Genomic DNA, 68,494 nt, shown 5'->3' on the forward strand with positions numbered 1-68,494 from the left:
TTGAGACCCTCAGTTCTCAAAAGTCTTTCTGGGATTGGGCCTCCGTAACTGAATTATGTAACAACTTTCTCATTGTATAAACTCTCCATGCCTGCTGGTTTTTTCCAGAGGGGGGTTTTGTGAGTTATGTGGGGTTCTATAGCCTTTGCTCCAGTTCTTTTTTACTCTGACATGGGAGGCCTCATTCAGGGTTTTTCTTTGGCACTGGATACTTGCTGTAGACTTCTACAAGCTGTCTCTGGGTGGTTTGGGGTAGAAGAATATGGACATATTTGGTGCATTGGTCATCTGAAGTGTCCCCAGTTCTCATCGAACACTGGTGTATTGAGATGCTGTATAAGTAAGTGGGTGTGGAAGTCCTACTTACTGATACAACAGAATTACAAATGATAGTTAATGTATTGCTTCAGAGACCCAAGTTCCTGAAAATAATGCAGTGTTGAGTGCTTAAGAATTGTAGGACCACAAAGTCTCTATGCCTTCCTCCCCGTAACTTTTCTTTATGACAACTCCTTTTATTAGAGAAAGTCTCAACCTCATTCTCTAATTTTGATGCATTTAGGAAAATCATTGCTCAGGAAAAAATCAAACAGAAAGCCTTCCTCTAGCTTATCATTGAGAAACCAGGTGTTCTGCTTCTAACGTGTTCCCACCAGCAGTATAGCCCTTTCCTCTGCTTTTCCTTTATGTACACGCTTTGCTCCCCTGTACCCATCATTCACTCAGCCACCATCTTTTGTTACCTTTGCTGGCCTCTGCTCCCACCATCATTGTCCCTGCTGAACTTGCCTGCTCTTCAAGGTTCAGCTCACCTCCTTGCCTTTTCTGTAAAGACTTACCTGACCACTCTAGCCCACCTCTCTCTAGACTCCTGTTGCTTTTGTAGACAGTTCTACATAATTCAGTGCTTGTCTTCTGTATTCTATAACAATTTTACATTAATTTTTCCAAACCTTTGTATCTAGTAGTAGTAGTGATAATTTATCAGGCACCTATTTGGTATTAAGCACATTAATTACGTATATCACCTCTAAGTTTCACAGTAACTCTGTAAAGTACATTATTATCCCATTTTAGATTTGAGAAGGTGGAAGCTCAGACTGGTTAATAACTTACCCAAGTAGCAAAACCAGACTAGGAACCCAGGACTGTCTGATTCCAATTTTTATGCTCTCAACACTTGTCTCAGCCCTGCCTCTCAAGAGCAGACACTGTATTGTATATTTCTCTTGTAGTTTCACATTATTGAGAATACAGTTGGGTAAAGAAGAGGTAGCATATAAGTTCCTGAATGGTTCTGTGGTAGGCTTTATTTAGCATTTTGTGGATGCTTAAATAAACGTGGATGTTTAAAACTCATATTCTGTTTATTTTAATGTTTATTGAGCATCAGCTCCATGCCAAGCCCTGTGCTTGGTGCTGTGGATATAGGGATGGGTTAGGTGGAGTCGTCATCTTCCAGGTGCTTACAAACCAACCATGTACTCTGGTACATGGCAGACATATAACTGGTCTACCATATGGAAGAATTGCCCTTGGGTCTTATTTCCAGAACAGGTATTGGATTTCTGTGAATGCAGCCATTTTCTCCCAACTTCATGATAAACATGAATTTTCATGATGCCTGGCTAGATTTAACCTGTAAAGAACAGACAAGAAGTAGAAAATCCACATGGATAGAAAGATTCATGGGAACTTTAACCAACTAAGCAGCCACACATGATTGATCTTTTGCATTTTTGAGATATTTCTCTGTAATGATATACATGATGGGAGTTTGAGTGAGTTGGCTAGGGAGTTCTTTCCAATTTTCTTTAAACAAAATATAATTTTACTTAAAATAGAAGTACTAACTACTTTGCAAGGGTAGTACTTTAGGAATTTTTTGTTCAGTGAAATCTTTATGTTTCAAAATTCCTTAACTTGTTGAACTCTTAGGAAATTTTTTGAATGATGTTTACAGAGTCTTTATTGCTCTGCCTTTCCTGAGAAGAAAATGCTGAAGATTAGTGAAACATTTTTTCCCTTAAAACTCAAGGCCTTTAAATTTTCCAGGTATATTCCTAGATATATTCTGCATGGTTTGTGACATTCAACTAGAGAAGTAGAAAGTTACACTCCAACACAAAATGCTGGAGAGTTTATAGTGTATGAAATGAAATTTCCATGCAATATTCTTTAAGATGGGCACTCTTTTAAGGGAATTCCAAAGCTCAGAATATCTAAGGCATACCAATTAAGGGTTACTTATTTAATTTATGAAAACAATTATTCCATGAAATGAATAATTTATCTTTAAATATTTAAACCATTATCTTTAGAAAACAAATTGAATAAACACCTTTTTAAAAGAATATATACACACACACATACCCATACCCCCCACATATATATGTGTGTGTATATATATATATATATATTCCCCCCTTGAATATATTTTATTTGATAATTTTCTCAGAACCTATTTATTCATTTCTTTTTATTTATTTCCAGCTTTATTGTGATATCATTGACATATAATGTTGTGTAAATTTAGGGTGTACAATGTATTGATTTGATACCCCTATATATTGCAAAATAATTACCACCATAGCATTAGCTAACACCTCCATCACATCACATCATTAAACGTGTCTTTTCTGTGGTTAAAATATTTAAAATATACTCTCTTAGCAACTTGCAAGTACAGTTGACCCTCAAACAACGTGTGAGTTAGGGGCGCTGACCCTCTGTGTAGTGGAAAATCTGAGTAAAACATATGGTCAACTCCCTGTATATTAGGTTCCTCCATATACACCACGATTCCTCCATGTCCATGATTCCTCTGTATCCGAGGTTCTGCCTCTGAGGATTCAACCAACCTCAGATTTTGTAGTACTGTAATATTTACTATTGAAAAAAAATCTGCCTAAAAGTGGACCCTCACAGTTCAAACCTGTGTTGTTCAAAGGGCAGTTCCGTGTGTGTGTGTGTGTGTGTGTGTGATATTTATATCACATCTTCCTTATCCATTCGTCTCTTGATGAACACTTAGGTTGTTTCCATGTCTTGACTGTCATAAATAATGCTGCAGTGAGCATGGGAGTGTGTAGATATCTCTGAGATCCTGTTTTTGTTTCCTTGGGATATATACTCAGAAGTGGAATTGTTGGATCATATGATAGTTCTATTTTTAATTTTTTGAGGAACCTCCATACTGTTTCTCCCAGTGGCTACACTAATTTACATTCTCATCAACAGTGTGCAATGGTTCCCTTTTCTCCTGTTCCTACCAACACTTTTACCTCTTGTCTTTTTGATAGTAGCCATTCTAACAGTTGTGAGGTGATACCTCATTGTGGCTTGATTTGCATTTTCTTGATGATTAGTGATGTTGAGTACCATTTCATTTACCTGTTGGCCACCTATATGTCTTCTTTGGAAAAACGTCTATTCAGTTCCTCTGCCAATTTTTAAATTGTATTGTTTGTTTTTTTGCTGTTGAGTTGTATCACTTCTTTACATATTTTGGATATTAACCCTTTATCAGATATATTATTTGCAAATATTTTCTCCTGTTCTGTAGGTGCCTTTTCATTTTGTTGATGGTTTCCGTTGCTGCCGAAACTTTTTAGTCTGATGTGGTCCCACTTACCAACTTTTCGTTTTCTTGCTCATGCTTTTGGTGTCATATCCAAAAAATCATTGCCAAGACTAATGTCAAGGAACTTTTCCCTGTGTTTTCTTCTACGAGTTTTACAATTTCAGTTCTTATGTTTAAATCATTAATTCATTTCAAGTTAAATTTTGTGAGCTGTGTAGACAGGGGTCCAGTTTCATTTTTCTGCAGGTAGCTGTGCAATTTTCCCAACACCATTTATTGAAGAGACTCTCCTGTGCTCATTGAGTATTCTTGGCTCCCTTGTCAAATATTAGTTGACTGTGTAAGCACGGGTTCATTTCTCCGCTCTCAATTCTTTTCCACAGGGGAGACTATATATATTTTGAATATACCATGGTACCCCCCCTGTGAGTTCTTTATGATATATAGGTGTTTGTAGAATGTACAATCCATGGGCTTAATTAAGAGACATACTAAGTGGTAATATTTTATTTTTTGTCATTTGTATATCATCACCCACAAAATTTTATGATGCAATTCTGTTCACTCTTTTTAGCTTCTGGCTTGCTGCCACCAGATTTTCCTTCTAAATTTGCCCTCTTTTATTGAGTTGAAAGATTTGTCCCTCTCACTTACCCTAGTCTGGGTATCCCTATAAGAAATTTGCAGTTATGCCATGAAAAATGCCTATAGCACAGACATATGCAAAGTATTACCACTTTGCTTTAATCACCACAACAGAGTCACTCCATGAATAATTTGAGCCACAAGCATCCTGTTGAAAACCAAGACCTCTGGGTTGTGAGTCATCTGTTCTTTCTATGGCAGGTGTTGGGGTCAAAGCACTTTGGATCTTTACTATGGCTTGTAGAAAGGACAGTTAACCAAACAAGTCCCAAAGCTACTGCAGTAAATGCACTTCGTTAGACAAATAATCATTTGAGCTGGTTGTATACTGGACTAGAGAGTTTGTCTTTCTCCCTGCAGACCTGGATTTTAGGTTCTTTCTGTAGTATTTCATGTGGAAGCAACTGTTGATGGATTCTTGTCTCTCAGAGCTGGATCTTTAATCTGAATCACAAAACCACCAAGCATTTTAACATGCCTCTAAATCTATTAAGGTCTGTTTTATGGTAAGCCAGGTATGGACAAAGGTTGGAGAGGCCTGTGCTCCTACCATCTAGATCCCACATTTGATTTGGTTCAATGTTATTGATATTAAAATTTAACAAGTGTCATATGGAAAGTAAGTGGGGAAAAGGACTGTAGTACAGTATCATTATTTGAGAGAAGGGCAATATGAATACACGAAATACTGATTTGAAAATAATATAACTGTGGCTGAAAAATATCATCCATTACTGCATTTGCTCCTTTGTTCATTTACCCATTCATTCAAACCATTCTGATTAGTAGCAATCAGGAGGCTTAGGATAAGATACAATGCTAATTTGTAAGTGGCATATTGATTGATTTTATACTTATAGATATCTCAGAAATTCCTGAGAATGCTTAAAATTTCTCCCTGAAGATATAAAATGCATACAAATAATATAATGAGGGATGATTTCTTGATATACCATTTTTTTTCCTGCTTTCTTTTTGGTTAGGAGATGGAAGAAAAGTGGAAAAGCAATGATTCCACCCTCCTGCAACCATGGGCAGTATCTATATTCTGGCCTCCCTCATCTCCAGAGAATTAGTTGCTTCTTTGGATTTTTATGGTCAGCTAAAGAAAGCCCCTGGCAAGTCTTTGTTGGGAAGCCCTAGGATTTCTAAGGGAGGAGGCTGGAATTGCCTGTGATGTGGTGAACAAGAAGTGTGGCTAGCTCTAAAAGCTGAACTGAGCCCTTTCCTGTGTCATGTCACAGAAACAGCAGGCCCACTGATGGGGGGATGGCAGTATGAATGTCCAGGATGGAACACTAAGTAATGTTTGTCCGCAGGCAAAGGGTCTGGGGTATAAAGACGAGAGATACTGCAAGCACAGCAGCTGCCACCTTCAAGTGGATTGTGCTTGCTTAGACAAGGGGCCTCTCAGGGTGACCACCAAGATGCTTCTTCAAGCAGCAGAGGACCTTCTCCAGTCTTCCCAGACAACGTAAACCCCCAGGTGGTCCTAGGATCCCAAAGGTGAGGGAAGAGTCCTCAACAAATTAAGACAGTTGGAGCTCCTGCTCATTCTTCCAGGCATGGACATAGCTAGCTTTATTTGGATTTAGAATAGTGTTCCTGTAACTTTCCTGTGCACGCGCGTGTGTGTGTGTGTGTTACGTGGGATCTTACTAAAATGCAGATTCTGATTTAGTAGGTCTGGGATAGGGCCTGAAATCCTGTGATTCTAATTAGTTCCCAGGTGACACAAATGCTGTTGGTTTGTGTGTCACATTTTGAGTAGCAAAGTATAGAAAAATAATCTTGGTGTTTTCCACACTGGCCTATTTAGGAACAAATGTATATGTACACACATCCACACATATGTGCATGTACATATACTAATGTGTACCCATACATATCTATGTATTTTCAATAGAGCATACTAATCTTTAATCGAATGGCAAGCTGTGGACCACCTGCTTCAGAACTAAACTCTCTGAAGTGTGTGTAAAGGATGCAGATCCCTGATCCCATCCAAGGCTTTTGATGCATCAGAATCTGGCAGAGCCTCCTGGCAGTCATAACTACTAGTTGAGAAACTTTGGCTAGACTTGCAGATTCTCAATCTGGTTACACCTTAAATTTATATGGAGAGTTCTTTTAAGAATCCTTGTCTTTATTCCCAGAGATTCTGATTTAATTGTTCGAGGGTGGGGTCTGGGCATTGGATTTATTTTTTTAAGCTCCTCTGATTGTTGGACTATGTAGTCAGGATTGAGATCCATGAAGAGGTCAAAAGCTGTGCATCTGGAGTCAGTCTTTACTGTGAGGCTTGGCAAGCATACTTCCTAGCAGGGTGACCTTTAATAGCCACTTAACCTTTTAATCTCAGTTTCCTCCTCCATAAAAGGCGACTTCATAATGAGAACCTCATAGATGAGAGAATGCAGGACAAATATTTGGTTATAGTGCTTTGTACATGGTAAACAATAAGGGTAAGCCTTTATATTTCCTTTCATAATTGTATTCATGCATATTCATGAATTATGCCTTTTATGAAGGATTTACCAAGCAATGTCACACTTCAATCTGTGTCCAAATTTTCAAAAATGCAGAATTATGAAAAATTTGAATTTGGGTTGTATATATGTTGTCAATGTTTATGTATTTTATGGTAAAGTTAATCACTGCTTTACGTCTTTTACATTTGTCAGTTGAAAGCAATTCATACCATAAAAATGTTTGGAAAACTTAGAAAAGTAAAAGGAAAGTAGAATTCACCCATGATCCTTTTACTTGAGGCTAACTATTATTATCCTTCATTTATTTCCTTCTAGTATTTTTGAATACACGTATAGAATAATAGGCATATATAACAGAGTTTGATATATGTGAATATTACAAAGTTGGAATCATTACTATATATAATTTGTACCATGTGTTTTTAACATTAATATTTTGTCATAAACATTTACGTATGCTATTAAATATTCTTCAGAAATATGACTTTTAATTTCTACCTAATATTCTATTACAGGGCCTTACTATAATTTACTGAACCTTTTCTGTATTGTGGGATTATAATTGAGTGATAAATATTTTTGTACATAAATCTTTTACTACATCCCCCATTTACTTAGGATAGATTTCTGGAAGTGGTATTATTGATTCAAAAGTATGAACACTTTTATGGCTCTTAATACTTATTGCCAAATAGCTTTCCAAGTTAAATTTCCAATAGCAATATATAAAAATACTTGCTTTTCTCACTCCTACTAGTATTATATAGTACCTTTAAAAATATATTTCCATGTGATAGGAATTTTAATTTGTATTTAAAAAAAATAAGTCAAACATGGTTTCCATTTTTCAGATGCTTAGCATCTACTTTGTTGTTTTAAGAATTTTCTACTAATGTTCTTTCCCCTCTTTTTCTATTGACCTATTAGTGTTTTTCTTGTCGATTTGTACGTATTTTTTCATTTAGTATAGATGTTAATCCTTTATCATATTTATCACTAATAATTTTTACTAATTAATCATTCAACTTTTTTTTTAACTTAGATTCTTTTTTAGACATACAGAAGTTAAAAAAAATCATCGTATTCAAGAATGCCAATACCTACTTTGTGATTTGACTAATTGTTTTGTAGTGCGAATGGCTTTCCTCAGCCTCAGATCAGTTAAACAGCTTCCTGTGTTTTCTTGGACTATATTTTAAGAAGTATATGACTCTTTTAACTGTTATGAATGTTGTTTTGGCATATGATATAAGACAAGACTCTAACTTTGAGCTGACTGGCAGAGAACCAAGCTCTGGAGCTGAAGGTTTGCATTGGTCTCACAGGATGGGCTGCAGAAACTTTCTCCTTTATTGTTGAATTATTTGGCACAGAACTAATCGAGAAAGGAGTGATTTTGTTTTAACCCTGATATGGGGTTATTTATGACATTCTCTTCTTGCCCCACTTCATTTGCTAGGAGTTTGTATTAGGAAAGGTTGTTAATTTTATTTTTTTTTTAACATTGGTTTATAAATATCTAATTTCACTGTATTATGTTTAAAGAACGTGGCCTATATTTTTAAGATTTCCATGTGCTTCATCATGAAACAAAATAATTGTCTCACTCATTTTGCTTTTAACACAGCTGAATGAATCGGATAGTTCAGTGGAACTTGTTATGAAGAACTGCAGCCACCATCTGGCCCCGACTTCCTATCATTTCTACCTTCTCAGAGGCCACCTCTTCCAGCTCTTTGAGTAGATTCTCTTAGCATTTACCTCTATGTCTCCACAAGACATATTTATATTGCTCCTTCCCACAATGGAGGGTGAGGATTTATCCTTCTGATTTCCCCAGACAGACATGCTCAGGGTCCTCACCCCACCCGGACACACATATCACACTCTTTCCATTTCCCCCTGATATATTTACATATTTATGGGGCAATTTTGGTTTTATTTCTATTCAGTACTTATGTTCTCAGTACTCCATCCATACAGTTCACAGCCAAGGAGCACTTGGATGGGGCTTGTAGATTGTTGGTGTTGCTATATTTTGAGCTGACTGGGCTGTTTCACTGGGGAAGCCCTATTGTTAGTTAAAGTCTTTCTTTTTGAACTGGTCAGGCACACCAGATAAAGCTCTTCTGATTTCCTGCTTGCAGAGGGCATAAAACCTGGTTGCCTGCATTGTCGGAACTGCTCAAAGAAGGAGAGGTTGATGGTATTCAGAGTGTGCTCAATCCCTTTATTTTCAGTATGGCTCGGTACCCTCATTCTCACCTATCTGATCCTATTATGTATAGGTTGGGGAAGCTTGGGAGGAGGGGTGGGCAGTTGCTTGGCCACACAAAGTAGTGGAGGGGACTTGGGGATCTCATTACTTCTAAACAGACTTGCGCAAATCTTTCTTTGGTCTGACCTTCACCTCCCATTTACAGAGATACCTGGTGCTGCCAATTTCTGAGTCTGTTGGGTGTTCTTCAGGGTAAATTGGGTTTTTCATGGGTTTTCCCACTGTCAGCTTAGGATTCTGCTTTCTTGGGTCTGCTAAGTCAATTACCATGGGCCATCTGCTTTCTAGCTTCCAAAATTTGGTTGTTGTCTTTTCTCCTGTTCTCTTTATTCTAATGGGTTATATCTTTATTGTCATTTTACTGGAGAACGTTGGGGGGGCAGTGTCTGCAAATGCAAACACTTGCTCTGCTTTCTTTACCTAGCAGCCCATTTTTTTCTTTATTAAAGAAAGCTTATTTGTTCATTTTAGAAAAATCAGAAAATACAAGGTAGCCAAAATAGTTGAAAATCACTCATAATCTCACTTGCTAGACATACCCATTGTTAATATCATTTCAATATACAGCTTTTAAGATACATTTTTGAATATATTTGTAAAGGGGATTATTATATGCAGACTTCTGGTAACCTAATTCAAGATCATCTCAAACTGGTAATAAATATAAATTTACTTAATTCTTCATAATATTCTTAATTAAAAAACTAAAAAAGATTGTCTAAATACTTTTGTAAATTTGGTTACAATGCTGAATACAAATAATTGTGGAAAGGAAAGATATATTAAAATAATTGTCCCTTCACTATATTTGAGCTTTTACCTACTGCAGAGACTAGGAAATGGAAGTACAGAGGACTGCGGAGCCTAACCTGGCAAATCCCTTGTTTTAGGTAAAAGGATGTCAAGAAATCCCAACTTATTCTTGATTTTGATAATTAGAAAAATGTAAATTAAAATGTTTTGTTTAATTTACAAGGAAACAGCACGTGGGGAAAAAAAAGGAAACAGGACAAAGCAAATACAATACAAAGAAAAAACTCAAAGACAAAATAATTGACAAAATAATAATTTCTCATGCAAAGTTTTCTTTTTCCTTTTGTGTAATTTCCTTTCAGTCTCTCGCAAGTCAGTTAAGTTGATTGGACCGTGGTGCCAACCACGGTAAAAGCCAGTTTTCTTATTCTTAAAGGTATTTCATGTAGGAATGACTCTAGTCAATTGTTTCTTAAAAAAATGCCATTTCTCCAAAGATCTCTGGTAGAAATGGGGATGGCTGGCAACTCAAAGACATTCATAAATAATGGAACAATAGATTAGCATACACACCTTTTTCATTGTGGGTCAACTGTATTATGTTCTGTATTTTAAAATAGGCACTATTTAATGTGCGTGTGTTTGCCAGGCATTAAAAAAATATATATGTATGTATTTATATATGTGTATATATTTACACATATATACATACACACATGCATACATATATAATACCTCATCTCTAATCTTTCCAATAATAAGTGCAAGATATGTATTATCCATTTCATTTACTACATAAGGAAGGGAAGGCTCAAAGAGGTTAAGTAACTTGTCTAAGTTTATTTAGCTCATCATATACAGCAGATTATAAACTTGAACCAAGGTCTTCTGATAATAAATTCTGTGCTCCTCTACAAGGTGGTACTTAGGATTAAAGGTCCATATATTTTTCCCCAATCAACGTATTAAACTATGCCCCAGTGCAATTCTCCCTCCAGGTGCTAATATTTGGAAAACTCAAGTTATTCCAATTTAGTATTCCAACGATTGAAAAAGTTTTGGGGGGTGCTGGCTTGAGCGATGTTAAATAAGTCCTTCTGGCGGTCTTTAAAATGCTGGTTGTGCTGTGAATCATTGGAGGGGAGTGTCATGTACCCAATTTGACAAACTTGACTGTGCAACCATTTTTGTTTCTGATATATCTGGAATTGACTCTCTTGGAATAGTCCTCTGGGGAACCCTGATTTGGGACATTATGTTCCAGTGACCATCATACATTGCACTATAGGATCTAATGTACTGAGTCTTGTAACTTCTTTCCTCCTCATGAATGAAAGACATGGGAGGAAGGAGCGGGGGAAGAGAGAAAGAAGAAAAAAGAAGAGAGGGAGCGTCAACCATAGGCAGTGTCCTCTTCTTGCAGTCATTAGGTTATGTCATTCGAAAAGATTTCTGTGGTTTTGGAAATTACAACAGCCAAATGATAAAAGCTTTCATGAGTGAGAGAGTGTGTTTTATTTGTCTTTACATCCATGGTGCCTAACACAGAGCCTGTTACCGAGTTGGTTGTTCAATAAATCGATGAGCAGGTGAATGAATGAGTGAACAGAAGTGCAAAGTCTGAGGTCTGAAGTCTTGGGTGAGCTTGGTCATCGCCCTTGATCTCTTTGCTCTGCTTGGGTGAAATGGAGATGAATTCTCTGTTGCAGGGTGTTGTGAGGATAGCAGAGATGGTGAGGTCCTTACCACAGCATCTAGAACAGAGTAGCAGCCCGCTACAGCTCAGTTACCTTCCTTTTCTCTTCCAGGTGAAGATTTTATGCTTTATAAGATACTGGCATCTTATTTTGGAATCCCTGTTTCTTAGAGACATTAAAGGTGAGGTGAACAGATATCTATAGATTACTGTGCTCTTAATATTCAATCATCTTCTGACTATCTCAAGGATTTTTTCCTTCAAATAAGTAGTCTCCATCCCCTCCTGTTAGACTTTTTTTGCACAAGATAATGCGCCGTCTAGACTTACATTCTGAGTGTTGATTGAGGTTCCAGTGTGTACACATTTCTCTTCAACATAAATACGGGGATTGTTTTTTTATAACTGTCACTCAGCTGGTAATCAGCAGGGAAACACTGTGTGATGTTTGGCTAGGAAAGAGGAAAGTTAACATGTAAAAAATAATGGGCCCTTCATTACATGGGGCACCAAAGAAACCCCTTGGGAAGTGACAGGCAGGAAACAGTAGGAGATGGGGCAAAGTTCATGCACTAGCTCATAACTATCATGATTTCTTTCTAAAAACGAACGGAATCTATGCAGATACTGAATCTAATGTTTTCATTCTACTGTGTTTTTTCTTTCTTTCTCACCTGCCTCTGTTCTCAGCCATGATCATGTTATGAAGGATTGAAACTTAGCTGGCTTTCCCTTCTGCCGTTTGCTTAACATTCTGAAAGAAAGCAGAGAGGAGTGGTCAAGAGAACACCTAGTAATCCTGCAGTGAAAGCAGTGATTTTTTCCTCGTCATGTGGTGGAATAATTCTATACACCTTGCATTTGTGTGTGTGTGTGTATGTGTGTGTGTGTGTGATGACACACACAAAAGGAAAATACCTTTCAGAATAGACCAGAGACAGAGTGTCTGATTTCCTAACCTGATAATGCTTATGAATAGAAAGAGGAGAAAGGGAGTTAATTTTAGGTGCTGATTGCAAACACGCTTTGTTGCCTCTGTGGCCTTGCAATCTGAAATACTGCAAGATTGGATTTCTCAAATTTCCTTACACTTCATAGCTGGGTTTTTGAGCTGATGGTATGCTGATGTCTCTTTCACCAGCAACAGCAAAACTACCTCTATGTATATGCTTCTTTCATCTGCACAGATGGATTGTCTTCTTCTAAAAGGCTTTAGCTGCTACAGGTGGCTATGCTCTCGAGTCAATGTTTTCATTATTTTTCACAGGAGAGGGAGGGTAGGGCCCTCGTCTGAGAACATGTCTATCCTTTAAGACCTAGTGAACCACACAGCACATATGTTTAGTATGTTTGGGGATATCTCCAAGTGGTAAGTGCTCAGCTAATTAATTGCTTTCAGAATAAGGGCTGAACTCTCCTCATTCTGTTCTCCATGGTTCTATCAACTGGACTCCCCTTTCTTATTACCACACCTCTTGTTCCTGCCCAGAGATCTTCCTTTCCTCCAGCACTGCTCGCTGACCTACCTCCCTCATGCGCAAGCTCTGGAAGTCACCAAGTTCAGTGCTGGAGGATGTGAGGGGCTCAGCATATCCCAGCTCCTCTTTAGGGACAAGTGTGTTGGAAAGACTCCTGAGCTGTGAATCAGAGACCTGATTCTTCCATTTATTGGCTCTGTCCTCTGAGCAAGCCTTGGAACTAAGACTTCATTTTCTAATCTGTAAAATGGGGTAGCAATATATGGATATATGGTTTCGTGAGCATGAAAATAATAATAATAATGGCTACGAAAGAACTTTGCACTTGGGGAAGTCCTGGGTTTTTATAGCCATTATGGTTTAAAAGGAAAGATGTCTCTGCTCATATTCTTTTTCCAGATCTCACCAAATCTCCCCCTTCCTCTGCCTATAAAATCCTTTCCACCGTCAGGGCCCCTCTTGGTTTTATCTACTTTATAATGGTTTACCCTGGTGCTCTGACCATGCTGGTCTCTCACTGTTCAAATCGCCTCTAACCTTTACTGACAGAAGAATATATTTTAACACTTTAACAAATAAATACAGCTCTGTGTTTGATTTAACTTTTCTGCTTGTAACTCATAATAAGTTGATCCTATTTCTGACCAGTGCCAACAGTGCCATATTCAGAAAATACATAAGTTTGACATCTAAAATAAATTAAACATCCATTAGATCTTTCCTATAACCTTTCTACAAACACCAAAGGGCATGACATTGCATGGCAAATACAATGTTTCCTGCTCATCACAGCATCACGGCGACTCAGCTCCCTTTTCCAGACTACATGTGTGCCCCAAGCTGGCACCTGCTTCATGCAACCCTTTCTTCCATCCTTCAGGGTCTATTTTTTTCAGTGAGTAGCTCTCTGATGTTTCTAACGTAGACAAAGTTAGGCTTTGTGGCCATTTGGAGAGAAGGGAATAATTTCAAATCCTTCAGAATGCCTAGTACAAAACTGTACTAAGCATGGGGTAGGTATGCCCTCAATAACTGTTGTATTGAATCCATCCTATAATAACCATGTGGTTATTGTGATGTAGGAGGTCAGGCTGATGGTGCCACAGTTCTCGGGTCTCCAGATGACTACAGTAGGGCTGGGAATGGCTGTGTCATCGGAGGCTGGAGAAATGTAAGAAACAAGAGTCTCCCTTCCACAACCATCTCTGTGTTTCCAACCTGGCAGCCAGTCAAGGCCTGGTGCCCACTGTGGAGCCAGTGGCCAGTGGGGTGTAGGAATCGGGTCCAGCTGCCTTGACCTGCTGTCTCTTCCTCCTCCTCCTCCTCCTCCTCCTCCTCCTCTTCCTCAGCCAGTCTCCAGTTCAGGCTGCCCCAGTCGGCCAAGTGATTGGGGCTCACGCCAGTTGCTTTTTCTGGGGAGAGGAACCTCCAGAGCACGTCTCCCACAAAGGTGCATTACTGCCCAGCCAGGCTCTTGGAGTCCCTTACATTTGTATAGAATTCCCAGTTAGCAAGCCAATTTCACATACATTGGTATGATCTGATATTCAAAACAACCATGGAAAGCAGACAGTATAGGGCTCTGAAACCCCTCTTTCCTAGATGAGAGAAGGGAAATAGAAGTACGAGGTTTCCTCTGTCTTTCACCAGCAACAGACTGTCTTTCTGAAGCCCTCTCTAGTATATTCCTATTCCAGTTCTTTAACTTAGTTTATCTAGTGCTTACCTTTTCTTTACTAGTTTAATTGATGCTGTGGTCCGTATGTCTTCTACCCTTTAGGTTTGTCAGCACAGATCTGCCTTACCTGTATGTTCTCTTGGCAAAATCCTATCAATCTAACCTCAGGGAAGGGAATTCAGAAGAAAATTCTGGATTTATTGTGTAAAATGCTTCCTATTGATGGTGTTGACAACTGCATACCTGTTAGAAGCAGGGTTTGGGAGCACCGATGGTAGCCAAAGGAATGAAGATCACTTGGAAAGAGTCTCTTCTTTGACATATGACAAAATGGAAGGCACACCTGGACTTTTATGAGGGGAGGAAAGGAAAGGGAAATGATTCCCAGGAAAGAAGCAGCTTTAACCAGCTCCACCCAATCCATCTGGGTTAACTCTTAACTGCAAGGCCTGCACTGTCTACCTGTGGTTTTGGGAACATCATCTGGTTAAGAGACTCAAGCCTGCCCTTTCATAAGTTAACCAAACCTGTCACTGTTTGGGTTCCAGCTGTATTTCACTGTTTTCACTCTTCGGATTGGTGTTTACAGATTTGAACCATGAAAAATGGATTGTTCCTTGAAATCATGGGTCGCAAGCTGGTAAGCTTTGGGCTTCATTTAACCCACAGATGTGTTTTATTTAGCTCGTTCAAAATTTAAAAAAAAGTAAAGAAAGGAGTTAGTTTCCAACATTTACAGATTATGAAATTTCAGGTAAAATTGTATTTTTGGCCTCTTTAGAAAATTACTTTGTCTGGGGCCTTTGAGGTTGAATAATTACATGTCAGTGCTTGGTCAGAACCAATGAGGGGCTGTGGGCAGTTGTTTGCCACAGTCCTGCAGGGCTGCCTCCCTCATCTATGGGGCTTGCTGGGCCCCTGGGCACTTTAGTTTCCTACTCCTCCCCTAAAAGTCACTCTGCCCCGAAACTCTTTTGTTTGAGTTTGGCGTCAGGCAACAGAGAGACATAATTTGAAGCTGAGGGACTGAGGGGAGGAAAAAGAGGAAGGGTTGGCCAGGAAATCTCTTTAGGTTTCACTTAACTCTTCTTTTTCCATTCCTACTCTCCTCTCTCGTAGGTAACTTAATTCAGACCAGAATATTACAATGCAGGGATTGGAGGCAAGCCAGGTTTGTCCTGGGAACGATAGGTTATGACAGTGGTTCTCAATGCTGGTTGCACACTAAATTCTATACAGACATTTAGAACATGCCGCTGCCTGGGCTCCACCCCAGACCAATTGAATCAGAGTCTCTGAGAGTGGGCCCTGGACATCAGTAATTTTTAAAGCTCCGTAAGTGCATTGAGAGTTGAGAACTCTTGGGTTAGGCCTTTGAGGAGGTTTATAGACTCTTTCAGGTCTTTGAACTTAAGAATGCTCTTTATCATCATGCCAGGAAGACGAAGAGATGCTTCTTAGATAATGAACATCATAAGTATCTGTGTGCATCCATGCGTTCTCCTCATTACTCTACTCTTCCTTCCCGGAGTTCTCTGGGAAGATTGAGGACAGATTTCTTCTCCATCAATGTAAGAGGTCAAGTCCAACATTTAATTTCCTTCCACAGTGGAGCTGGTACATGTAGCAACAAATGTCATTTGTTTTCACTATCTACCGGCCAAATGCTCCATTCAAGTTCATGAAACTTTTTCAAAGCACTAAGAATTCTTTAACTCACACACTAAACTGCCAGTGGAATAATAACAAGAATATGTTATCTCCCTCCCCATCCCTAAATAGAGCAAAACAAAACATTCTTTTTTAGCTTCAAAACAGATCCCAGCAATACAGACTGGGAAATTTTACAGCTATTTGTAGGGAAGTAGGATTAGGAAACAGGCTTGTCTTTCTGGCGTTAATTCTAACTGGTTTTCAAATGCTACTTTTCCCTACACAGGTTAGAGCCACGTGTGTGAGTAATTTCTCAGTAAGATGAATAACTGATAATTATTCAGTTATTATCTGAACTGTAGCTAATGGGTACCTCCTGCAAGGGTAGATGGTTTACCTCAGAGGTTCCTAATCCTGGCTGATCATTCTATTTCCTCAGACACTTAAGAAAAAGATAGATACTCTGGGCCCCACCTCAGACATACTGCATCAAAATTTCTGAGAGCATGGGACCTGGGCATCTGTGTTTTAAAAAGAATCACCCCTGCTCATCCCTAGTACGTCTTCTCATATAATTGGTAGCAGAATTGTAAATTGGAAGAACCTTGTTTTAGAGGCCAATTTGATTCCATCTATCAAGATGTAAAATACACTTCCCTTTGAACCAGCAATTCTCCTTCATCCTTTGGATGTATTTGCACAAGTATTAAATATATATGCAAATCTGCGACAGCAAAAAACTGGAAACAACCTCAACATTTATTAAAGTGGAGTTAGTTAAATAAATGAAAATATATCTGCACAAATACTACGTAGTTGTTAAGAATAAGTTAGATCACTGTGTGTTGATATGGAAAATTATGCACATATATTTAAAGTAAAAAAAGTTGCAGAATAATTTGATTACTTTGATTCCATGTGTGAGTGTGTATGTATATCAGGGTGTGTGTGTGTATATATACACACACATACATATACATATTCAGACATACACATGCATATACACATTCATATACATCTCTGTGTATTTAGTTAGTTTCTGGAAGGATGTACTATTAACCATTTGAATTTATTTACTTTGAGTGTATCTCCTATGCCTTTCAGTATTGATCAGACATGTATGAGAACCAATGGTTGAGCTGCTGAAGTTGGATTCTTAGGCCAAGGCCATGATCCTTGGCACCTCCTGGGAGATAGTCTGTGACTGTCCATTGTTAACTGAAGAGAGAGCCATCTCTCTGGTCCTGTTAACGTAGCAGCTGGATTGGTTTGGGGATCACTGTGAATGATGGGTGACAATTTGTCAGGTGACAATTCCTGACAATTTCTTCTCCTTTGTTTCATGGGTGAATCAAATTCAGAAATAAGTTTTCAGAATCAAAGAGGTGATCATGTTCTCCTAATAGAAATAATATTTAAATGAATTTGACCCTTGAATCTTATTTCATAGGATTTATTAACAGAGCTTCTTTTTTCTTTTAGTCAGTGTAAGGAGGGGCTTTATGATGATGATAATTCATCTGAGTCCCTTGTTTAATTTCAAGAAAGCAGGGGGTATGGGAAGGTCCTTATTCTTGTTGGTATGTAGTATATCAGTGGATGGGGCACAAACATAGTTTCTCATTGAAATGAAAGGGCTTTCCTTGATCCTGCTACCTACTTTTTCCTTCCTTTCTTCATTTCCAGTTGACTGGACACCAAATGCAAAGGACATGAAAAAAGGAAGTGAAAAAACATTTAACTACTTGGCATTGTGCTTCATACATTGATAAATTGTTTTATCACTTCCCTGAATAATGCTGCAAAAAGATATTATTCTCCTTTCACAAGTGAGAAAACATACTGAGAGGATTTTGTGTTACCCAAGGTCTCATCCAGTTAGCAAATGTTGGAACTAGTATTGGGCCTCCATAGCCTAGATCTCTTCCACTGCCTCTACCAAGCAAACCCCAAACTAATAATTTTTATAATAATATTATCTTGGGTAGTAAAACAACCCAGGGAGTCACTTTATCAAGACTGGAAAATGCTGGTAGCATCCCAAAATGCTAACGTTTTCGCAGTTGAATTCCCAAATAATCCTTTTTGTATATATCTTTCTTACATTATATGAAATGGTAGCAGAATACTATTTTATTTTCCCCAATGCATTTTATCCCTATGACCCTTTTCCAGTTCAGCCATGTGGGCTGGAAGTATTGATTGCCTTAGGGAAGGACTATTATGGTTGCAATAATAAAATCTATATTAGTTTTCTAGAGCTGCCATAACAAAGTATCCCAAGCTGAATGGCTTAATTAACAGTTTTGTTTTCTTATGGTTCTGGAGGCTGGAAGTCCAAGATCAGAGTGTTGCAGGATTGGTTCCTTCTGAGGGCTGTGAGAGAGACTCTGTTCCAGGCCTCATGCCTCACTTCTGGTGGTTGGCTGGCAATCTTTGACCTCCCTGGCTTGTAGATGCATCATCTTCACGTGGCATTCTTCCTGTGTTTGTGCTTCTGTGTTAAAATTCCCCCTTTTTATGGGGATACCTTCATATTGAATTAGGGGCCCACCCACTCCAGTATGACCTCATCTTAACCAATTACATCTCCAACAACCCTGTTTACAAATAAGATCATGTTCTGAGGTTTGGGGGTTAAGATTTCAACCCATAGCACAGTCCCTGACATGTTTGGGGGATTTGAGGGCTGAGGAGACCTGTGCCTCATTTTTCCTGTAGATGCTAAGACCTCAAAGTAGAAATGACCAGGCGGTGGATCCATACAGAGAAGCCTCAGCTTACAGGGGCGAGAGCAGCAGAATGGTCCTGTGTGGCTGAGCTTGGACCTGGAAGAGACATGGCCTTCCAGGGCCCATCATGTTTCTGAAACCCCATGATTGTGCTGGAGCCACAGGCTGCATTCATGTACTGAGAAGATGCCCCTAGACTCAAACCAAGATCCAAACTACAAGAGTCTTTTTGGACAGGAAGGAGAAAGAAGGGAGCTGCTGTCTGCATGGAGCATGGAGGAAGGAAAGTGACATCAGTTGTTGTCTGACTGTGGAGAACACTCAACCCTTCTCTCCTCCCTCCACAGGAGGAGTTGTGTCTGGAGTGTGAGCTTGAGGGAACCCAGCTCGGCTCGCTCCAGGCCAGATGGGAATGAAGCCCAGAACTATTCATGTCATCAGCACTTAAAGAGAAAAAACCCTAGGAGGGCAGGGGCAGCTGGGCCAACCTGAGGCTCTGGGGTGTGGTGTTCTCAGACAACCCCAGAGGGAAAGTGGGGACCTTCCCGGGTGGCTGTTTAGTGAAACAAATTGATCGGCCTATTAGCAAACAGTTCACTGCACGTTGGGGAAAAACAAATGCGAACTGTTTTCCTCCCCATTGCAGTTTATGGTCGAAACTCTTTCATCATAAAATGCCATGAGACACTAGAAGCCAGGTAGATCACTGAGTTTTTCAAATAAAAGCAGACTTTTCTAAACATTGGCAACAATTTCCTTCGTAAATAGGTTTAACCTTAGACCTTCTGTCATCTTGCATTTTTACACAGGAAATTAATTTTCTCCATCCTCTTGGTGTTTGAGGGGAGAGGAAAAAAGTTGAAAAAGTCTCTGGGATTTCAAAAAGCTGCCATATAAACTTTAAAATTAAACAGACGTTATGTGAATCACATGTAAATTGGAGCCATGGGAACCTGGGTTGTAAACTGAATGGGATGTTCTGAAGCAGGAGAAGTGGATATTTTGGCAATTATTGGGGGCTGCGTGGATCAAAAATACCAAATGGAGATGGATCTTTGTGTCTCAGCAAGAGTTAGAGAATATTCCAAGCCATAAATCCTTTCCAGGAGATTCTGAACTTCCTGAGGGCAGAGGCCATGTCTTGCTCCACTTTCTAGTCTTAGCACCTAGCAAGTGCCTGGCACACAGCAGACACCCAGACCATTTAGTGAACTTGATCGTCTGGGAGCAAGTGCACAGTCATAGTAGGTAACATTTAAGTGCTGAGATCCTTGTAGCTGACCTCAGTTTCATTCTTTACTGTTTTAGTCTAGATTTTCCCAAAAGCAGAGCCTGAGGCAAGGACTTGGGTGTAGGTAGTATATTTTGGAGGTGATCCCAAGAAGCGGAAATGAGGGAGAGGTGACGAGATGGGAAAGGAGCAAAATAAAACATTATAGAGAATTATCGAGGCCTCTGCTATAGGCAGTTGGGAGGATTTATGTTACAGGAACTCTTTTGAAAGGTACAGAATGCCCCCCAGGATTGTCCATCCCAAGAACGGAGGTTGGTCCAGCATCATCATGGTGTTTCAGCACACATCATGGGCCCTCTTTATCCAGTGTATCTGGTCCCTCATGTCTGCAGAAGTTTTCAAAGCAGAATGGCAGAGAGAGGCACCTACCATGCACTTGAAGGGGGACACTCTTATGATTTACCATGGAGGGGGGGCTGGAGTCAGAGGTGGGTCAAGAGGGTGTGATGTGGGACACCAAGAACAGTTTTCCACCTACTGTAACAACTCACCTTCCTCCTCCTCTGAGTTATTTGATCTATCCCAGATACTGTGTAAGGATGCCGTTGAACACTTTTTAAATAGAAACAGATTTATCCTTTATTTGAAGTGATTAGCTTTGCTATTTAAAGTCACAGAGCAGGAGACTAAGGCTATCAGAAAATCTCTGGGCATGTTCAGTCTCCATAGTCCTTAGGTACCTGCCACACCCTTCGTGGGGAGAGATTACTGGAGGGTCTTTCCATCCCAAGTTGGGGCCACTTGACCTTGTCACTCTATGTTTCTCACCACTTCCTGCAGTAAGCATTGGCCCTGCCACACCAATCTCTGCCTCTATCTTTGCTGATTCGAGTTATTCATCAATCAATTCACTGAAAAGCTGTCTTTCTTTTTTTATACCTCTTTCTAGCTGTTACAGGTTGAATTGGTCTTGCCCCCTCTGCCTCACAAATTCATGTTTTGAAGCCTAACCCGCAATACTTCAGAATGTGATTTTATTTGTAAATGGAGTTGTTGCAGATGTAATTAGTTAAGATGAGGTCATACTGGAGTAGGGTGGGCTCCTAATCCACTAGGAATGGTGTCCCTAGAAAGGGGGAAATGTGAACCCAGAGACAGACGGGTATAGAGGGAAGACATGTGAAGAGGTGCAGGGAGAAGACAGCCATCTACAAGGCAAGGAGAGAGGCCTGGAACAGATCCTTCCTCATATCCCTCAGAAAAACCAACCCTGCCAGCAACTTGATCTCATACTTTAGCCTCCAAAATTGTGAGACAGTACATTTCTGTGCTTTGGCTACCCAGTGAGTGGTAGTTTGTTATTGCAGCCCTAGCAAGTGAATACATTTTCAGCTCAAAGCGTTCATCTCTTGGACTTCCCTGGTGGTCCAGTGGTTAAGACTCCACCCTCCCACTGCAGGGGGTACAGGTTCGATCCGTGGTCAGGGAACTAAGATCCCACATGCTGCACGGTGCAACCAAAAAATAAAAACAAAAACTAAAGCGTTCATCTTCCATGAATTTCAGTGGATTATAAAGACCCCTGGACCAGGAGTTAGAAACTCTGGGTCTAGTCCTGGTACCTATCACTAAGAAATTATATAAAGGTAAGTAAGTGTCTTAACCTCTTTGGGTCTCTTTCTTTATAGTGCAAAATAAGAATAATAACCATCCTGCCCCTATTTCATCAGAGTGGGGCTGTGAGGATCAAATGTGATCCTCACATGTGTGAGAAAGGGTTTGTAATCTAGAAGGCAGTACGCTAATGCACGAAGGGGGTGTAAAAAAGAGGTGTGTGTTGAAACCTGATCTGGGAGTCAGTGTGACCTCGGAACAGTTGTTTATTTCCTTTGAGACTCAGTCCTGTCTTCGGTAAATTGAGCTGATTTTAAGGCACCCTCCCAGCTCTCGAGCTCCAGGATTACATGATATTATTATTAGCCATTTATTGATTCAACAACATCAGTTGTCTGTTCCATGCCAGGCTCTGGACAAGGCACAAGGGAAACAAGTGTGAGTAACTTCAGCCCTGGTCTTCCAGGAGCTTTGTTCCTCCAAAATTTTCCATCTTGGTAAATCTTACAGTGGCTGTCTCCACCCTTTGATGACATATTTTTGTCAGCCTTAGAAAAACAAAAGTTTGGAGAAAGGTAAAGATGGGAGCAGGAAGGGATGGTTTTAGAAAGAGACTATTTCCAAAGCCATGTTGCTTTGTCAACGGTTGAGGAAGAGGTTGGCTGTGGATTCCCTTTACATAGGCCAACAGTGACATTAAAATTTAATCTTCCCAAATGTCCTAGTTTAGCCTGGCTTCATTTTGTTGGCATACCTCTGGGTTTACTAACAACATGCAGCTGTTTAAGGTGTGGGGAAAGCACATCCTTTTCTTGAATTATTCCTGATGACTAGTATTTGTGTTGTAAATTGTGTTACCATCTCCTCTTTAGTTTGTGTTTTATTTTTGTTGTATTTTGCACCATGGACACTCCATTTACAACAGACATAAGCTGTCTACCCTCATCTCATCTAGGCATACCTCTCTGCATGTCTGTCCTGTGTCCAGATCTCAGTGGCTGGACACTAGTCTGAGTCTAGACACTGGACTTGAGGTATTTAACAAAAATATTTTTAGAATGCCTGTACTTGGCTCTCTGAGTGTAGCTGGGAATATAGCAGTGACAAGTAAAGGAAGCTATTGTGCTCCTTGGAGTTTCCATTCTGCTGGGAAATAAGTAGATAAAGAAACAAAGATATAAAAAAGAAAACTGAGATAAGTTCAGATTATGAGTGCCAGGGCAATGTGCTAGAGAATGACAGGGGTGGGCAGGGAACATTGAATGGTATGGGCAAAGAAGTCCTCTTTGAGAGGTAATATTTGAGCAGATACCTGAATGAGGAGGACGAGACATGGGGGAGATTTGGGGGGTGAAGTGTCTTCCAAGCAGAGGTTATAAAATGTAAAGACCTCAAGGAGGGGAATTTAGTGTGTTGAGGGAATCATAAGAGGGCGTGGATAGATTGTATAAGCAACTAGAATACTGATATTATTCCTGAGAGTACCCGCCCCCCCCCCCCATTTGTCTGCTTCCCTTTTGTTTGAATGATTTCTTTGGACCAATTCTTCACCTTGCCTGCCTGTCTCTGTTTCATAGGTTTTCCACATTGTTTATAAACTTGGATCCCTTGAGAATTGCATTTATTAAGTCTGAAGCTAAGGGGAAGTGTTTTTGGGGATCGTTTTACTTAGGTAAATGGGGGAAGGTTGAATGGAGTAGATGAAGGGAGCTAATATGTATCTCAGGCAGGAGTCATTTAATTATAAAAAAGATGAGCCTATTTGAATTAGCCTGAGAAAGGGGGGATTGATTGTGAGAATGTAAGGGATGCTCATGGAACCCAGTGGCAGGGGTACAGCTGGGCCTCATTGTCTTAGGCAGCTCCTGTCTCCCTTGCTCTCTTTCTGGGGTATTTCTCCCATGTCTACTTTTCTGCATGCCTGCTCCATTCTGCTTTCTGCAGCATCTTCCTCTGCAAGGTTCTTACTTACTTTTCTCCCATAACTTTGGGCTGTACTTGACTTAAGGATGGTTTTGTGGTAGGCAGGCAGCTTGACCTTTCATGTCCAGTGCTATAGACTTTGTAGACAACTACAGATTCCTACAACAATGACTCTGCTTGGTTCAATCCATCTTTGGTCAGTTCAGATATAGCTGGTATGGGAAGTATTTTCTTGGTTCATAGAAGTGCCCCCCTTTGGTGGAACAGTTTCTCTAATGAAAAGGTATTGGTGGGGATAGAGTCAAGACCATCTTTAGAAGTTACAGGTAGAATTTGCTTGGGATAGGAGGATTTACACCAAAGGAGGAAATGTGATCTGGAGAGAAAACTAAAGCATAGAAGGAATAGATTAGGCATTGAAGGAAGAAGTATGGTGGCCATAAAGACATAGGTTTAGGTTTATCTGATATTTTTTATAACATACTCATGTGTGCACACACATACATACACTCCATCTCCTTCCACAAATGATGTGACACAACTTACAGAAAACATTTTAAATTAAAATTCAGAGCTAGTTTAAGCTACTTCATTCTGCTTTATTGTCAACCTTCTTTCTATAAGTAGAGTATGGCTTAATTTTTACATATGATTCTTCCGTAATCAAGATTTCATTGTTTAGGACTGCTATGGTGCACAACAAACCCCATTTAAAAAAAAAATTTCCTTGGCACACAGAAAAACTAAATGTCCCAACCTTCTCTGCAGGTAGGTGGGTCCATGTAAGTAGGTTGTGGTCAATGGTGTATGAGCATAATTCCATCCCTGGCCCCTGAAATCTTCCCACTCAATCTCCATGCTCTGTCATTCTTCACTTGTCTACCACTTTGATCCCAAGGATCAAGTAGAAAACCTCAAATCCCTAGAAGTTGGTTCAGCCACGGGATGGAAAAATCCTAGGTTCCTGAATGGTTCCGTGGAGCAGAGACCCTCTGTCTCAGAGACTCCCATTTAGATAATGACATAAATGACAAACAGGTAATGCCACTGAGTTTTTAATGTTAATTATTATGCTGTCAGTTTTATCCTTGCCAGTGTTTTAGGCATATTCTCTTCTGGAGTTTCTGCCTTCTCATTTAATGTGTGGCAAAGATGGTATTGTATTTTAATATAAAACAAATAAATCCATAAGATAGAATGATAAGGTTATGGTAGAGTAAAAAGTAACAGCAAAGAGGATATATAAATTTGACACTAAAGAAATTCTTTTGAAAGTAAATTATCCAGTAATGTGCCTGGATATTTAATCTTCAGGGAGGGAATATAATTCATTTAGTGATTTATTTTTTGACTACAGATGTTGTTTGCTTTACACAAGAATGTTTGAATTTCATCAGTCTTAAGTTCATCCAGAATGCCAGCTACAGAACACCCTTTTATTTGCTGCTGTAGTGCAGGAAGAAATGTTCTTAAGGGAAAGAAATCCTTTTCTCTTACAAACAATTAGCTTTTAGTAATGGAAATGTAAATAGAAGCACAATTCATTAATGTTTAAATTTTTTTCCTTGCCACACATATAGCTGACATAATACAGATGATATATGCAACTACACACACACACACACACACACACACACCCATGCTAACACACCTCACACGTTAGTAATGGTGTATGATTTGTTTTATTTTGCTGCTTTGGAGTTTCTAACAGTCTTGTACTAACCTGCTTGTTTTGTTTTGCCATTAATTCTGAGTTTGTAAGTTATAGAATTCTCTAAAAGTTGTAGAAAAAGCACTGGACCAGAGTCAATGATTCTGGTCTCACCTCTGGCACTACTTGGTCTGTGACCCTAGAGGTTACCTCATCTCTTTGGATCTTTATTTGTTTAACTATAAGTTGAAATTGGACTAAGAAAATGGACTTTGGAGTCAGATGGATCTGGGTGCCTTTGGGCAAGTTCTTCAGCCTCTCAGATCCTCCACGGAGATGATACCTTCTCCCTCTCAAGGTCAAGGTGAGCATTAATGGGACATATCTCAAGGCCTGGTTCACAGCGGGCATTGAATTACTTGCTTCCCTTGCCTTGTCTTCTGGTTATTGGAGACCTCCACTTTCTCCTCAGAAGAGCAGCAGATATGGGAATCCACTTTTCCTTATCTTGTTGGAGGTCAAGTTATTGTAGCTTCTACTAGGCAGAACTAGGCTTCTGTCCGATTCTCTTGGTGATCAAAGAAAATATGCCTAGAGAAGGAGAGTGTTGGAGACATCACCTTCCACACATACTCACTGTGAGCACCTATTCCAGGTGATTACCCAGTCCTATGCAAAAGCGCGCGCACACGCACATACACAGTTTGAACGCAGTCTCCGTGGGATTCGGTCAGCCCTTACCTGTGCCTTTCTCACTCTTGACTAATATCCATAGGTGATTGGAGGATGAGAGAAGAGGTGGGGCGAGGAGCGGACGTCTTGTATTTGCTGCATGGTGCTCTGATACTGTCAGAGTCAATCTATAAGGAAGTCATCAAAGTGAAATGATCAAGAAATGTCTTTATAATCCACAGCTTATAATCTCTTTTTAGAATATTGGTCTTTCTCAGTAACTTTTAAAAGGTCATAAAAGCAAAAACACCACTGTCTCCTTTAGCAGAACTTTTGTTAGTGTGATTGAGCAGTGTCCCAAGAGACCTGTGAGCTGAGCAAGGTGAGAAATACTTTCCTGCATCACTTACCTTCTGGAAAAGGAGAAGGTGCAGACTGCCCGGTCACTGTCCTTACTATCATCATATGAACAGAGAACTAGTCTAGAAGCGGGAAACCTCATTCTTGTCCTGGCTTTGCTGCTAACAAGCTTGTAGCATTCAGCTAGTATTCTAATTTTCCAGGCCTCAGTTTCTGTATTTTTAAAATGAGGGAGTTGGACGACACCAATCTTTAAGATCTTTAGTTCTAGTATTATGTATGATTTGAGCATAGGATTTTTTGGAAGTATGTTCTAATACATGAGTCTCAAAATTCACTGATTTTCATGTTACCTCACTCCATACTTTTGCCTTTGTCTATACATTACCAAGACTAGACAATTATTTGCTCATTATTTTTATTTCAGTAACTGTTAAAACTTATTCTCTTTCTCAGTAATATTCATGAACTTATAGACTTGATCACACACATACACACAGTCCCCAACTATTAACATTTTTTGTGTGTGTTCTTCCATGAAATAACACATTCTGGGAAATGCTGTTACAGTAATTTTTTGAGAGAGATTAATATACAACTACTCAAAATTTAATTTTTCTATCTCGAATAGCTTATCTGGTAGGAATCGTAGGTTGATGTGCCGATATTTATGCTGGTCCATAGGCTTTTTACCATTACCATCGCCCCCCAAATCTGAAGTGTATCATTGTTTTTGGTCTAACAAACTTTGAGAAATGGCAACTTTGCTCTTTCCAGTAACACCTGTTGATCTATACCTAGAATTCAGTGCAACATATTGTATTATGGATTGTAAGATCAGAAGAACAGAGAAAGGGGCAAAAGGCGGGTTAGAAAAGTCATTCAGATCAACTTGTGGGTAATAGAACTTTGCTTTTTTTTTTTTTTAACTAAGAAAGTATTAGATCCTATAACAAGACATCATGTACATCCTATCTCTTCCATATTTCTATATTTTGGCATTTGAGCTGAGTTGCTACACACCTCTGCTAAGCCCTCTTTTAGATATTTAAAATGTCTAATGTGCTTACATTTATTTAATTAATCTTCAAAGATGAATTCCTTGCATGTCTTGGTTTTGAAAGAGTTCCACAAGAATTGGAATTTATGAAATACACAGCAAGTTTAACCTAGCCTTCATTTTGAAATCACCTGATATCAATTAGCATTCCTCCAGTTTGGGGCTGATTTATGATGCCCTTGTAAGGCCCTGAAAATATGAAAGCAGAGAAGCAGTATTTCAAAATGCAGCATAAAATCAACAATAAAATGTATATTTATAACCTGAAAAGTATGATTTCATCTTGGAGAATTACCAACCCAATAGCAGTAATAAGCAAGATTTTCATTGTACCATATTGTACTTATTAAGCACTTCAGGGGACTTGTAAATAAATCAAATTGTGGGATCAGTTTTGGATATCTGAACATATTTTTAAATATTGTAAAAATGTGGAAAAGTATCACAACTGGTTATCATTTGTTCCTGTTTTCCAAAAGGGTTTTAATCATAAACTCATTCTTACATCCTCCTACAAGCTGGACTGAGGCTGGAATGGCCTGTAAAATGACATACTTTTAATAAATGCAGATTTAATATGGTCATGAGATAAGATTAGACCCTTCAAAAACCATTCAAATACCACATATTCTGATTTATGCTTATAAAAGTCAGGGAAAGCTAGGTGGTTTAGGGGATGCAGTATTATCAGAGAATTTAGGGTGATATATATGCCTGCTTTTGATTTAAAATTTTAATTAAAAAATTCAGTATGGGAAGTTAAGGCACTGAATTGAACTGCCTCAGCTTGCTCTTGTTCGCATTATATTGGCCTCCACAAGTCAAGTCAGTTCAATCCAACAAACATTTATTGACAGTGTATGATGTGTCAGACACTGTGATAGGTATGGGGGCTACAGTGTCAAGAGATTGTAGTCTGGGAGAGTTTTCCCTGGCATACTGATCATTGTGAGAGAGCTGAAGTTCCAGGCTGACCACAGAGCATGGCCTTCCCCAGTTTGGTTAGCATTCTGAATTTAAATCAATGATCATGGAGTCCAATGGGACAGGGATGCATAGGTTGGCCTTGGTCTGTAGAGGCCAGTGTCCCCGGCGAGTCATTTTAGTGTTGCCCTAGGTTAAATTTCAAGCAGCAGCTGGGTTAACTAGGAGAGTCTGGCTCAAGTAGCCTCAGATAGATGGTTCATCTGATGAGAGGGATGGTGACGAGGACATCTTCAAGGAGTTTTATGATCGGGACAAAGAAACAAGATAAAAAATGCCCCATTTTATTGATATTCCTTTTTACAGGGCTGTGAGTTACAGATTCTGTAACTAAAGACAGAACAAACAAACCACTTTTGTTTCTGATGTACACATGGCAGAGTGTGAAGTTCCCTCCAGGTTTCCCAAAGGAAATGATAAACCTGAAAGAACCCCAAAGAATTGGCAGGTGAATCCTCCATTGTGGCGCTCCGGAGGGTGATGACATTGAATGTCAGCACTGAGATGGGTTCATCTCCAAGCTTCTCAGTTACTTGCTGATGTTGGGTCTCCAGTTCAATGATGGGAAAAGCCATAGGCTTTGATTATCAGAATAGCATATTAGGAATCCAGGCTCTGCTCGGGCTAATCTGGCCCTGCCCTGTATCACTCCAATTTAGGAGATTCGAAGACTCTGTTTTATAAGCCCTTGGGTTCTTGGCTTCAAAATAGCTGACCCATAGCCTCTACAAGCCACTCTTAACATCACTTAGTAATGCAGTCATGGAAGTAGCTTTTATCCCATTCTTTTGTTTCTTCAGAGAAGGGGAAAAATTCTGGGAGGTGATGGGGGAACAAAGGAAACCAAGCGAAAGTTCATGGAGGTTTTTATTCCCTAAGATTTATTATTTATTTATTTATTTATTTAATTTATTTTTGGCTGCATTGGGTCTTAGTTGTGGCACGTGGGATCTTTGTTGAGGCATGTGGGATCTTTCACTGGGGCTCACAGGCTTCTCTCTAGTTGTGGCGTGCGGGTTTTCTCTTCTCTAGTTGTGGCGTGCAGGCTCCAGGGCACGTGGGCTCTGTAGTTGTGGTGCGTGGGTTCCAGAGCGCGTGGGCTCTGTAGTTTGCGTCAGGCAGGCTCTAGTTGAGGCGCACAAGCTCAGTAGTTGTGGCACATGGGCCTAGTTGTCCCACGGCATGCGGGATCTTAGTTCCCTGACCAGGGATCAAACCCACGTCCCCTGCACTGCAAGGCGGATTCTTTACCACTGGACCACCAGGGAAGTCCCTTCATGGAGGTTATTTAAAATGTTTTCTATTTGTTTTCCAGTGGGTTGTGTTTTCAGTTCCTAATTTGCCTGGATACCTAATTCTGGTTCTAAGCAATGAAATGTTGTGATAGTTTTGGAAATACATTAAAAAATCAAATTACCTCTCACATTTAACTATTGTATTCTCCCTTGTAACATACATGGTGGAATTATCTTGCCAGAGAGGTGCAGACCACAGACAGGAGCCAAATTCCAACTGCACAGGCTAATAAAAGCAACCAGTGGCACAGATAATTTCAATAAGCAGATACTTCAAATATCATTTGCATTTGTGAATAATAATAATGATAATGGCCATCATTTGTTCTGTACTTACTTTGTGGGGAAATGCTGCATTAGGTATTTTACATAATATCCTTATTTTGTTTAAGCCTCACAATATTCCTGTGAATTAGCTATTATTGCATCAGTATACTTGAAAGATAACTGAAACTTAGAGAAGCTATCAAGTTGAAGCAAAGATCTAAATCTAGCCATTTTTCATTCCAGAGCCCATACATTTTTATAATTACACTCTATTGATTATGTTGGGAGGATATGTCAAGCTTTTCTGATGTAATTTTCATGTTTTATGAGATTGGAATTATGCTTCTCAGCAAAACCCCTTGATGGGCCATTTGGATCCTGGAGGAATAGCCCTTCATGGAATGTTTTCCAAACTGAGGGTATTATAGACTGAATGCATCCCCTTAAGTTCATATGTTGAAGTCCATATGGGATGGAGTCCAATGGGATGGTATTTGGAGGTGGGGCCTTTGAGAGGTGATTAGGTTTAGATGGGGTCATAATGGTGAGGCCCCCAGGATGGAATTAGTGTCCTTGTAAGAAGAGGAAGAGAGCCTGGAGGTCTCTCTCTGTCTCTGCCATGTGAGGATGCAGAAAGAAGACAGTCACCTACAAGCCAGGAAGTAGGCCCTTACTGGGGAAATGTACCAGCTGGCATCTTGCTCTTGGACTTCCCAACTTCTGGAATTGTGAGAAATAAATTACTGTTGTTTAAGCCACGCAGTTTATGGTAATTTGTTATGGCAGCCTGAGCTGACTAAGACAGTGGGTTTTAAGTGATTAAATCCTGAAATCAATTATTAGTATATTGTGACCAGTAATTTTTTCAAAAGGAAATAGAAGAGAATAGAAAATATCAGAGTACATAGTAGTAACTATTGGTCCATGAAACTTTTGGGAATATATATATATATATATTCTCATACACACAAACATATAATTTAATTTTGGTATATAGATGTATATATATCATATGTGTGTGAATGTGTGCGTGTGTGTGTGTGTTCACAATATAAAATGTATTTTTTATTATGGATTTCAGTCAGGAAGTTTGAGAACCGCTGCCTTAGGATACAGGTAGGTTGAAGAAGCAGTTGGATTAAGAGAGAGCTAGCTCATTCTGTGTAAGAAATGAAAAGGCGTTTGGGGATGTTTGTGGGGTTAAGCTAGGGAGAAGTGAGAAGGAATTAAAAAAAAAAAAAAAAAGCAAAGGGGTTCCAGAAGCATGGCAAGAGGCCCCTGAGTGGGGAAAAAAAATGAGTACAATTTCCCATGAGAAGGAAGTGGTTGAAGTACTTTTAAGAATAGGAATATCTAAATCTTAACGTTTACATTGTTTACTGTGCAGTTTTGCACTGCACATTATCTTACCTTCACCCTCTCTCCTTTGCTAGAAATCTTCAGCAGAGTCTTTTAAGTATACAACCTGGAGCCAGTGGTGAGGCCAGGTATAAAGTGAGGTATCCAGCAAAACCCAGTACAGAATGAGAGAACTGCACAGAAGCAGAAACTTGGGGCCTGAGGTGACTTGGGGTTAATGGGAGGAATGCTGGGCTTTCTACTGTGTTCTAGGAATGAGGGTTGAAGTCAACTTTACTTACATCCAAAAGAATAATGTGCCTCTAGAAAGGTGGTGACTTGGAGACATCTAAGAAGTTGACATTAGGATCCCATGTGTTTCCCCCATCCACTCATGCCTCTTCTTCTCTCCTGCCATACCAGTGGGTATCAGAAAAGAGTAGGCAAGAAAGATGGGAGAATATAAGATCTGAAAGACAGATATAGTGACTCAGACTCAGTCTTGGACACTGAGAGCAGTGTGTGTGTATATCTGCTTTTGCACGGGGCCAGGTGCTCACATGGTACCAAGAATTATAGCATATGTGATATGTGGTCTGTGGTATCTCCAACACAGTTCTTTTCTAGGGAGACTTGATTTTGATTGGGTGGCAGTTTGGAATAGTGAAAAAGCACATTGATCTGGCTTCCAGAGGTACGGATTCTCATCTGCTTTTATTGTGTTTCCACGGTGAGTTTTTGAGCAACCTATCACTTTGGCTTTCTTCTTGTAAAAGGGAGAGGAGGAATGTCATTTTCCTCTGGTTTCTAGCAATTCTAATGTTTGTCCTAGACCAGTGGTGTTTGGCATGAGTCCTTGGAGGCTACATGGAGTCCCTTAAGCAGCTTTTAGATGGCCTGGGGGAAGGATCCCCCATAGCTTCACCAAGAGCAACCCTGCATTTCTGCTCTATGTATTGAGATTTTTTTGGTAAAAAACAAACAAAAAACTAAAATGTGTGAAAAACTGCTGTACTAAACAATCCACAGGGGAAGCTGTTTACCTTTCAATGACTAAAAGGGACCGAAATCTGGAATCAATAGGAAAAGAAGCCATTGAAAAATATTTTCCATGGAAAAGTTTCAAAGCAACAAAAGGATATGAAAAAGACCTGACAGTCCTTTTTATGGCAGGTGGAGAGCAACATTATTAGTGACCAATATGTTCCAAATGTTTGGACTATATATGATAGGCTATCTTTGCATCTTAAATTTTTAGTGGGCAACATCAATAAACTGTCTTGCTGCAATTAGGAGATGATGTAATAAATGAATATGGCAAATGGAACAACCAACGTTATGCTGGGACTGGTCTAACTGAACACACAGACTTGGCCCAGGTCTCACACAGATGAAAAACTCTGTGGCTGACTTGAGGTGGGAGAACTTCCCACTCTGAAAGCCTGAAAGTGGCCAGTTAACTCCAAACCCATGTTGCTGTTGAGTGGATTGCAGCTGACTTGAGAACCAGAAGGGAAGCAGTCAGTAAGTAAGTCATTAATACCACAGCCGCTAACATTTACTAAATACTTACTATGCATCCAAATCTGGCCCAGGTGTTTTTCTTATAACCCATATTACAACTCTGTAAAGTAAGTAGTACAGATAAAAGACTGAGGCTTAAATCATTTCCCCAAAGTTACTATAGCTGGTGAGTGAATGCCCATTAATGGCTCCAACTTCCTTTCTTCCTTCATTATGCTTTGTGGCTGCTCATATCAAAAGACATCTTGAGCCTTATCCATTCTAAGCATTTTTGAGCCATGATCTGATAAATGGTCTTTAAATCTGAATTTATAATTTATTTGTTTATTCAACCAAAACTATTCATAGAACATCTGTTATGTGAAAGGCATTATATGTGGAACTTGGAAGATGAAAGATAATTTAAATATTCTATTTTAACCATAAAAGCTTATAGTCTAGTAGAATAAATAAGATTATACACATAAATACTTACAATTCAAGAAAGCAACTGATGCGTGTCCTCTGAGGAGGAAGATAAAACTTGATCAGCAGAGAAGTCTTGCGGAAGGAGGTGGCTTTTGGATTGACTCTTCAAGGGGGTTATGATTGGTACATGTATATTTGTGGTCAGTAAGGAACTCTGGGAAAAGGAGGTATATGAATAGAGGTATATGTTGCATGAATAATGGGGAGTAGACAGAGAAAAAACTGTTGGCTGGAAAGTAAGGCATATGAAAGGGAGCAGTAGAAAATAAAGGTGGGAAGATAAATTGGATCAAGTTAGAACGTGTGTCGGGGGAGTCTTGGCTCAAGCTAAGAAATGCGGACTTTATTCTCTGGGAATGGATGGAAAGCTGTCAAAAGTTCTCGAGCAGGAATGTGACATGACAATGCCTCAGAAAGATGAACCAGGCTATAGTGCATATGATGGATGTGCAGAGACCGGAAGAGGGTAGACAACTTAGGAGGCTTTTGAAATAATCCAGGTCAGGGACATTGGTTACCTTGAATGGGGAGGTGAGTGGGAAGAGAGAGGAGGAAACTCTGGGAAACATGAATATGGAAGTAGACGTAGATGGGCTGAGCCTTTGACTGAATAGGGAATGGGGAAGAAAAGCAGATTTTGAGGGGAAGAGGATGAGTTTGGTTTGGGACAGGCTGAGTTGACCTGTAGGAGACAAGAGCAGGTTATTACAAAGCAGGGGGACATGGAAGCATGAAGCTTGGTGCAGTGTAATGGACTGAAAAGGGTAACACAGTTGAGAGGCAACAATACAAGTGTCCAGATAGGCGCTAAACTGACCTATCTTGGTGATGGTGGCAGGATTTATATTTTTCATCCTAATTTTCCCCACATCGTTTTTGAATGCCCTTAAAGAGCTTTGAGGCATTGCCCACTGGCACGTGGGATAGTCCAGATTTTGGTATTTTAAGACTGTATTAATACAAAGGATTTGGTTTTGGTTGAATGACTATTAGTATTTTTAAACATGGATATATGTGTCAAACATCTGTTTTGTTTTAGAGAAAAATCTTTCCCACCGAAATGACTGATGGTTTTAACATCCTTGGGACACAGTTGTCTTTGTCAGGAGAGAGGAGAGGCATCAGCCTCCTGGCTTTGAAAACTGCCCAACAGTTTGGCATCAAGGAAATGTGCCTCGTCTTCTCCATGGAGACCACCGCAAGGGTGGAAACAGTTGGTATCTTGTGATAGGATTAGGTCTGGGGATAATGTATCTTCCATTTGGGTGTTTTTTTATGGTAGAATAGCTTTTATTGCTCCTAAGTAAAGTTTAACTTTGTGGCCTAATTTACAAGCATGAAACCACATGCTACTAAACACATATTTACTTTCCTGACTTTGTCCTTTCTTTGGCTTTTCTGGACCAGGTTTATTCACATTTTTCAGTTTCTCTGCCTTACTGCCTTCTGGTGCTGACGGTAATGCTTCTGCTGGAGACTGGCTGGCGTTCTCCACCAGAGCACTGATTGGCCTCCACATCATGCTTATGATCAGATGTGTTTTACAGCTGGAGATCCTGAGATGTAGTTCTGTTCTTTGATCAACGGCATGCATGATGATAAGGACCAGGCCCTGGAAATGGACCTAGCTCTCTTAGCTTCAGTAATGGCACTTGAGGTGGCTTGTTCTAGGAATCCCTACAGAAACAAAGTTCAGTAATTTGTGGGCCTTTAGCAGACTAAGTCACTTCTTCTCTCATGTCTATCTTGGTGTCATAGTCCTCAGACTTTGTTGTTGGGTGTCATACCCAACAACCAAGCAGCTGAAAACGGAGCCTTGTCAGGCTTCTCTGCCATTAAATGCATTCCCTAGATGAGCCCTTGTAATCAATCTGTCACCCCATGATTGACTGGCCAGTTGCTGCACCATAAAACCTTATCTTACTAGCTGGAAGGAAGTGTCAGGAAAGTAAGGGACTCCATTTACATGAAAAGAGAAAATCCTGAACCACATGGGACATGTCTTTGAGTATTCTGTAACCAATGATTTATTATTTATGCTCTTAGAAATTTTGAATGTATTAACTGGGAATCAGTTGTGAAATAAAGCAAATAGAATGAATGTTCTTTGTATGCCTTATGCTGGTTAAGTCTTACCTGTTGAGTTAGTTTTGTCAGAAACTGTTCATGACCCCAGAGATGTAACACTCAGAGACCAATTGAATTTCTAGCAATATGCGGTCAAATATGATCCTTGTGGGGCCTGGAAGGTTAGAACAGGAGCTGGCGTGTAGGTGGGCATAAGATGGGGACCAGACCAAGAGGAATAAGGGTAGTGGCCCAGGGAGTATGAATCAAGGGAAATTGAGGACATGCAGGCCCTTTGAAGTAAAAGCAGACCTGTTTGTGGAGTATGAGGAGCATCCTATCAGCTAATCAACACAAATGGGGGTCCAAGGGGATTACCTGTAGAATCCATGTAACAAAGTATAAATCTTGTTTATGTTTTCTGTACTATTTGTTTTCCTGTTTTTCAGATGAGGAAACAGAGAATCAATAGGTCATATAGCTAGAAAATGATGGAGCCAGGTATTTTTGATTTCAGAGGTTATACTTTTTGTCTGCAGAAAAAATATTAGAAGCTATCTATCTATCTATCTATCTATCTATCTATCTATCTATCTATTTTAATGTTCTCTTAATTGGTTAGATTCCCAAGGCAATAATCTATTCTTATCTATTCCTAATCTCTATTGTGTGGCCTTCCATGGCAATAAAGAATGTGGGTTTGTTTGGTTGAGTTACTTCATAAACTTAAAGACGACTGTGAAGTCATGCACTAGACTTTCTTTTTCCAACTTAAAAATATGATTTTAAATTTGGGGGCTCAGAAGCCTTAGAAATTTCATTCTGGGATCTTCTAGCACCACTCCGGTAGATCTGGCCTTCAGTTCTGGTCCCCTGCAGCGCTGTGTGGCGTAAATCCAAGGGGCGGGCACCATTTATGTCGCCTATGTAAACACCCCCCAATGCAGATGATGCCCCTGGAGTTAAGTGATGTCAGGGTCCTGGTCCCACGTGGCCCTATTCTGTTCAACTACCTTCCTGATATCAAAGCTGTCATGTGTTCTACCCTCTCTCAGGAAGCACAGATTGGCTCATTAAGGTATCAACATCAAATGTGTATGGACCTGATTCTGCATGGCTCCCAAGGCATGGATGGTAGAGCTCTCTAGATTTTGAGGTGGAGAACTGAGGGGCAGGTGAGGGGCCATCCAAAGGTGGGATCAGCTTTGGAGTCACAAATAGGTCATACTTTCCCTATTGGTTCTACAGAATTTGCCACTGGTGGACATATATGCTTGCATGATTTGGTGGCCATTTCTTTCCAGTCTCAGAAATGGAGAATTTTAAGAGGGGGTTGTAGTGTACTAATATGACATCAGGTATTTCCATTATTGACTGATATGTATGGAATGGGGGGCAGGGGCAGCAATTTTCCAGGGAATGTTTGCATTTTAGTCTTACTACAATCAACAGATTCCTATAGGAATATTGCAATTCTCTTCAACCTAACTTCCTCCCTCAGCCATTTTTGCATTACTTGTTGTGTGCAAAGAAGGTGCTCAGCTTCCTTGTCCTGTAGGAATTTAAAATCCACTTATCTACTAATGGATGACATTTTTTCCCTGAGGAGGGATTTACTGAAATTCTGTTTATTTACACTGATAGTATACATGGATCTTTCTTCTCCTTACGGCTCTAGGACTTTGGGACTTTTCCTTTTCCTCTTACCAGCCAGGAGCTAGTCCAAAACACATCTTTTAACTACCCCCAGAACTCTATTAACTCTATCTCCTAATCTGTCAAATGCTCAGTAGTTGAGTGGGCCTGGCTTGGTGCCCAGTCTGCTCCGGCAGAATTCTCTGGACAAGCTGAAGCAAAGTCTATGGTTTACCTCTCCCCTTAAGAAGGATATCCCCACTGGAGCGCTGCATTTATAGCCTGTATAAGGATGCACAGGCATGTTGATGGCAGGCCTCGTGGTCCCAGCACCCAGTGCAGCCCTTGGCAGCATTTGTCTGTCTGGTTATGGATTGTTGTCTTTGGCAAACATCAGTATTAGATTTTGAAATCTTTTCTGGCTTCCTCTTCTCATCCAGGATGGCATTAACTATCCCCCTCTAGATAGATGTGTGTTCAAAGACATAAGCTAATATGAACTCAGCATATAAATTGTAGATACAATTGATCTGAAATCTACATAACTTGAAAACTCAAAAATTGGAGAATTTTCTGCTCTTTCTCTCCGTCTCTTGTCTCTCTCTCTTTTTTAATAGAAAAGAAAAAAAGCACACGCTGAGTTTTTGAGATGACCTTGGTGTCCCCCTCTCCCCACCATGGATCTTTGACCTCTTTAATGATATAAGGCCAGAGAGTTCAAAGATATTTGGTGAAGTCATGGTAGGACCTTCTAGTAAGTCATGGGCTCACTGGCTTAGGGTATCTGCTGTGTTCTGCTTTCTGTACAGGACCCCATGTAATACCACCAAGGTTCTCTCTTGTGTCCTCACTTAACTTCACTGGTTTGGGAGCTCACCAAGCTCTGACTCTCTTCTGTTAGGTCTCTTACTTTTCATAGGCCTCCTATGTGATTATCTCTCCTTACCTCTGGAATCCCTGTTCCTTTTCCCATTCCTCCTCACACTTAAGGCGTGAATACTTACATTGTACTCTTTTGGGCTCACAGCGCTACACATCTCTCATAACTCTGGAAAAAAATGGTGGTTATTGTGCTTGGAGTAATGTTTTGTCAGGAAACAGTAATATGTCATTTATTCATTTATTCATTCACTTGGCAGTTGTGAGGTTATTGAGTACCTTCTCTGTGCCCAAGAATGGCCTAGAGGTTGAGAGTACAGGGTTGAAAATCCAGACCAAATAGAATCTGTATAGTTTTGTCATTGGTCTTCTGGCGTGTATGTGTCATGTGTCAACTAAGCAGACTGGAGGGGAGAGGCTGCCTTCCATAGGCAGCTGAATTCACACAGTTATGGCTTTCTTCCCATCTCCTCTGGAGCTGCACAGCCTCATGGTGATCTTGAGAGACCAGCAAGACTTGGGATCCTGTCCAACCCAAGTGTAGCAGTGTATTTGCAGAATAACTGCTATCTGAAGCCACATGGGAGGACCAGTTTCCTGAGGAAGCATATTCAGGGTGTCACATGTTTTCTAGGATGATACAATGACAATTTCATGTAATTTTTTTTGGGAGGGAGGGAGGGTCAGCCCATTAAATAGGTAACTAAATATGATTTTATTTTAAAATCTTTTAAGTATTTTCACAAGTCAAAATGCATTCTTGTCAAACTAGGAATTCTAAATTTTGGTTGAGAAAAGTAAGCCGAGACATAGCGTAAATGTACGTTGATAGTTTTCAGTACTGTCTCAGCCCAATTGACCTTTACCTTGATCAGCAATTAAATTCTGACAGCAATTTCCAACTTAAAAAGTTTGCATGGCCGAGTACACCAAAAAGGAAGGTAGGGGAAGTTCCAGCCATGGGTTTGTTTCTGTTAAATGGAGCATTTTTATGGATCTCATTAAAGATCATGTTTACAAAAAAAATTTGGGGGGGGATTATTTTGCCATAAAAAAAACTTGAAAGTAGTTCCCCCTTCCCTCTCCCGCTCTGTATGAACCTGAGCAAAAACAAATGTGGTGAGCTAGGGAAGCAAAAAGGGGGCTAGTGATGCTCTGGAGAGTCTTGATATTACCCAGACAGGTCTTATGCATTTAGATCTCTGTCAGGGGTTGGGATGGAGGGCGTTGGAGTTTTTGTCCTGGTGACTGATGTGCTTGATTAACCAACAGCATCCAACCAAATCAGGCCAAGGCATGGCCATGGATTTCACTACCCCCTGCAGGCTTATGCAGAGTCCTCCTAAATTGACTGGAAGCATGGAATTGCTGTCTTTTGTGAGTCCAGTCTGCCTTTCCACTGCACTCTCTGGCTCATCATTTTCCCTGTGAAAGAAGGAAAGTCCCGTTTCTTTTTTCTGCCCCTCAGGAAAGGCACAGCTCTTATTCTCTCTTCAGTTCCTTGCAGCGGCCAACTATGCAGGCTTAGAAAGAAAAATGAAACCGTAAAGGAGAGTGGTGTCTGCTGGAGTGTTTACGCCCACATTTAATGCCTGACTTGGGTTAGCATAAATCAAAAGACAAAGGTGTTTTATTTTCTGATAAAAATTTCTCTCTTACTTTCCTGTGGGGAGAGGATGGTGGGATGGGATAGGAATATCCAGCAGGAGTGTGTATAGTGTGGTTCAGAGCTTAATAAATATGAGACACAGTCTGGAAACAGAAGTTATACGTCTCTCCTAGGTCTCTAACAGAATTTGTGAAACATCAAACAGGGCTTGAAATATCCCAGATAGGACTCACATGAACTTCTGATGTAGGTTACTAACCATGACTGAACCAGTGGTAAGTACCAGACACTGTATGAACACTTCATGTGCATCTCATATAATCTTTGCAACAATCCTATGGGGTAGGTTTTGCATCATTTTAAGATGAAGAAAATGAAGTTGTGAGCAATCAAATAACTTGTTAATATCACACAGTTGGTAAGTGACTGAGCTGGGATTCCTGCCTTCTTCAAAGCCTCTTGGATTTCCCCAGTGAGGATCTCATAATCCTATTGAAAGCAATGCCAAGATAATCTTGAGTAGACTGGATATAAGCATCCAGCTACACATCCCTAAAACCAGATGATGCTTAGCATTGGTGAGTAGAATGGCTCCAACAGTGGGCTGGAGGAAACAAGGAATATATATGTGAGGACGGTTTATGATAGAATTAAAAATAGGCAGGGCTTGGGCAGAGGGTCTTGTGTAGTGTCCCTTCATACCTGTGGTCCCAGGCTTCTTTTGAAGAGGAGAGCAGCTAGTTTTCATTTTCCTGAAACCTCAAGGTCCTAGGGAGGCAGGGGTCTGACAGTACAGTGGTTTGCATGTGAAATGCTGAGACTCAGGTGTGTGTAAGGTGTGTGTTGTGTGGGCAAGGGCACTAATGCTGGTTGGAATCTTTTCCCTCCAGAGCACCCAGCAAACCTCAGAGAAGAAGGCTTCTTGGCCAAAATCTTTCTCTAAGGAGGGGGAGAGATCAGTAGCCAGCAGTAGACAAGGCCAAGATATAGATTAGGAAACCCAGCTTCATATGCTCACTGATTTCGCAAACCCAGAAAATGACGTCATGTATGATATGGATCAGAAAACAGACAAAGAGTGAACTCTGGGAATAACCACAAGACCTGGGCAAAGGGCTGAGGGTATTCGAGAAATTATTTTGAATCAAGTGTCAGAGTTAGACTTGAAAGACTAGGCTGTTCAACAGTGAACTATGTGCTCAATTTGAGTGAGGGTCTCTGCTTTTTTGCTTTTCAAAATGTGGTTCATGTTGTTGGCATCGACGAGAAGCTTCTTGGAAAGGCAGAATTTCAGGTGCCACCCCAGATTTACTGAAGTAGGGTCTGCATTTTCAAAAGACCCCCAGGTGGTTTGTATGCACAGTGAAGTTTGAGAACCACTGTGCTAAAACATACTAGATATAGTACAGGGTATCAGGTACTGGTCAGTGATCTCAGTCTTGCCTGCACATTCGAATCACTTGGGCAGCCCCACCCCAGACCAATTAAATCAGATTCTTTTGGAGTAGGGCCCAAGTATTGACATTTAAAAAAAAAAAGTTCCATAACGTACAGCTAGATGGTGGGTGCCCCATATGAAAATGGGAATGTTGCTTTACTGATTGGAGGTCTGAAAGAATTGGCCTCTGGTGTGGTGCTACTTAACGTGTTTGTCAGTGACATAGAAAGGTATAAGATATACTGATTACATCCGCCCGTGATCGGGAATTGCGGAAGACTGCAAGCTGACATCCTGAAACCCATCAGGACTGAAACGTTCAGTGACTGTGACAAGAGGGAAGAAAGTGTGGACAAGTATAAGAGTCCTGCTACGTCTCAGAGGGCCTCCATCCTACCACATCAGAAAAGTATCCAAAGGTTAGAGTGAATTGCAAGTGAGTAATGATTCGGTAATGGAGGAGGGGCATGATTTAAAAGGCAGAGAAAAATCAGAGCATGTGAAATGCAGGGAGCAAGAAACCATGATGTAAACTTCCCCTGGTACTTGATGTGGTTAGGACCTTGTATAATATTGTCCAAGTTAGGATGCTAGCACTGAAGTGCAATTATGATGAACTTTGGATACTTTCAGAGGAGACTAAGGCATGAAGTAAAGTAAAAAGGGTTGATGTTATTTAGTACGTTGAATAAAAGACTAAGGGGAAAACAACATTTTTTAAATATAAAAAAGTGCTTTTGTTTGAAAGATGGTGATTAGCCGAGCTCTTTTAGCAGAAGGAGATTAGAATGGAGAATAGATACTAGGAAGAACTTTGTGACGTAAAACGTGAGGAGACTGTGAAAAAGGGTATGAGGAAAAGAAACTTTTATGTGCTAATTTTGCTTTGGGGCCCAAGAGGCAAAAATGGATCTTAATAATATACCTGGAGAGTGAGGACCCTACCAAAGGGTAAATAAGAGGCTCCTGCTCTCTCCGTATGGGGAGTAAGATAATTGTCCTGGAATTCTGCAAATTGACATTGACAAAGTTGGTGTTTCTTGAGTTTGCTTAAACACCCTGAACCAACTTTGTTTGTACACATCCAGTCTTAGCTGTCTAGGATTATAGGAAACCTTATTTATTCTGAGAAAGGGCATCTACAATTACCACAACAAATTATCAGACTTGATGGAAAACATATAAGCATTATCTTTAAGATTGTGAATAAGACAGGGGTGCCCTCTATCACCATTTTTATTCAACATTATTTTAGAGTTCCCAACCAACATGTAAGGTAAGAGAAATTAAATATATGTAAACACTAGAAGGGAAGAAACAAAGCTACAGTTCACAGATACTATGAATAACTAGGGTTTATTAGAAAACCCCAATGAATCTATAAATAATTGATTGGAATTACTCAGAATTTGGTGATATTGCTGGATATAAAAAAAATTAATTTAGTAAAACCAATCATTTCTACACACCAACTACAACTGAAAATTAGTTGTAAAAGGAGAGCATTTACAAGAGCATCAAAAAAATCTTAAATACCAGAGTTTCACTTCCAGTAATGGCTGGCTAGAATATTTTAAACCAATCCTTAGAGAAAAGCTGGGCAAAATACAAAAATAAATGTTTGAAGGTGCAGAGAGCTATGTAGGCAGTGATAATTTTCAGATTCAAGATCTGGAGTAAGAGGGAAGCCTCAGGAAAAGTGAATTCAGCATTTGGGGGTTGCTTTTCATTTTGAGGCAACCACAGATTCTGAAAACAAAAGCAATAGCTGAGAGATCCAGAAACTGACCAGAGCTGTTAGCAGTTTTACAGAGCTGGAGGAATGAAAAGTAGAGTTCGAGGCCCATCAAGAAGAGGATGCCTTGTTAAACGTCCCAAGATTTTAGCTAGGACCCTACAAAAGGCTACACTCTAGGAGTAAAAGTGAACCAGAGCTAGACAAGTCCAAATAGGACGGAAGCTCAAATCAGCTTAATCCTGATTCGACCTTAACTGTATGTAAAATTAACTGCAAATTAAATCCTCTCTGGAGGATAATAATATCATCCAGAGCAGTGTATTACCTCTACAGTTTTTCCTAAAAAATGTCCTCCATGCTATCAAAAATAATTGGATATATAAAAAGGTAAGACTTGACTGAAAAATAAGATAAAAAATTATAATAAAAACAGACCCTAAAAGGAGGTCCAGTTATTTAAGTTATCAGATATAGACTTTAAAATAACTATGATTAGTACATTAAAATAGTTAAAAGAAAACGTAGAGACTGTTGGCAAGAATGAGAAGCTTAAAAAATATCAAATGGATATTATAAATGGAAAAATGAAGTACTAAAGTTAAGAACTCAATGGGTGGATTTAACGTCAGATTAGACACATCAGACAAAAGAAAGATTAAAGTGGTAGATCAGAAAAAAATATCCATATTGAAGGATGAAATGGAAACAGATGTACAATTTTAGAAGAACATAAGGTATATATGTGACAGAGTGAAAATGTCCAAGAAGAGTTGATGAGAGAAAGTGACAGAAGCAGTAGTTGGTGAAGTAGTGGCTGAGAATTTTCCAAAACAGATGAAAGACTTCAAGCCACAGGCTCAAGAAATGCTGTAATTTTTCCAAAACGGACAAATAAGCATATCTGGGCACATTATTTCCTCCTGTCTCCTTGCTTCTGGTGTTTCTTTTAGATCAGCTGTCAGTCTTCCTGTTGCTCCTGTGAAGGTCCTACATTTCTTTTTCTCTGACTTGCTCTACCCAATAGATGGTTATTGGCAGAGGGATAGAAAATGGACCACTTGAAAAGGACAGAGAGACCAGAAATGGACCCATGAATATAAGGATATCTGTTATAATTATTTGGGAGAGTGGAAGAAAAAGGATGTATTTTTAATACACAATGCTGAGATAATTGATTATACATTTGGAAAATACATGAAATTTGATTCCTACCTAACATGATACTCAAAAATTAATTTCAGGTATACTAAATAGACCCTAAAAGGCAAGATTGTTTGAAATTAATGTAGGAGAATGTCATTGTGACATTAGGGTAGAGAAGGATTACTTAAATAAGACACAAAAGAATAACTCTAAAGGGAAATACTGATTATAATAGTTTATAATAAAATTAAAAATTCCTTCATTGAGATATTACAAATTGTGTGAATACATTATTCAGAATATATGAAGTCCAACTAATGAATAAGAAAGAGAAATAACCTAATGGGAAAATGGACAAATGAAATAAATAGTAATTTTTTCAGAATCAATTTCACATGACAGATGGATAAATGGTCAATTTTATTACAGTCAGGGAAATGCAAATTGAAATTGCAATGAGCTACCGTTTCATAATCAGCTGTTGAACAATACCAAGTGTTAACTAGGATATGGAGATATAGGAATTCTTATCCACTGCTGTTAGGAGTAGAAATGGGTATATCCATTTTGGAAATGTGTTTGGCAGTGTTGAACCATGAGCATGCCCTGTGATCTACGAATTACATGACCAGGTATATACCTTAGAGAAAATCTTGCATATGTGCACCAGGAGGCATGTACAGAAATTTTCATAATGGTATTTTTTATGAGCAGAGGTAATATAACATATATGTTTATATATGTTAAACACATAAATAAAATATAGATTAATATAAAAATAATCTACTGGTTTATTGTGATGGTTAATCTTATGTGTCAACTTGACTGTACCACGGGGTGCCCAGATTGAACATTATTTCTAGGTGTTTCTGTGAGGGTGTTTCTGGATGAGATTACCATTTTAATTGGTGGACTCAGTAGATTATACTCCCCAGTGTGGATGGGCATTATCCAATCTATTGAAGGCCTAAATAGAACAAAAGGCAGAGGAAGGAGAAATTCACCACTTTTGCTCGCTGCTTGCCTGTTTGAGCTGGGGCATCTGTCTTCTGCCTTTGGACTGGGACTTACACCATCAGCTCCCCTGGTTCTCAGGCCTTCAAACTTGGGCTGGAATTATACCTCCAGCTTCCCTGCGTCTCTGGCTTGCAGAGGGCAGGTCATGGAACTGTACAGCCTCCACAATAGTATGAGCCAATTTCCGTGTGTGTGTGTGTGTGTGTGTGTGTGTGTGTGTGTGTGTGTGTATAAGAGTAATAATCTATTTATAACAGAGCCAATAGGATATATTTTGGTTCTCTTTCTCTGAAAACCCCAATGGATTTATCAAAAGAAAGACACATACTTATACAGTGGAACACTATACAGCAGTGAATATGAAAAAATTTACATGCACCAACAGTGATCAATCTCACAAATACAGTATTGAATTAAAAAGAGCAAGTCATAAAAGAATAATATATTGGTTTAACTCCATGACTGTAAAGTTCAAATATAGACATTAAACTATATAGTGTTTCAGGATAACTATGAATATATGGGCAGTAAACACTATAAATTACCAACACAGTTACCTCGAAGGAGGAAGGAATGGGCTCTAATCCTTGTTGTATATAAGTGGCTTCTGGGGTGTGGTGGTATTTTGTTTCTTGAAACCGATGGTGGGTGTTAATTAAAGAAAAATACCACATCAACTTCTCTGCCCTGTGTGGGGCTGGATGGCATTGCCAGGTGAGTCTGTAGTCACCACATCCTGGCGAAGGATGTGCATTGTGAGTGAACTAAGTATATGAAGCCAATTTTGGCCAAATCTCCATTTGCAGATCTCCTTTTCAAAACTATCAACTCATATTCATTTGTAAGAAAACCTAACCCATCATGTTTCAAATCATCTGTGATCAGATTGCCAAAATATGGTTTTTGGTACAGCTACTTGTTTTCACAAGGTCTTTGGAGACCATTTGTGACACTTTAAAATTGTTCTCCTTCTGTCCTGCCTTACAAATTCTGAAAAGTTTGGGCTGATTCAGTTCTTCTAAGCTGAAGGCCTCCATGCAAGGTCAAGTTAAGGTTTTCTCTCTATTTTGATTCCACGAACACTAAGGTTTCACCCTCCCACACTGCTGTATTGTTGTACAGTTCTCCCTAGTCCAGGGGAGGAGCTTTCTGTTTCGCTGTAGAAGCCCAGGTCACCTTTAACCCAGAGCTTTGGCAAACTCTCTTTGAAGGAACAGCTTGGTATCACATAGTGGCTTTCAGTTCAAAGGTGACACTTTATTCCCGATCTTCCTCCTCCATCATCCTTTGTTTGTACAGGCTACTGGTGGAGAGCAGGAGGGGTGTATGCGTGATTCGATGGGGGAGGCTGGATTCTCACAATGACTCAGTTCTCCTTAGCATTTGTTTATGCCTGCCTACTCCCAATCTTTAATCCTTACAAAACTTTCCCCACCTTAGTAAAATATAGTGGATTTCAGCCTTTCTCTTGTTCCTGGTGTTTTGCAGCTAGGATGTACCTTGAACAAAATATGCCCCCCTCACCAATCTGGCGAGGAGAGATGGTGGAATTACAGGACCCTTGGGTGAGGGGAGGGTGAGGAGTGGAAGGAGGGAGGGAGGTTTGTGTTTCTCAAAGAGAGCTGCCCGTGATACCAGGCTGCCTGCCTTTGCTGGTTTGAAGTCCTTGCCAATAGCCCTTGCTTATTTCCTTGTGAGTATTCATGCATTATCATGAGGTCTTTTATTAAGCTGGCATAGTGGCTGCTCAGTTTTCCAGTAAGGAAGCAGACATTGCCTCATGGCCTTAGGCACTTCTGGGGGTAAAATAATGTAAACTGCTAAAGCCCTGCCCCTCCATGTCCCCACCTCAGACTCCATTATGGGCTGAAAACAGGAACTAAAAAACAACTAAAACACTCTGAATTGTCACAAAAGGAGAGCACAGCCCCAGCTGACAGTGATGTGGGCTTTATGGGAGAAGGTCTGCATGAGGAAAGAGAGAGAGAAAAAAAAGAAAGAGGGTACACTCAAGTGAGCCAGGGGAACAGTGTATGTGGCTTTTTGAGGCTTTGTGCTAGTATATACTTCTGGATTCACTTGGGGTTCTTTATTGACTTCGACTGTGTGTAGAAGATCCTGTCTAAGTACGTATCAAGTACTTTAACCCCTCTCTGATTGGAAATGTGTGAATGCATCAGTATAGAGGGGTGTGTGTATTTGGCAGGGGTGGGAGAGCAGTAATTCAGCAGTCCAACAACAGAACGCGAGGGAGTGGGATGGAGTGGAGCGTGGACCACTGAAAAGCTGTCATCCCAGGCCGAGCCCTGGATGCCTCCTCTCTCCCCCTGCCCAAGGGGCTTCTTTGCCAGGACCTCCAGAGGGGGTCCAGAGGGTGGAGAGCCTGTGACAGCTAAATCACTGGATGCCTGCCTACTGGGGAAGACCCTTATGTTGGCTTGGGCCCGCTTCTGTTTTATAGCCTGATTTGGGCTCTCCCTTTCCCTCTTCAGAGGCCTACAATCTGCACCAAATGTTTCACATTACTCAGTGTGAAAAACCTCCTATTCTTTCAGATTTTTTACAAGTTCATACGTCCGTGGAAACCCGATATTCCATATTTCATTCTGCTTCGTGGATGTCATTGTGAGGGATGCGGGTTCACATGCAACAGGCCTCTTTTGGCTTTGATCAGCTTGACCGCAACTAATTGTAAATGGAGAACAAATGAAAGAAATATTTACAAATTTCATGGGAATTTAGGCAGGGCCTAAGCCTTCCCTAATGCTTCCATTCACAGTAAATGTTTATTGAATACTTTGACTCTACTGTGCACTTCAGTATTTATATAGTATTAGGTTTTAGCTTGTTCTGGAGGGATCCAAAGAGTTAGTAAACCGACCTTCCCCTTCTCCCTGCTTTACCCCCTTCCCTTCTGCAAACTTCCTTTCTTTTGCATTACAAAATCTGCTGCTGCCTAAAGAAAACCAACTCAAATTCCGAAGCGAAGCTACAGCTGTAAGAAGGGGAAGGAGAAAAAGGGGGGGAGAGACAGAGAGAAGGGGGAAAAAAAGGACCGTAAAATTTAAAACAAATTTTGAGTTGCATAGTCGAGTTGGGAGAAGTCAAATGAAATTGTTTGAGATTTGTTCAAAATAAAGTTATAAATTTTTGGAGCCAGGTTAAGCAGCTGTTGGGTCAGGCAGGCTAAGGCCTAAAAGGCAGCACCGACTAAGAGCTGAATATTATGCAATCAATTAACAGTTGCCTGGATACAAAGAAACATCCATAGCCCTGTAAGAGGATTTCTGATTTAGGACTTTCCATTTCTAAGCCTACTTTTCCAGAAGAATTTTTGTTCACTCAGGAACCAAAATAACCTTTGTGATTTCTCCCTGGAGGTAATAGAGACGAGTCACGCTATGGCTAGGAAGGGGTTGGCTGACTCCCCCCTCCAGCTTCCTCACCTCATGGCATAAGCTGGAAGTCCTATCAGACCCTAGCTTCTTCCAACTGCTGTCATGAGCTGCTGACACTTCCCAGGGCAGCTTAGACAAGTGATGGTCCAGATACTGAAGATCAGACAGGAGGTGACTTCTTTCCAGAGAGCCCTTTGGTTACCACCTTGGATGGCAAGTGCTTCTGAGGTTGGCCAATCAATGCTCCAACAACTGCTCTTTTAATCAGGAGTATTTCACATCTGTACTTGCTGTACCCTGGGCCCGTTCCACGCTAGGAGTTGGAAAAGGCTAGATTCTGTTGTTTGTGGACCCTGGCTTAACCTGCTGTTCTCCACCTTTCCACCCAAGTGTGAAAGACATGATTTAGGGATCACACAAAGGAGAGGGTGAATGGCCACAACAACCCCAAAACAACCCGAAAGTGTAATGAGAGAGGTGTTTGCAAAGGAGGTGGTCGTAAGACAGGATAGATGGCTTGTGATAGAGGAGAGGTGGCAGAGAAGAGGGATGGGGCGTTGGAGAAGGAGGTCAACTCCAAAGCTAAGAAAAAGTGGGCATGGGATCCCAGAAAAGAGTGTTCAGAGCGTTTTATTACAAATTTGCTATAGAAAATAATATTTTAACTTTTACTCATTGTTCTCCTTCCAGTGCTCTCCTCTTGCCTCTGGAGCTGCACGTCTCATTCCCAGGAGTCCTCTTTTAAAAAACTGTTTTTCAAACAATAGCTTCCCATCACAATGTGCTCTTATAGCCTGCTTACTCTTAAATGTAAGTGGACAATAGTAACAGTTTTCGTTTTAAAAGATTATTTGCAAAAAGCTAAATGGACAGAGCTGGAATGGTGGGGTTTCTTAGCCGCACAGCAGAGCACAGAGCTGGCTGGAAGTGAACTAACTGACCACATGCAAACAGCTTGACCTTGCATGTGGTCAGTTAGTGGGGGACGTTGGTCTTGGTGGGTAAGGTACTGCTCCGTAGCCTCAAAGGGCAATATAGTATGGTGTTTAAGGACTTTAATTTTGGAACCAGACTAGCAAGGTCAAATCCTGTCTCTGCCACTAATAAGCTGTGTGATGGGCAAGTTTCTCAACCGCTGTTTACCTCAGATTCCTCATCTAGAAAATGGGGCAAATAATAGTGCCTATGTCATAGCATTGTTCTGAGAACTGAATGAGTCAATGTACATAAGATGTTTAGAGTAGCACCCAGCACATAATACATGGTGCATCAATATTGGCTGTTTTATTATCTCAGGAGGCAAGAGGTATTTTCTTTATCAGAGAATTAAATTCTCACTGCCATCTTAGCAACAGAAGTGTTTATGCAACTTAGATTTCTTTGCTCTTTTAGAAAGATACTCTACTTTAGGGCCTTTCTGGGACTAACAATCCTATCAATTTATGTTTAGTACTCAGGAGTGACTGCTGTGTTTTCACGTTTTAGTTATTTCTTATAGGTTTTAATTCAATACTATATGTATTTTAAATCATATATGTACTTTTAAAATGTATGTTCCCCTTAAGAATCGAGAGGAGAAAATCCACCTGCAATGCATTTGCAGAAGAATGCTCAATTAGAAAGATCTTTAAACTTGCCCTTAGCGCCTTTGACCAGCTTTCTTCAGTGTGCCTTAAGCAAGAAAATGGTCGTTTTTCCTAATTATCTGTTTTAAAGATGGTGATTATAATTTTTCAATGGTCAGATATTGAATGAATTGTTCAGAAATGAAATTAGAGTGTGTGTTAATCAGTATTAATTAACGGAAGCAGAAGGAGGGAGGTGGTGGACAGCTGTAAAAAAGTGTTGTCTACCTTTCCTATTAAGGACTTGTCTGGACTTCCACGAACAAGGGACATAAGACATTTATTCTATCTGAAATTTGAGCTATGAAAATTGTCCTGTGTCTAAACATTCTTAATGCCTCCAAAATTTTTTCTGAACTGCAATTTAAAGAAGAACAAGAAAGCAAGTAGTTTGCAAATGGTGCCTCTGCACAAATGGCCAACATTCCAGATGGGGTTTTGTGGGGCTCCACCCACATTAAGTTGACCAAAATGGGGGTGACCCAACGACAGTAGACCCTTCTGTTGTATTGTTTTGATGCAGAGCAAGTGACATTCCTCAGGCCCCTTTTCATGTAGCAGTCCGCCACAAAATACGTTGCTACTCTTCTTACCTGTGGGACTGGCTTGTATCAACTCCAGCACTTTTAGGCTTATCTGACGGCAAATGAAAACTGATACTGGTGGGCAGTGTTATGACTACTTGGTTACCAGACAACTGTTCACCTCTGTTTCCAAGTCCTTTGAGCAGTTTCAGTTTAACCCTGAAAAAATGTTTATGAGCAATGATATATACCCATATATCCAAGAATATATTTATACAAGAAAAATAGGAAAATATGCACTTATGTTCTCTTCATATGATATATATTACTCATTCATGCTGGGATTAGACATTGTATCATGATGATGGGTGCATATGGGTTTGTGTGTACACCTGTTTATGTGGTGTAATGTGACTCTGTTTGTATAGGTGCATGTCTATGTGGATATAGATACATGTAGACACTCTGAAAACAGTGCTTCTGTGGCTATAGAGTGAACAAAGCCCCAAACCCACTGATTATGTGAATGTTGCTCATATAATACGCAAATCCTACAGCACTGCTAAATGTCAGAACTGTGGGAAAAGGGAGATGGTCTTAGAATGTCTTCTATAGCATTCCTTGCGACATTGTGATTTAATTGTCCTGGAATGTAGCACAAGAGGTTTGCACCTCTTACCCCCTTGAGCACTGAGAAAATTATAAGCTCAACCAAATTACAGTGAAACAAAATCTGTTGAAAATGAACAATCTATTTTATGAATTATGACACAATATAAATATTCAATAATTAATACATGCTAATACACGCATTCAATATATTCAACTTTTCAACTGCAAATATTTTCTAGAATGCCTTTATGTAGTTACATCTACTATCTGTGGAAATTGAATTTTAGCTTTAGCCTTGGGTAAATTTCAAACAATGACAGTTCACTGGAAGTGACTCCAGATGCCGCTGAATATAGAAATTGAAAACTGGCAGCTAGCATGCCAGATTTTGCCAACAATTGGGTTTTGTTTGGCCGCTTGGTATCTGTATGTGTTTGTGTGTGTGTGTGTGTGTGTGTGTGTAAACATTTTATGGAGGTATAATTGTGACACAATAAACTGCACGTATTTAAAGTATACAATTTGGTATTTCACAGGTGTATACCTGTGAAACCATCTTTACAATCAAGATAATTAACATATTCATCACCACAGAAAGTTTTCTCGTGGCCCTTTGTAATCCCTCCTTCCTGTCCTTAGCCCCTCCAGGCAATCACTGATCTGCTTTCTGTCACTATAGATTAGTATGAGTTTTCTGAACTACTAATTTCTGAATGGAATCATACTGTATGTACTCCTTTTATGTCTGGCTTCTGTCAGCATAATTATTTTGAGATTCATCCAAAAATCATAATAATTACAAAGGTTTTCTCCTATGTTTACTTGTAGAAGTTTTATAGTTTAGGTTTTACATTAGGGTCTACATCCACGTTAAGTTAATTTTTGAACATGATCTATGTTCTGTATCTGTGGTTCCATAGATGGAAGTTCATTTTTTTTTTCATATGAATACTGAATTATCCCAGCACGCACTGTTTGTTGGAAAGACTATTCTTTATTCACTGCATTGCTGTGACACTCTCAAGCTGGGGCAATTGTAGGGCTTACCTCATTTTCCATTTCTCAGAGGTCAGTGTCCCTCATTGACTGATGTCCGGTGTCTTGAAAACCATTGTTTCATATATTTAGTCTATTTTTGTTTATTTCAAGTGGGAAGGTAAGTTTGATCCCTGATGCTCCATCTTGGTGAGAAGTAGAAGTCCCATGCTTAGAGTATTTTTGAAATTTTAAAATGTGTTTCCAGTAGATAAAAATTAGGAAATATCGTATTCAATCTAGATTTCTGGCTTCTCATGGAAAATCTGCAGATTCGGCAAAATGAGATATACACTCCACGTGGCATCAATCGATTGCACAGTTCCCTCTTTCTTTGTGGCAGGAGCTTCCTAGCTTCTCCCAGTGCCCATCTTGCTTGCTTCACTCATTTAACTTACCTACTCGACCCCCTTAGGCCTGATCAGTCCGAGTCTTTCATTTCATTCAGGAGGAAAGGGAGAGAGGCAAAGTGAGATGGTATTAGAATCTGGGTTATCTGGCTCCAAATCCAATGGTATTTCCACTGAGATTGAACAGTCATATTGTATCATTGGTATGGAGATAAGCAAACTGAAGGTCTCATTAATTGCTGACAGATTTAGATGCTCAGTGCCTATCACTCACACTCTTCTTACATCTTGATATTTATCTGTGAAGTTTATTATAATTTGTTGCAGTATTTGGAAGCAAATTATGTAGCAGGGATTTAACTGTTAATTTTTTAAAAAGAATTGCTTATTCAACAAAACCATCTTTTGAGGATTATCATTTTTCCTTATTAAATAAATTGCCTGCACACCTATCAGAATGGCCAAAATCTGGAACACTGACGACACCAAATGCTGATGAGGATGTGGAGCAGTAAGAAGTCTCATTCATTGCTAGTGGGAATGCAAAATGGTGCAGCCACTTTGGAAGACAGCTTGGCAATTTCTTACAAAACTAAAATACTCTTACCTTTTGATCCAGGAATCATGCTCCTTGGTATTTACCCAAAGGAGTTGAAAACTTATTTTCACCCCAAAACCTGCACATGAATGTTTATAGAAGCTTTATGTATAATGACCAAAACTTGGAAGCAACCACGATGTCTTCAGTAGGCGAATAAATAAACTGTGGCACATTCGGGCAATGGAATATCATTCATTGCTAAAAAGAAATGGGCTGTTAAGCCACGAAAAGACATGGAGGAAGCTTAAATGCATATTTCTGAAGTGAAAGAAGCCAATCTGAAAAGGTTACATAATGAATGATTCTAACTATATGACGTTCTTACCCCAAAACTATGGAGACAGTAAAAAGGTTAGTGGTTGTCTGAGGCTGCGGGGAGGGAGAGATGAATAGGCAGAGCACAAAAGAACTTTAGGTGAGTGAAAATACTTTGTGTAATACCATAATGATAGATACATGTTGTTACACATTTGTCCAAACCCATAGAATGTACAACACCAAGAGTGAACTGTAATGTAAACTATGGACTCTGGGTTATAATGATATGTAAATGTAGGTTCATCAGTGGTAACAAAGGTACCACTCTGGTGGGGGATGCTGATAATTGGGGAGGCTGTATATGTGAGGGAGCAGGGGTATATAGGAAATCTCTGTAGCTTCCATTCAATTGTGCTGTGAACCTTAAACTGCTCTAAAAAGTAAAGTCTTAATAAAAATAAATAAATTGCTGGCAGCATTTATGTTGAGTGTCGCAAGCTCTGAGTTCCCACCATAAGATAATACTGAAATGACAACAACGTAGAGAATATGTTTATGGTGTTTCTCATCTATTCATAACTTTTTAAGATTATTGAAGGTGTTTATGTATATGTATATACATGGAGAAATTCAATCTGTTAGCCTGGGAAATGACGTAATAACAAGCTATATTTACCCATCCCCTGTCTCAATTGATTAGTCAAAGTATTATTAAACTGTTGTGCAAAATATAGGAATAAGGGTCAAGAAACAAACCACAAAACCACTAAGGATCACGTGAAGTCACACTTTCTTAGTAGACATGTTGTAAAAATGCATACGATGCATTTTTGGAAACAAGTCCAACATCTTACAAAAATCTGTCTCTTTACTCTCAGATGTTAGATGCGATGGAAAAATAAACTATGTAGAACAATTTATAACTTTTGATTTCGTATTCTGGCTTAAAAAATAGATCCTGTAGAAAAAGAACTGAAGGCATAATACAGAATTATTTTGGTATTATTTTACTGACTTACCACAAATGACTATTTCTGATTTAGAAACAAAAAGGAACTGTCAAACTCTCTTACGATTTCCATGTGTTGGATTATATTAGATACCTAACAGAAACTTGTTTTACCTGCTTGCAAGAGCTTTTAAAACTGCCTGTGTGACAAAGAATACCTTTCCAAAAGCAAAGTGGGAACATGCTTTTACTAAGATAGCAGATAATAACAAAGCTTGGGCTTCTGGGGAATATGTCCCCTTCCAGCCCAGCAGCTGGAGAGCTGCCCTTGAACGACTGAACGGAGCAAAGAAGCTCAGGATGTGGGTTTCTACTTTTCGGAGCTGACGGTATTGGGGTGTAGGATACTTTATATATTGATAAGTTCTCAGACAGTAAATTCTGCTCTTCTAACAGGTTTTCAAAAGAGTGTTGTTTAAAACCACTGAGCGCTTTTTCTGTTTCTTTCATGCTTACCTCTCTCCATTCCTATTTTCTCTCTCTTCCTCTCTTTGCCTTTTCTCCTCCTCCTGGGCACCTTCTTAGGACTTGCTTCTTTCTGGATTCGAGCATGTTTACGTTAGCCACTCCTTGAGAATCCTCACTTAACCGCACCTCTCCACGCATATCTTTCTCCCCCTTAGCATGTCTCTTTAGAATGCTTAAACAGGACATTCACACCCACTGTGTCTCCTCAAATCCAGCAATGTGACCAGTTTCTGTCCCCAGTTCCCTTCCAAAGCTTCCATTCTGGCTAATATCTCCTGTGGTCTGTTCATGGAGAGAAAGATTGATCAGACTGAATTTTTTAGAGATCTCATGCCTCCTTGGGCAGAGTTTGTTTCTCTTCTTTCTAAGCCAATTTGACTACCGGAGACATTTTTTTCACTTTATTTTCTTCTCACTTCATTTTTCTTACATTTTCTCCACCTTCTCCCTCCTGACTCTTCATTAACCTGATCATCGACTCCTTTTGGCTCTACACTCAACATCGATTTCCTCCCAGATCGTATCTCCTCTTATTGCATTTCCTACATTTTCATAGACAATCTGTAATTTAAAGTTTTGTTTTGACCCCAAAGCTTAGAAATATGCTGATAAGTTTTTGATAGTCTGGGTTTCTTTCACCATCTTCCTTCACTCCCCATCACTCTTGGTTTTCCTTTATTAAAACAAAAAATGATATTGTCACCACTGGAGAGAGCATCTACTCAACGTTGATTTTTTCTCCTGAAGACATCTTTCTTTTCACACATAGTTGTGCACATCTCTTTCCTTGTTGCGACTCCTGGAGACCATTCGTGATGAGATGTTTATTTTGTGTTTGTGGCTCTTTATCATTTTCCTCCCAGTCATCCTTCCCTATCTCCATTCTAAGCCTAACTTTGACTTCCTTGCCTTGAGGAAGGTTGTAGATGGGTCTGAAGATGAGGTGCTTGAAGTGGCTCCCTGGCCCTCCTTTAGCTGCTGGCTTTTGCTTTCCTGGAGAGGACTATGCCGTGGGGAGGGGAGGGTAGGCGAGTAGAAGGTTGGGGAGATGGAAAGTGATGGAGACAGAGTCTCCTTCTGGCCTGGGGAAGAGACAGAGGGTCATGGTCCATGGCTCCCATGAAACCTGGTGACCTGTGACCCACTGTCACATGCCTTAAGGGAAGGACAAGGCTGGGACTAGGGTGAGGCAAGTGAGGCAACTGACTCAGGCATAAAATTTGAGAGGACTCTCAAAAAACTCAGTAATCAAGTAATCAATATTTTATTGCAATATTTTAAAAAGTAAAAATTAATGCAAAAAAATCCATGATGAACAAATATCAATATTTTAAATAAAGACAGGCTGCGGAAGGGGTGGAACTCCAGAGGATGGTAGCTGGTGTATCCCAGGCATTGTTGCCCCCAGGCAGCTTAGCAATGATTCCCAGGCTCCAAGGGCACCAATGTAGCGGAGTCCCTTGATTTCTAGGAATCCTGGGGGTTTGGGCAGGAGCCATCCCAATAGCAACCAGTACGGACAGATGGACAAGAGGGGGCATCTGTAAAAATTTTTTGAGTTTTACAAAAACCCCTGGAGACCTTTGCCTAGCCATGGGTAGGAGCCTAGATAATGGTGGAAATAGGGCCTTGCTTTTGGATAGATTTTTTATTTAAAATAAATAGAAATAAGGCACTTACTGCACTCACAGCTTTACTGTTGCAAATTCATACTGAGTACAATGCCTCCATCTGGAGCTTTGTCACTATCTTGAGTGAGGAATGGGAAGCTGAGATTCTTTATTTTCTCTCCCCAATTCTGTACTGCCTTCCCTTCCCTATCATAAAGTCCACTCCTATTATTAACCTGTGACTCACTGACCTGGCTTTCATACATTTAAAGATCTGGAAAGAGTATATAAAAAACCAAAGACATCCTCTTCTTGCTTTCACATCCTTAAGATCTGACCTCTTTTTTCAAGTCTCAGAATCGGCACCTTAATATGGGTTCTGCAAGGCAGGTTGACTTGACGGAACGGTCATGGGCCCCATGAATGCTAGGCCTGACTCTGCTCTGAACTAGCTGTGTGAATGCGGATAAGTGAGTAACTTTCACTCTCTGACCCTCAGTTTCCTCATCTGTGCAGAGAGGGTTAAACCAGATGAGCTCTAAGGTTTCTCTCTGGCCCAACATTCCATGTGTTCTAAGGATGATTTTATTTGTCACCGAAATGCGGATTTCCAGCCAGTTCACTTATGATCACTTTAAAACAGCCCAGCTCTGATCTTACTTCTCACCCTGTACTTTGGCATTGTAGTTTCCATTTTCAAAATCTGTTGACCTTTAGTTGTCATCTGTGTTAAAATCAGATTCTTCACTCTTGGTTTCAAGATGCCAGCTTATCAAAGGAAAATCTCTAACAAGGTCTTTGCTCTGCTTGAATGTAAACTTTGCTGAATGTTAAAGCAGAAAAAGAAACCATAAGACTTTGGGCCAACCATAAACTAGTTTCCTTATCTGTGAAATAAAGAGGTTTTATTAGATGCTCTTTTAAGCCCTTTTCAGTTTTAAAATTCTAAATTACTTCAAGAAGCATGATGTTCTTAGATTCTGAATAAGTTTGATATCTTTTTTGTCCCAATCATCAGCCTTTAGAGTATTCCAAGTTTCTTCTCCCATCTATTACCTACAGATTTACATAGAAGTATCAGCTTCTTAGCTCTTGCTTGGCCCACCAAACTTATGTAACTTGGTGTTTGACGAACACTGCTGTTTTATAAAGAGGTTGGGGAGTTCCCCTAATCCATATTATTTTAAACATTTAAAAATCTGGAAACCTTTTTTTTTTTTTTTAAGTGTAAAGTGGTCTTTCTAGCCACTGCGGAAAAGAAAGCTGTGTATGTTCTCTACTTCATTTGCCAAAAGAACGGCATAGGCTTTCTCATTCTGATGCTTGGGGACTGTGAGATTTGGTCTCTGGATCCTTGTTTTAAAGACAACGGTGGGGTCTCCTTGCTTCCTGGTGTGGCTTCACTGCCAGGTTCTGTGAGTACTTCTGGGTCACTGATCCAGCTCTGCAGTCTCTGGGGCTGCTGAAGGGGCCATTGGGGAAAGTAGGCACCTCCTGTTGAGTCCTGGCTGTGTTGCTGTGTCCCACAGGACTTCAAGAATTTCTTTCTCTTAAGTGGTAGCATATCAGTTATACAGAAATGCACTTTAGGAAACAGTCTTCAGGAGGGTGCAGATAAGTTCCTACAGTCTTAATAGATCATCCCCAACTCACCCTTCAAGTCCCACTTCAGTGTGATAAGGCTAAAAATTTAGCTCTGGCACCTACACTCAGGGACAGAGTCAACATTCCAGAGGCTCTGCACATATGTACACATTCTGTGATAACGTGTGGACTTTTGTATTGAGTGAGGCTGAATTCAGAGAGCTGACAGAACTTACTAAAGTGGATAAAGTGAAAATTGTAGCTTATGATGGTAAAAATACTGGCTTTAATACTACAGAATGTAGAGAGGAAAAATGGCTTTTTAGTGCCGTCTTCTGTCATTAAGCAGAACTTTTTGAAGTGCAGCAAAAATGAGACTTTAAAAAACATTATTCTAGAAATGCAGGAGTGATTACACTGTGATGCACGGATTGGAGGATGTCAGTAGAGAGAAGCTTATAATTCTGTGACCTCTTATATCATCTTCATCATGCAGCATGAAGAAACAACTTTTTATGACAAGTCAAAATTGTTGCCAAAGAACAGCATTTAATAAACTCATTCTAAAACTCATTGTGACTAATAATAGGTGGCACTGTTAAGCTAGCAATATAGAGATATTAGATAAGCATTTTATTAGCTTTAGATAAAGAGCACCATGTTCATTGTAGGGAAGTTGGAAAAATATATCATTTCAGTAAAGTCATGTCGGTTTTATCAGGTGTAACTTTTGCTATTAATAAAAACCATTAGCAAGAGGTTATAGCAAATTCTGGATAAATTTTACTTAGAAAATCCATTTTCTAAAGTAATACAGAACCAGTGGTAACATTGGTATGAGAAACCTACTAAGAAATAAAACTCTGTTAGGAAAAAGTGGATAATCTTCAGACAGAGTTCCCAGCCAAAACAAAGCAACAAAATCAAACCACAAAACCCTGTTCCCAATAAGATAAAATAGTCCCATTTGACATTAAATCATTTCTTGAATTGGCTATATTGATCAAGATTCATACATTTAAAAATAACCTTACATCCTAATATGTATTTGACTTTTAATTTAAAAATCTTACTAAATGTAGAATAAAAGGGGATGGTGGTGTGGAGACTCTTGAAGTCTTCGAGTTGAAACTTTCAGTGCTTGGATTCATTTTGGTGAATAGGAAGAGAGCAAGTTGGAGTGAGATTACATGTTTTCTTGATCCTTCTTATGGTTTTAGTAGCTATGTCTTCTGTAATGTTCTTCTGCTGCCTTCTCTTTTGAAATACCGGCATACCTTGACGATATGACGGGTTCGGTTCCAGACCACTGCAATAAAGTGAATACTGCAGTAAAGTGAGTCACACAAATTTTTTTTTGTTTGTTCTCAGTGCATACAAAAGTTATGTTAACACTATATATACCTATATATCTATATCTGTATATTCTTTTTCAGATTCTTTTCTCATATAGGTTGTTACAAAATATTGAGTAGAGTTCCCTGTGCTATATAGTAGGTCCTTGTTGATTATCTATTTTATATATAGTAGTGTGTATATGTTACTCCCAAATTCCTAATTTATCCCTCCCCTCAACGTTTCCCCTTTGGTAACCATAAGTTTGTTTTCTGTATCTGTGAGTCTGTTTTCTGTTTTGTAAATAAGTTCATTTGTATCATTTTTTTAGATTCCACATATAAGTGATATCATGTGATATTTGTCTTTGACTTCACTTAGTATGATAATCTCTAGGTCCATCCATGTTGCTGCAAATGGCATCATTTCATTCTTTTTTATGGCTGATTAGTATTCCATTGTATATATGTACCACATCTTCTTTATCCATTCATCTGTTGATGGACATTTAGATTGCTTTCATGTCTTGGCTATTGTAAATATGCTGCAGTAAACACTAGGGTGCATGCATCTTTTCTAATTATGGTTTTCTCCAGATGTACACCCAGGAGTGGGATTGCTGGATCATATGGTAGCTCTATTTTTAGTTTTTAAAGGAAACTCCATACTGTTCCCCATAGTGGCTGTATCAATTTACATTCTCACCAACAGTGTAGGAGGGTTCCGTTTTCTCCACACCCTCTCCAGCATTTATTGTTTGTAGACTTTATGATGATGGCCATTCTGACTGGTGTGAGGTGATACCTCATTGTAGTTTTGATTTGTATTTTTCTAATTAGTGATGTTGAGCATCTTTTAATGTGCCTTTTGGTCTTCTGTGTGTCTTCTTTGGAGAAATGTCTATTTAGATTTTCTACCCAGTTTTAGATTTTTTTGTGTGTGTGTTATTTTGCTATTGAGCTGTTTGTATATTTTGGAGATTAATCCCTGTCAGTTGCATTGTTTGCAAATATTTTCTCCCATTCTGTAGGTTGTCTTTTCATTTTTTTTATGGTTTCCTTTGCTGTACAAAAGCTTTTAAGTTTCATTAGGTCCCATTTGTTTATTTTTGTTTTTATTTCCATTACCCTAGGAGATGGATCCAAAAAGATATTACTGTGATTTATATCAGAGAGTCCTGCCTATGTTTTCCTCTAGGAATTTTATAGTATCTGGTCTTATATTTAGGTCTTTAATCCATCTTGAGTTTATTTTTGTGTATGGTGTTATAGAGTGTTCTAATTTCATTCTTTTACATGTAGCTGTCTGGTTATCCCAGCACCATTTATTGAAGAGAGTGTCTTTTCTCCATTGTATATTCTTGCCTCTTTTGTCATAGATTAATTGACCGTAGGTGCATGGGTTTATTTCTGGACTTTCTATCCTGTTCCATTGATCTATATTTTTCTTTATGTGCCAGTGTCATACTATTTTGACTAATGTAGCTTTGTAGTATAGTCTGAAGCTAGGGAGCCTGATTCCTCTAGCTCCATTTTTCTTTCTCAACATTGCTTTGGCTATTCGGGGTCTTTTGTATCACCATACAAATTAAAAAAATTTTTTTCTGGCTCTGTGAAAAATGCCATTGGCAATTTGAGAGGGATTGCACTGAATCTGTAGATTTCCTTTTACTTATCCACAGTAATTAAAAATTCTTTCAAAGTTGGACTCAGTCCTCTCAAACTCTGCTGCTGCTTTATCAACTAAGTTTATGTACTATTCTAAATCATTTGTTGTTATTTCAACAATCTTCATAGCATCTTCATTAGGAGTAGATTCCATTTTAAGAAACCACTTTCTTTGCTCATCCTTAAGAAGTAACTCTTCATACATTAAAATTTTACCTTGAGATTGCAGCAATTCAGCCACATCTTCAGGCTCCACTTTTAATTCTAGTTCTCTTGCTTTTTCCACCACATCTGCAGTTACTTCCTCCACTGAAGTCTTGAACCCCTCAGAGTCGTCCATGAGAGTTGGAATCAACTTATTCCAGATCCCTGTTAATGTTGATACTTTGACCTCTTCCCATGAATCACAAACGTTCTTAATTCACCATCTAGAATGGTGAATCCTTTCCAGAGGTTTTCAATGTACTTTGTCCAGATCCATCAGAGAAATCACTATCTATGGCAGCTAGAGCCTTATAAAATCTATTTCTTAAATAATAAGACTTGAAAGTCAAGATGACTCCTTGATCCATGGTCTACAGTGTGGATGTTGTGTTAGCAGTCATGAAAACATCGCTAATCTTGTTGTCCATCTTGATCAGAGCTCTTGGGTGACAAGATGTCAGTAATAATTTGAAAGAAATCTTTTCTGAGCAGTTGGTCTCAACAGTGGGCTTAAAATATTCAATAAATCATGTTGTCAACACATGTGCTGTCATCCAGGCTTTGTTGTTCCATTTATAGAGCACAGGTGGAGTAGATGTAGCATCTTTCTTAAGGGCTAGGATTTTTCACAGTGGTCAATGAGCAGTGGCTTCAACTGAAAGTTGTCAGCTGCATTAGCCCCTAAAAAAGAGAGTCAGCCTGTCCTTTGAAGCTTTGAAGCCTTGAAGCCAGGCATTGACTTATCCTCTCTAGCTATGAAAGTCCTAGATGGCATCTTCTTCCAATGCAAGGCTGTTTCGTCAGCATTGAAAATCTGTTGCTTAGTGTAACCACCTTCATGAATTATCTTAGCTAGATATTCTGCATCATTTCCTGCAGCTTTTGCATCAGCACTTGCTGCTTCATGTGGCACTTTTATGTTATGGAGACGGCCTCTTTCCTTAAACCTCATGGAACAGCCTCTGCTAACTTCCTCACATCTTTCAGCCTTCATGGAATTGAAGAGAGTTAGGGCCTTTCTCTGGATTAGGCTTTGGCTTAAGAGAATGTTATGACTGGTTTGATCTTCTATCCAGACCATTAAAACGTCCTCCATATTAGCAATAAGGCTGTTTCACTTTCTTATGATTCATGTTTTCAATGGAGTAGTACTTTTAATATCCTTCAAGAACTTTTCTTTGCACCTGTAACTTGGCTAACTCTTTGGCACCAAGAGGCCTAGCTTTCATCCTGTCTCAGCTTTCAATATGCCTTCCTCACTAAGCTTAATCATTTCTAGCTTTTGATTTAAAATGAGAGATGTACAACTCTTCCTTTCACTTGAACACTCAGAGCCCACTGTAGGGTTATTACTTCAGTATTGCTGTGTCTTAGGGAATGGGAGACTTGAGGAGAGGGAGAGAAATGGTGGAATGGCTGGTAGATGGAGCAGTGAGAACACAATTTATTGATTAAGTTTGCCATCTTATTTGGATGGGGTTTATGGCAGCCCCAGTCAATTACAACAGTAATATCAAACATCACTGATCATAGATTATCATGACAAATATAATAATAATGAACATATTTGAAATGTTGTGAGAATTACCAACATACGACACAGACATGAACTGAGCAAATGTTTTTGGAAAAATGGTGCCCATAGACTTGCTTAACACAGAGTTGCCACAAACCTTTGGTTTGTAAAACACACAATATCCATGAAGCACAATAAAGCAAAGTTCAGTACAGTGAGGTAAAGGGAGAAAATACTATATCATTCATGTTGAGCAACCCAGGCAGAAAGAAGCCATGAGAGAAACATTCTCCAAGGAGTAGCAGCTGCTGACCTGCATCGGCCCATTCTGGGATTCCTGACCTTGACTGTGACATCTGGGGTTGGCCCAGTCCAGCTATGCATACATAACACCTGGAGTGATATCTTTAACGTGGAACTTTTTGAAAATTAGCAAAAGAGACGTTATGGTATGGTGAAGGCTTCAGCAAAGTGCGCTCCCAGACCACGCCCATCAGAATCATCTGGGGGATGCTTGAGATCCTGGACTCCACCACAATCCCACTGAATCTGAAACTCTGGGGGTGTGGTCTGAGAGCCTGCAATTTTAACAAGATCCCCAGATAATCTGTACTGGCTTTTGAAAGTGTCTGCTCTTGTAGTTAGTTTCAATGTCTCTGGGTTCAAATCCTGGTTCTGTCCCCCTTTATGTGACCTAGAAGAGCTCTTTAAGCTCTCTGAGTCCAACTTTCCTTCTCCATGAATTAGGAATAACGATGGTACCCGCTTCCTAGGGTCCTGTTGAGAAATGAGATAGGCTTTGAAGCACTTACTGCAGTATCTGGTACCTATGAAACATTCATAAATTTGAAAGCTATTCTTACCATTATTTTTAAAAGTTTTATAAAGGATGGCAGAATCTCCACTCTGATTAGAGAGCAACGTAGAATGTTTGTTTATTGGAATGAATACTAACTATATAGTAGATTCTGATATTAAATTATAGCACCTCTTTACTAAGGGCGTTAAAGCAACGGTCACTTCTCTAGCTTTGCCTGCATTTTTCTTGTCCCAGATTTTGCTGACATTCTTTTGGCTGCTCTGTTTGGTTCTCGTTTCTCAAAGGCAAGGGGATAGCCCTCTTTTGCTGGTTTTAAGGCCATTGCTCCTGAGTTTCTGCTTTTGAACCATTTCCAAGGGGAGTCTTCAGCAGATGATTTACAAAGAGGGCTTTGATGCTCTCCAGCTTGTCCTGCAAAACACTGTCAGTTTCCCTTAGTTGTTAACCCTGGTGGCCTTTGAGAGCAAGGCCCTGCAGCTGTCTCTCTCCAGTCACTCTCCTGTCCCAGCCTGCAGCCTCTCTTTGCTGTGCTCAGCTTTCTCTGCTGACCACAGCCTTTCTGGGATGGTTATGGGATCCCCATTTTCTGAGACTGGTGGGACAAATCACTTTTCTTGTGGCCATTTGAACAGCAAAGGGATTCCTCATTGCAAACAGGGAGACCTTTTCTGGATAACACCAGTAAATATCATACATACTCCCTTCTTCCCATAGATTATTTTCTTAACTGTTTATATTTGTTGATGTTTAGGGGTTGTTAATGGTGAAGAATCACTGATTCTGAAGGCTAGAAAGGTTCTTTTTTTTTCTTTTAATAAATTTATTTATTTATTTATTTTTGGCTGTGTTGGGTCTTCGTTTCTATGCGAGGCCTTTCTCCAGTTTTGGCGAGCGGGGGCCACTCTTCATCGCGGTGCGCGGGCCTCTCACTATCGCGGCCTCTCTTGTTGCAGAGCACAGGCTTCAGACACGCAGGCTCAGTAGTTGTGGCTCACGGGCCTAGTTGCTCCGCGGCATGTGGGATCTTCCCAGACCAGGGCTCGAACCCGTGTCCCCTGCATTGGCAGGCAGATTCTTAACCACTGCGCCACCAGGGAAGCCCTAGAAAGGTTCTTGAGTCATAATTTATTTGTCTCTTTTCCAGAAGATATTTTAGGACAAAACCAAGTACAGTCTGGGTGACTTGAAAAGAATTGGCACTTATTTCTCACAGTTCTGGAGGCCGGGATGTTCCAGATCAGGGTACCAGCAGAAGACCTAGTGTCTGGTGAAAGCCCTCCACCTGGTTTGTAGATGACTGTTTTCTCATTCTCACCTGGCAGAGAGGGGGTTGGGGGGAAAACCTTTCTCTCCTCTTTTTACAAAGGCACTCGTCCCGTTATGATCTAATTACCTCCCAAATGCCCCTCCTCTAAATACCATCACGTTGAGGATTTAGACTTCAACATATGAATTCTGGGGAGAAACAAACTTTCAGTCTATGGCATGTGCTGCAGCTACTGTAAGAGTTTACCAGAGACTTTCATTGTATAACTTGCAAAGCCAGGGCACTTCCAGTCTTGTAGTTTTGTTTGTGGTAAAAGAACAGGCGCTCAAGGCTCGTGGTACAGATTGGAGTGAAAGGGCAGAACATGCCTCAAGTCCGGGACTCACTCAGTTGAGGGGGCGGTGCAGGTCCTCATGGAGCCACAGTGAGGGGAGCAAGAGGGCAACAGATGTCCTTGGCCAGGGATGCCAGGAGGCAAACAGGCTCTGAAAGAGTGGGAGGGAGTGCCTTCACTTTTACCGGAGGATGGAGCTTCTAAGTCCCACATAAGGCAGCTGTGCGCACGGACAGACTCAGACCCAACAGAGATTGGTAGATCGCAGTTCCAAGCCAGGTACTGCTTTTGGCACTTTTTCTTCTATCACCTTGAGCTTCTCCAGGTTGTACCAGTCAGTAAGCCCCCTCCTCTGCATAACTGAGCGTCCTGGGAACCAGAATAATCCCAAAGTTCCTTGAGGAATTTAGGATTGGAGCTGGGAGAGCTGGAAGGTCTGAAGGAGATTCCATGAGGCTGAGGCCTCTGTATTCCCTGGGAACTCTGTGCCACTTGGGACAGGGTGCCAGCATGGCAGAGTGGTAAGAACATTTGAATTTGGGGTTCAAAAGATCTGGAATCAATTCCAGGCTCCTCTGTGCATTTAGGAAGTACACGATGCCCACAACTAGCGTTTATTAAATGTCTGTGTCAGTCACTGATCAGGTATTCACACCTGCAAGTATTAACTTACTAGTATTTTTAAATATTTAAAAGTATGCTATGAGGTTGATATTATTAACTTCATTTCACAGATGAAAAGTTAGGCACAGAGGGGTTAAGTAACTTGCCTAAGGTCACACAGCAAAGACTGGAACCCAGGGAATGTGCCTTCAGCACCTTTGCTCTTAACCAGTAAGCTCGCTTATTTCTGTTTCTTTATCTGTAAAGTGAGGTTAACAATAGGTTCTTTAGTGTTGTGAAGATGAAATTTTCAATGAGATGGCAACAGATGAAGCACCCTTCTTTGCCTGGGTCACCAAGTTAGCAGTGCTCAACCGCCAACAGCTGCAGTTCCTCTCTTCCTTTTTCATGTTATGCAGGACCACTCCCTGTTCTGGACAAAGCTGGAGCCTCTCATCTCGCATATGTCCAGTCCTCCTTTCCTTCCCTGGGCTGCCTGCTGCCCTTCTGTTTGCACTTGGAGCTGCAGCATCCCTCTCCTCATTTCTATACTCGTCCATAACTCCTTACGGTTCTGAGAATGAGGCTTATTTTACACAACATCCTTTCAAGCAGTCTGCTTCCTGGCCATGTCTCTAAGGCACCTTAATCTCCTGCATAATGCTTCTTGATATCACACTGTAGGGTGGATTACTGCTGGGAAGGGCATCTCTCTTTGTGTGGCTTCTTGCTGATTTCTCTTTCAGGGACCATCCCATTCCTGACCTTTTTCTGGTGCCCCTTTCCCACTTCTAGTGGCCTACCTGAAGTCTACCTTATTTTTGCCACTGCTCTAGCTGTACCCCAGCAGCCCCTGCAGTATCTGAGACTCCTTTAGAGAAGGCTCCCTAGCTCCCAACGTCCGTAGCCAGGGTGTCTCTGTCACTGTCCTGGAGATGGCCCTTCCTGGTTAATTTCCACTGGCAACCAACTGCATTACCTGTGGTCCTGTGCCTTCTGGCTTCCAGATGGGCTCGGTCAGTGGGAGGCTCCAGTAACAGGTGGAGAGTGGAGCGCTAGCTGCCGCCCTCCCTCTGTGGCAGGCCCTGCATCTCAAGGGGCTCCAGTGACATTATCTCCTCCTCTTCAGCTCCTGTGGTGCCAATGCCTGCTGGTCTCTGCGTGTCTCCCCACCCTTATTTGTTCCTTCAACCTTGCCCTCACCCTTATATGTAGTCCCTCATGAATATCTCTTCATTTCAGTGACATGGGATAAATTCTGTGCCCGTTTGGGACCCTACAGACATGACGTGACTAGAACCAGGCCACTGGGCGGTCTCTTTTATCATCCTCACCTATACAAGCATAATTCTTACTCTACTGAGTGAAAAGATGAAATTTACAAGAATAACACACTGTCTGCACGTTGCTGGCTGTCTCTTCACTGTTAGAAACAAAGATGATTCTTTATCAGGGCCTGATGGAGAGCACAATTCAGTAGAGAAAGTTCTGGTCAGTAGGGAGTGTTGCTTTGGATGACAAGCTTTTTTTCCTCTTTTTTTCTTTTGTTATTAAAAAAAATATTCTGACCATGTGACTTCGGGCAAATCATAAATCTCTTAATCTCAATTTTCTTGTTGAAAATTATGAAGCCACTGAGTTTACGATGTCTACAGCTGCCTTTAGCTCTAGAAAGGTAAGTAGCAGGAGAAAGGCTGCTCCCTGGAATGTTGAGAATTGGCTGGGGATCTTGCCTTTCCTCTCTGAGCAACAGGTAGAGGCTGCCTGATGCATTTCCCCATCTCCCCCTGATTTCAACCTCTGGTGTTTCTACTTCATCTTTGAGCACCCCTGACTCGGATCTGATTTCTTTGCTGCACTTGTTTCCCCCTGGTTGATGAGCCCAGTCTGGACACTGGGCTGTGCACGGGCTTCCCCCTCTGGGGAAGGAAGGACCAGTACCCTTTACTGAGACACCCACACAGCAGCAATTGGGGTCTTGCTGGGAGAACTGACCTCTTTCAGGGATTGACTTCAGGGATAAATGCATGGTGCCCTTAGAAGAGAATAAAGGAGAAGGTTGTAGATTAAAAGCCCAAACCGCATTTCTCTTGGCTTTCCTTGTTCCAGTATGGATTTGGAGAAGGAAGGAAGGAAGGAAAGAAGGAGGGGAGGGAGGAAGGAAGGAAGGGGAATTATAGAGTGATTTCTCTGTGTCAGGCAGTGTGCTAAGAAACTAACATGTAAATCCTTTATAACATATAAATCTCATCTAATCCTTGCAGGCACAGATGGTGAAACTGAGGCTAAGAGGAATATGGTACATTGCAAAAGGACACATGGTTGATAAATATCTCACTTGTGTCCGTGCCAAAGGAGTAGGCCTACCTTTTTCAGTTTGATTGAATCATAAAGTTATTTCTTATCTTCCCAGGCTTTGCATGCAAAATGGTCCTTACTTCCCCACAAAGTTTAAGATAGATGGGGTATTTCATTTATGCTTGTCTTTGGGCCTGCTTTGGTTCAAGTTTGCTTCCTCTTTTCTATTCTAAATTCTATTTCTGGTCTTTTGCCAACTGGAAGATCACTCAGGTACCTGCTAGTTTTACTTCCCTGCTTACTGGCTGTCTTTGTGCTCTTTCAGAAATTGCTATACTAAGGCAGAGGCAAGGAATGAGAGAAACAATAGGAAAGGTTTCCCAGCAACGCAAGGTTATATGGAAATGCCTCTTTGTGGCGGGAACCCAGAGGAGAAATGTCTCTGCCCTATGGGTCATGGCCAAAGCCACTC

At 40.1% G+C, this 68,494-nt stretch overlaps 1 pseudogene; it reads left to right on the forward strand.

Moving 5' to 3' along the window:
* The first annotated feature begins 34,438 nt into the window (after positions 1-34,438).
* On the forward strand, positions 34,439-58,323 carry LOC133097329 (transcription initiation factor IIA subunit 2-like; annotated as a pseudogene).
* The last annotated feature ends 10,171 nt before the right edge of the window (positions 58,324-68,494 follow it).

This window comes from Eubalaena glacialis, chromosome 9 (assembly GCF_028564815.1).
Source record: "Eubalaena glacialis isolate mEubGla1 chromosome 9, mEubGla1.1.hap2.+ XY, whole genome shotgun sequence".
Taxonomy (NCBI): domain Eukaryota; kingdom Metazoa; phylum Chordata; class Mammalia; order Artiodactyla; family Balaenidae; genus Eubalaena; species Eubalaena glacialis.